Raw genomic sequence first — 61828 nt, 5'->3', positions numbered from 1 at the left:
TAGCAATAGAGAAAGGGGAGGAGGTGGACTGGGATGACTGGGGCCTCTACCCGGTATTTACGGACCCCCTTACCGGAGCCCGAGACTACCGCCCTGTCCCTTTTAAGATGCTTAAGGAACTTAAGGAGGCCGTGACTAAATACGGCCCAAGCTCCCCTTATGTAAAAAGACTGATGCAAAACCTCTTTGCTACGCACCCTTGGACCCCTGCTGACTTTGACGAAATTGCAGCCGCGTGCCTGGATGCCTCCTTATATTTAGCTTTTAAGGCTCAGGCCCGCAGAGAGGCCTCTAAGCTGGCAAAATCCCGAGGTTATACTCCCCTGGATTTAGCCATTGACCTCCTGTGTGGAACTGGAGCCTATACTGACCCTGCTGTTCAGGCCCAGTATGGCCAGTTTGAGCTAGAGACTGTTAAAGAAACACATGTTGCAGCTTGGGATAAGATTGGAGCCATGAAAGGGGGGAGAGCCACACAGAAGTTGGTTGGGCTGAAGCAGAGAGCAGATCAGACACCCCTCTCATTTGTGAACGAGGTTAAAGAGACCTTGATTAATGCCCAACCCTACGGGGTGAGAGGAATTTCTTTCTTTTTCAGGCCTTCTGATCATCGTAGGGATCCTTGGAGGTGCTCCATCTGAAGGAAATCCGACATGGGGAATACTCCGAGTTATTCCCTCTCCCCTTCCGGTAGCACAGAACTCCCCGATCTACTCTCGCCTGCTAGTGACCAATACATCGATGGGGCTCCCTTCTGCATATATGGACCCCGCTGAAGCACCGGTCCAGAACTCCTTCTGCTGGGACCTGAACAACTCCCTATGTTTCGACATCGGGGAAGAAAATCGGTCCTGGAACTTCAACTCCACAGGGCAGAACGATTTTAACTATAGCACTGCCCCGACTGACCCCTGCGTCGGCCTTTTCCCGCAGACGACTGTCAGCCCAGCAGGGACAAAAAAGGGGACCCAGCTCCGAGGCCTTCTGGGTTGGCGACCCCTGGTGAATCAAACTCAACGGGACTTCACGATTCCTCGGTGGGGCCCCTCATGTGTGGCCACAGGGGAAAACATCGAGGATCCCATACCATGGAGGGATTGCCAGATGGCGGGAGGATACCCCCTTGAGGGTGAACAAGGACGCTGATTCTGGGAATCACCCTACTTGTTGTCTGTTTCTGCCGCCTAGCTAGGCGACAGAGGGGTTATATGTTTATTACTCAGAAAGCCTTCATGGCCATAGAGACGGGGGAGGATCCCCAAGTCTGGCTAGCCGCCATGCATGACATGTGACACCTAGGGGTAAGACGAGGTAAACCCCAAGACGGGCAACTTCTCCTCACCCAGCCACCTAAGACAGGCCCTGAGGGTGTCGGGCGCCTAGGACGGGCAAGGTCCTGGGTTGAAGGAGATGACCTAAGACAGGGTTCCTCGCCCCCGGCTATCAGAGGCCAGTAGAAATGACACCGCTTAAGGCTAACCTCAGCACCGCTTAAGGTCACACCAAGTGATAACCTTGTAAAACAGAAAGGGGGAGATGTTGGGGGCGGGGGGAAGAGGCTTGGTGGTCGCTTAGCGGGGGAAACATAATCCCCTTATAAAGGAATGTTACAGAACTCAGCCCCTCATTGTTTAAGAGTTCATGGGAGGGAGGACAGGGGGGATAAAAGTGTCTGCTGAGAGGTGGGGAGGGAGCGGGAATGTGATCACAGAAGAATAAAGACTCATGACCCACCTCAGGCGCTCTGTCTGGTTCTTCCCCCATCAAAGAGTGGGGGCCGGAGGTACCCCGAAGACTCACCACGCGTTGGACTGGTGAGTAAGAGGACGGACTAGCATTAAGAAGCCGGCGTTGTAAATAAAAACCCGGCAATCATCTATCACATCTTCTGGCACCTGTACCAAATGAACTTAACTATAACTTACGACAATGTTCCCATGAGACCTACAAATGCAAAAGAACTGTCTTTCATGTATATAAGTGGCCTTAACCTATAGGTTAAGCATTAGGCCCTCCTTCACGGGATGGGGGAGCTTCCACGTATGAGCATAATTTTCTTCATCCTGAAATTAATTAAACTTCTGACTCTTCTGTCTCTAGCCTGTTTTGTGTCACTTCCATCAGCCACAGGTTAGAAGATGGTTTCATCCAGTTGACAAAACCAAGGAAATGGTCTCAAAAAAGTCACATAGATATTATTTTATCTGGGGATGTTTAGTCAATAGAAGAGAAGATTTGGTATGCTGTGTGCATGTGTATGCATGAGTATAGATATCTTTTGTGAAAAGCAAGAAGCAAAAAATTTAATGTTCTTTTGTAAAAAAGGCAAATGTAGATTTAATGAATATAAAAACTTTTTTTAATAATTAGAGTTATCTAAATATATTGTCATGGGCTGCCTTGAGAATACATCTTTGGAGGCAGCTAGGTGGTGCAGTGGATAAGCACCGGCCCTGGAGTACCTGGGTTCAAACCCGGCCTCAGACACTTAATAATTACCTAGCTGTGTGGCCTTGGGCAAGCCACTTAACCCCATTTGCCTTGCCAAAAAAAAAAAAGAAAATACATCTTTGATTTGAAGTTTTTAAGCAAAGATTGAATGAGTAAGTCAACAAACATACAATAAGTGTTTATTGTGTGTGAGACATTGTGCTAAGAGCTGGAATGAGCACTTCTAGGATATATTGTAGAAGAAATTCTTCTTCATATGGACCAATTATCTCTGAAGTCCTTACCTAATCTGAAATTCCATGATTCTTTTCAAGTCTTAGCTCATGTCATTTAGATTATATAGATATAGATTTTAAAATTAATAGTTATAATGAATAATGAACTTGTTTCTAATCAGAAAGACTGTGTTCAAATCTTGCCTTAGAATTTTAACTAGCTGAGCAACTCTGAAGGTCACCTAATCTGTCAGTCTAAGTTTCTTCTCAGTACCTTTGTGTGTAAAATGAGGTGAATAAAAGCTACCTTGTTATGTTATTGTGATGTTTAAATGAAATGATATATATAAAACCACTTTACAAACCCTTATAATTATAAATTTAATATGTATTATATATAAATATAATATATATATAATTCTTATTATTGTTATTTTGGTTGTCCTTAAAAATGAAATCATTTTCTAGTTTAACTCTGTTAATATTCTATATTTTGGCCTCTACAATTTATTCTACTCTCCCTTTCAATCCATATATATATATTCTTTTGCTTTAGGCTTGCTTATTTTATGCAACTTCTTACTGAATTATTTTTTAAAAATCCCTTCTTAAACTCTTCTATTTGCATGACAAGTACAATTATTGCTGATTTTTTAAGATATAGAAATTGAAGACAGAAGATTACAGGCCACTGAAAAAGGCAAAGGAATTTGCAGCTATCTGGGATGTTGAAACTGTTCAGGATTCTATTATGGCAAAATACTGCTACAAAGTACAATGGCCAAAATTAGTAAGAAAAGCAGGAAGCACCCTGCTCTCTTTATGTGTGTGTGTGTGTGTGTGTGTGTGTGTGTGTGTGTGTGTGAGAGAGAGAGAGAGAGAGAGAGAGAGAGAAGAGACAGAGAGGAGATGGACAGACTGAGAGAGAGAAGGTCAGGCAGCCATGGGGCTTGGTTTAACCAGGTCACATGGTGAGGTCCACTGTGCTTCCTAATAAATATGCTTTTGTTAGGTTGGACAGAGAGTGGGGTTTGGGGAGTGGTCTTACACCTTGGGCCAGGTATCTTCCAGTGGCAAACCATGTCCTGGTTCCCAAGGTGTGTGACCTCTAAGTTCAACATGTCATTTCCTGTCATACCAGTATCTAGGCCAAGGTTAAAGTGAAGGGGAAAATGGGGGACAAGATATAAACAACAGCATCAAAGGGAGACAGGATACAATCAACAATCAAGGTCACTTTACATCTCAGGAACAAACAGCCCTCCATAATCAACAAGATTTTAACAGCATTAAAACTATATTCATAATTCTCTATATCATTTCCCTGCATCACAATCATTTATATATATTTTAAAGATTATCATTGTTAAATTTGTTTTCCTCACTGTTTTCAACCATATATTCCTAGAATATAATGACCATCCAAATTGATTAGATCCCAGATTCATCTGAGTTTTAACTTTTATTGAGTACATAACTTTGCCTTTACACACAAACACATTCTACCACCTCCTCCTTTCATGTCTGAAACATGGTTTTTGATTTTACTGAAATGAGATTTTCTAAGATTCTCTTTCCCTCTCTTCCTTCAAATAATTGTGTAATTTAAGGAACTTCTCAAACTCCTCCCTCACCAATAGTTTTAATTTTATCTGCAGTACTTATAATCAAGATACAGCATCCTTTTTCATCCTTTTCTGATTTTCAACCAACTCCAGGGTCATCTGTTGTTTTTCTAATTTGTAAAGTACTGCAAATTAATTTGTCATTAATCAACCAGTAAGCCTTGATTAAGTGCCTGTTGGATGCTAGGAATAGAAATACAAAAAAAATTTAACAATACTCTCAAACAGTTAAGATTCGAATGAGGGACACATTCAAATGAGGCAAACAACAGACTGAACCAATACAAAAACAATAAATAAAAATAGTTAAATATAAGATAGTTGGGAAGACAAGGTACTAGCATTGATTTCTGTTGTAATTGATAATACTTTAGAAGCCATAGGTTAAGAAAGAGTGAATACACTGAAATGGTTATAGTCAAATCAAACAGAGAAGTTTTGAATAATGTGATAAGTTCACTTACCTTAGCAGTATATTTTCCAGGAATATACACATCAGTAATGAAGTTGACATATACATTGCTCAGTGTTTGGGAGGTCTGAAGAAAAGTATGAGAGAGGAAGTATTAGACTGACTACCAAATTGGAGTTCTTTGAAAGCAGTAAGCTGGTCTTATTGTTCTATGCCTGCAAAACCTGGACAGTGTACCAGCACCATGTTAGGAAACTGAATTACTTCCATTTGAATTGCCTTAGAAAGATTCTGAAGATCATCTGTCATTGATAAGGTACCAGACACTGAGGTCCTTTCTCAAACTAAACTGCTAAACTTTCAAACTCTACTGCAGAGAAGGACAGCTGGCCACATTGTTCAAATCTCAAATGTATGCTGGCCCAAAAGACTATCTTATAGAGAACTCATACAGAGAAAGTGCTCTCATGGTGGTCAGAAGAAGTGATACAAGGACAGTCTCAAGTCTTTCTAAAGAACTTTTGAATTGATTGCATGACATGGAAGATACAGACACAGGACCATAAAGGACCACTCAACATGGCATGCCCTCTTCAGAGAAGTAATTGAAGTAGCTCAAAAGAAAATGGAGATGTGCAAATTTAGGAAATGTACCTTAAGGGGACCTATGGAGTATTTTTGCCTGACTATGATAGAGCGTTTGAAGCTATATGGGTCATAGCTGGACACACTGATGTCATTTCAGTTCTCTTGGAAATGAACCAACTAATCAACCAACAACAACCAAAGGCACAAAGATGGGAAATGGGATGTTAAATGTAAGTATCAGCTAGGGGGCCATTTTGACTTCATGTTTAGAGTATGATAAGGGGAGGAATGTAGAAACTATAGGTTGAGGCAAGGTTGTGAAAGTCTATAAAAGCTAGATAGAGAAGTTTGTGTTACATTCTCTGGGTAATAAAGAGCCATTCCAGTTGAGGAAAGTGCTTTGACCTGGGTCTGCATTACTACTGTGACTTGATTTGAACTCAGGGTCAGTGCTCTATCCAATGTAACACCCAACTGCCCCTTAATACCTTATTAGCAATAACTTAGAGATTCATTTCAATGATCTTATATATGAAAACACAAAAGACAGAGTGAGGCAGAAAGATAAATTTTTTCAGAGATAAGCATTATTGAATAACATATTTGGGAATGCATTTTTTAAAATAACTTCCACAGAAAAAAATCTATAATAGAACTCAAAATTAAAGGGTTCATAAACTTCCCACTATTTTATATGGATGGAGATCATCGAATTCTGATTCCATCTGGAAACTTTTAAAGATCCTTTCCAACACGCTGGGTTTACAGATGATGAAACATGTCTGACTGGTGCCTTGTCCAAAGATACTTGTGAACCCTAAAAACTGTGAACTTTAAAAATATAGGATTAAAATAACAGGGAAAATATAATTAGACATGAAATTTTAATCCCTGAGATTTACCATTAACTTAAAGGTGGAGGCCATCTGTCTAAGATGATCACATAGGATTGAGGAAAAACACAGGCATATTGATCCAAAAACAAAGCAAAAACGAAATCATTAACTTCCCCCAACCCAGACAAAGAAGGTTGGACATTCTTATTCCCCAATCACTCCTCAAATCCTTATACAATATTATCTGGTTGTTATTTCTTCCTGGGTTTCAAGCATCCTGAAGTTATAATTAACATAGGGGGAGACAGTCAATGATTTCCTATCTACTGGCAAAGGTGACTGTAAAGTCAAGGCTGACAGTAGAGCAGTAGTGCTAAAGAAATCAGCTTTTTTTTTTCCCTAACCACGAATATAGTTGTGAAAAACATTATTACACTTTGACCATAGACAGGTGGGAAGCAGAAGATGGACATTCCAATTCAGATCCTCTATCTCCAAATCTACCACTATTGCAAGGTGCTAGGAAGAGCTCCATTTGGAGTCCAGAAGAGCCGGGGATGAATCCCGTGGCATACACTCATTAGGAGGGTTGTCCCCAAGCTGGATGACTGTTGCATCCCTCAGTTTCCTTATCTGTCAAAGTTAAAAATGCCTTGGATGTATATTATCTTTAGATAATCACAAGTTCATTCCCTAAGTGGAATTCCTGAAGTGTGAGTGTGTTCTTTCTATGTCCCTGGTTGATTTTGATTTTTTTTTTGACAGGAAAAACCCAGCAAGGGGCTTTTATCATTGGAAGCTGAAGAGGCCTGGTGTATGCAACACGCTCCCGCAGAGGCGAACACGTTTCCTCCGAACCAGAGGCCAAGTCCACGGGCTTTTCCTTAGAGGCTGCTCTGAAAGCCAGATCGGAGGGAGGAGGCGGAGGAGGCCAAGGTGAATGCCCCGGAGGCGCTGCCAGGCGCTCCGCAGCGGGCACTCTTAGCCCTGGTTTAGCGCTGCCTTGTGCCTCCCTGCCCCACCTGGTCCCGAGGACGCCTCGTGGGCATCTTTAGTCGGCGCTGCCCTGCAGACCTCCCCGGGCCTGGGGAGTTGCCAAGCCTGCCTGGGGCAGAAAGCCCCGAGTGGTGGAGCCCGAAACCCCCGGGTCTGGCCGGGAAGGGGGTGCTTTAATGCCCTGCTGAAGGTGAGAGTAGTTCGGGGAAGGAAGAGCCTCTGGGACCCTCCACCTTTTCTGCCACTTAATAACTGATGCAACGTAAGTAGCAGAGCTATTCTTGGAGCCCTAAAGAGGTCATTGAAAGCCTAGTTCTCCCCAAACTGTTCTTTTGGGGTTTAGTGATACAGAGACAAATGGAAACCCGACAGTCTCCGAGGTAGCCAGTTAGGTGAAGGAATTCCAGTTCATTGCAGTGAACACTTAGTGGGGGAAGCAGGGCTCAGATCCTTGAGAGATACTTCAAGTAGACGAGAGAGCGAATTCATTTTCTCCTTCCTTTTTTATACATAGTGGGCACCTAATAAAAGCTTGTTGGATTAAATTCAAGTATTTGAAAGGTTGTTAGGCTTAATGGAATAGGCTAATTCTGTTTGGCCCTAAAAAGAAGTAGCAGGAGCAATGGACAGAAGCAGGAAGCTTAAGGCAGTGCATAAATTAAAGAGTTTTCTAATGAAGGGACACTGTTGATTTCATGACAGAAAATTATTAATATCAACTATAATGTGTACTGCAGCTTCCTTTATGATTTTACTAATGTCAAAATTTTAGTAAGGTCTTTCCATTCCTCTTATCCTATTAAAATATCTACTCATGATTAGGCTGAGCTATCCCTTAGACCAGAGATTTTATCTTATAAAGGAACCTAGCTTCAGATTGATCTCAACTGCTGATGTCCTTGCCCCCTTCCAGTAAAATTCATGGCATGAAGGTCAAAACAACCTTGCCCCAGATTGCTCAGTGCCACTGGAGTCTCATGATACCTTTTCCACCTTTTTTTCTAAAAGTATAGACAACTTGTCAAGGTTCTTTTAGATGGGAAATCCATCATACTCTGCATTTATGGAACATCCCCCAAGGTGGCAAATTCGCTACCCTGTTATCCCAATTAGAGATGATTTATTCCTTAACTCATGGTTATTGTTTATTAAGAGTTCAATTATCCATAAATAAAATGGGAAAGAGCATATATAATATATCCATAATATATATAATATGTATAAATATAAAAGAGCCTACTATGCTTGTTACCATTTATGTTCTATTTCTCTGAATATGAATAGTAACTTGCTTCCAAGGTTCAAGTTTTTACATATTTTTCTAACTCCTCCAGTTCATTATTTCCTATAACATGGAACGATTTGAATCTTATACTTTATAGTTATTGAAAATTGTCATATTGATTATTGTGGATGATATACAGTGCAGTTTCACTATTTTCTATTTGGATTAAATCTAATTGAGTTTAACTTTGTCTGAGGTCATGATTTACTACCCCTCCCCCCCTTTTTTTAAAAGAATAAATCTCCTTTCCTTTGTTTTAAAATTAGATCATTCTTAACTTTGGAGAAGGCTGACTCAGTTGAAGGATGAGAGAAGATTGCAGAAAATCAAGAAGGGAGTGAGAAGTCATGTTGTGAAGCAGCTTAGAAGAGATTCTTGTTCAATTCTCTCCAATTCTTTGTGACCTCTTGGAACATATCGTTCATGGAGTTTTCTTGGCAAAGATATTAAGAGTGTTTTGTCATTTCATTCTCTTAGTGGATAAGGGAAACAGAACTCTAGTGACTTGCCCAGGGTCACAAAATTACTCTACCAGATGGGGCTTTAACTCATGTCTTCCTTACACCAGGTCTAGTCATTTGCCATTTGACTGATCTAGCTTCCCCCACCTAGAATAGATATTTCTCAGTCTATCTGAGAAAAAAAAATAGGAGAAATTGTGGATAATATCAGTCAAAGTGGCTCACATAATCTGGAATTCAATGGTTGGTGGGGGGGTGGTTGCACCAAGTAATTATTTTTCATGGATGAGGGAGACTTGGACATATTTAGAAGCCCCAGGGAAGGAACCAGTAGAAAGAGACTAAAATTAAAGAGACAGAGCAATTCTGACCAAGGTGGTGGAGAGAAACCAGGAACTTTGTTAAACTTTTCTGGATATCCCCCATTAATCAAGCCTCTTAACAGATTTTCATATGACAGAACCCACAAATGAATGGAGTGGAATATTTTCTAGCAAGGTCTTATGTGTCCAGGGCAGAGAAAGACTCAGTAGAGCATGAGGGTGAGGCTGAGATACTCAGTTATGGGGAAGATCTCCAGCAGAGTCTTTTGCAGTGTGGGCTGCACAGCAGTCAGAATGAAAAAGATTCAGAATGCTGGCAAACTGCTAGCATAGGTGCCCAGGACACCTATTCAGCTGGTGCCAGGTCTGCATAGCTGGAGTCAGATGATGAACCCATGGTGTTTCCAGCAGGATGGACCTGGAATTCCCTAGAGCAGACAGGCCAGAGACAGTCCAGGTGTTGCCATCTTTTCCAGTGGCCCAGGGAATGAACAACTGAATTCCCCAGCCCTGAAAGTCCACAGAGAGCCTCTGGCATTTCTAGCCCAATCCACAGAGTAATCCTGAGTTCCTGACAATCAATATCCCCAGGTCAGTAAGCAAATTTCTAGGGTTGTCAATGCCAACAGATTTTAAGCAAGCAGAAACTTGAACAGAAACTCTGGAATTGTTTGATGAAGGAGAAAATCCTGCAAGCAGCTAGAAAGAAATAATCCAAATACTGAGAAGCCATGGCAAGGATTACAAAGGACCTGCCTGTATCATCATGAAAATCTAGTATTTTATTTTTACTGGAAGAGAATAAAAGTTCTCTCAAAAATAAAGAAAAAATCAGGTTCATTTCTGTACTAAAGATTATATTCTAATAGGAGTAAACAAAATAATTTAAATCAATGGATTGATAAGAGGGTTGAGATAACACCAGTACTCATGTCTGTAGAAATCTCCCACAACATTTTGAGACTGTTAATGCACATATCGTTATTCCTGGATAACCCAAGTAAGTTCATAAAGAAGTAATTTTTTGCCAGCCCTATGAACTGCAGTTCTAAACTGAGGAGGGAAAAAAGCAATCAGTTCACTTACAAATTAGAAGTCTTCTTTTATTTCTCTAAATTGGGAGTTCTTTATTTGTGGCTCAGAGACCCTGAAGAGATCCATGGATGGGTTTCATTGGACCCAAGGATTTGAATGAAGAAAAATTTAAAACTTTTATTTTTTTCTAACTTTTAGCTTCCTTTATAGTCATGCTTATTTTCTTTTAGACATTTGCAAACCAAAAGCAAAGAAGGGGCCAATAGACTCCTCCAAACTACCAAAGGATTCCGGGACACAAAGAAGATTAAGCACTCTTGTTGCTGATCTAAGATATAACTGGTTAGAGATGGTCCTATGGAAGACTGCATACTCCTATTTTTGACTCCTGCAACTCAAACAAAATTACAAAAGCAAGGCAAGAATGTTGTTTGATTATCAGATATTAATATTTGAGATGCAGTTTGGAATGTTGGAAAAAGGCAGGAAAATATGGATTGAGATCTTGCCTTTGATACATGCTAGCTTTGTGACACTGGCAAAGTTATCTAACTTTTGAGGACTTTCTTTTTGTTCAATTATTTCAGTTCTATCTGATTTTGTGATCCCATTTGGGCAAAAATACTGAAACTGTTGAGTGACTTATATATATCATCTCAAAGTAGTTGTGGTTATTTGCTTTGAAGTAAAAGCACCTAAGCAACATGGGAAAGAAAATAATGATAATAATAATTTGTGATTTTTTTTGGTGACAGTCTCTGGCTAATTGTTATGAGAGAATTCTTAAAATAATCTCCTAGACAAAGGAGGTGTTTATTTATTGTAATACAGCAGGCTAGCCAAGAGACTTCTAATATACCATCTTTGTCCAAAAATAAAACAGATATGATTTCAGACAAAGGGATGTGTCTGCAAATTAAAAGTTAGTGCCACCAGGAGGATAGACCTTCTACTTGAATTATGGAACATATTTGTGAAGAAGTTTTGTTTGTTTGTTTGTTTGTTAAGGAATACTCCAGATGCTGGGGGAATTTGACAGCTTTTTGAATGTTTAGAAAGTTACTCTATTTAATGTCATCTGATGACAGGGACAGTCAGAGTAGATATAGGTGATATAGGTGAAGGGAAGGGACTGATTGATTTTGACACCCCTCCCCCAAATTAGAATTAGCATTTAGTCCTTAGATTCACTTGGAGATCTGGTTAGATGGAATTAATAATTTAGGTCATGGGACATTTAATTGTCTTTTGTTTTGTGCCTTACCCCAGGTATGATCAGTCAAGGAAGTGCTGTTATCAATGCTCTCTTGAAGTCTGAAAGCCTGAAGGAGGTATGGACCCTACACATGTGTACTGGGGGGAAAAGCCAAAGAAACGACTTTTGAGCACAACCTGAGGATGGATCCTTTTGACTTGACTTCCCCAAATGTGACATTGAAATAATGTCTCACCAGATAAATTGAAAATTTGACTTAAGGCATTTTACTGTCGACATGACCTCTGCCTGGAAACTGACACTCAGAATTAAATCTATAAAGGAATTTTCCTTTGATGTCCTAGATCTTTATAGTAAATTGCTAAAAGTCAATCTGATATAGAAATTTTAAGTCAAGTGGAGTTTAATAGCTAGATAGGCCAGGATATGGTTTTAACCCTTGCTGTTAGCTATATATTTGGAGAAGAATTAAGTTTCTTTGATTTTATTTTGTTTTGTGCTAGGAAAGGATATTTAGGTAATATTAGGTAATAATGAAGGTTTATATAATCTCAAGATATACTTCTGTGCAGTAGCAGTTTCAAGTTCTTCTTTGAGAAGGGAATGTAAGTCAGTTGAGTATATCAGGAAAAGAATCACCTATAGTTTAGTTAAGAAATATTTTGGGAAGAAAGTAGAATTTATTTTGGTTAAGGACACTTGACTTATTATCTTAATTAAGAGCAAGAAATTAAGTCTATTTGTATGTCCCTTGCTGTACATTCTTTGTACAAAGATGGTCATCTAATGTAAATGCTATAAGCTCAAGTTAACCTGATAATTTTCAACATATTCACTTGTGAAGTAAACAATTATGGAAGGTGTATTTTTGTTAAAGTAAAGTATGTATATCAATGTGACAGTGAGTAAGGCAAAATGTGGATTTTAATAGCTTTATAATTGTATGATATTATGATGACAATATGAGTCTGTCTGATAAAATGTTGTGTGAAGAAGTTCCTTTACACTTCCGACCAAGACAGCTGAGAGAAGACAGGCAAAGCTCTAAAATCTCCTGATTTTTTCTCATACATATGAAAGGAGAAAGAACATCTACCTCAGGAGTTGTCTTCCACAATCCAGGCACAGAGGGCAGATCGGCTGGGCATCAGCCTGATTAGTGGCAGGACTGGAGCCTGGAACCCTGAGGGTCTGAGAAACAGACCTTCTTCATCAGCAGCAGGGCTAGAGCCTGGTCAACCGTGGGGACTTGGGTCAACTAGGGAGCAGAGGCACTGGTGTGAGTGCTGACTGTCTGGAGTTTGCTGACAGGCCTGGGGGGAGAGTTCCAGTGCGGAGAGCTGTGGACATCACCCCTGGGCTCCTCTGGTCTGGAGAAAGTCTGAGTCCACTCCTGCATTTCAGGTGAAGCCTCTTCTCAGAACAAACACAATCACAGACCTTCTGCCCCAGGCACAGGCCTGTGAGCAGCAGTTTACTACCCCAGCTGACAATGGGGAGAGTGATGACATCACCCCAGGGTATAGTCCACCACTGATTGAAGACAAAAGTGTTTAATAGCTTCAATCACTCGGTTGAGGCCAAGGGAGAGGGCCTCAATCACGGTCACAGACACTCCAGGGAAAGCAACATCTCCCCCTACTGGTCAGCTAGATAAATTGCACTCAGTGAACAGTCTCTAGGGATCCCAACACCAAACTTCTGTGAACCAGTCCCTCCACAACTCAAGGTCTTAGCAAAATGACGGAAGGTCAGCAGAAAGGTGAGTCCATAGAAAAATTCTTGGAAGGAAAAGACCCTAACTCAGAGAGACCTAGAACCTCTGGGGAGAATATGATCTGTTTTCCAGCACAGAAAGATTTCCGTGGAGAAATAAGGAAGGAGTTTAAAAATCAGTTGGAAAATTTGGGAAAAGAAGCCCAAGAGAAGATTAACACCTTGCAACAAGAAAACATATCATTGGAAAAAATAATAGGACAAATAAAATAAGAAATAATTCTCTCGAAACCTCAATTGGTCAAATTGGAAAGCTCTTTCAAAAATAGATTTGAAATTGGAAAAAGAGTTGCAACAACTAAATGAAGAAAACTGCTCTCTAAAAAAAGAATGGAGTCTGCAGAATTATGAGACAGCAAGAGCCTGTTAAACAAAACCAAAAAATAGAAAAAAAAATAGAAGAAAATGTAAAATACCTCATCAGCAAAACCACAGACCTCAGGAATAGATAGAGGAGGGACAACCTGAGAATTACTGGTTTTCCTGAAAACATTGAAGAGGGAAAAAAACCTGGACTTAATATTACAGAATTTAGTGATGGATAATTGCCCTGATATCAGGGAATCAGAGGGCAAAATTATTATTCAAAGAATACATCAATCCCCTCTGGAAAGGGATCCTAAAATGAAAACACCAAGGAATGTTGTGGTCAAATTCCAGAACTATCAGATAAAAGAGTAAATCCTGCAAGTAGCCAGAAAGAAACAATTTAAATACTAAGGAGCCAGGACCTGGGTCAGCATTAAGGGATCAAAGGACCCAGAACAAGATATTCTGAAGAGCAAGGGAGCTTGGAATGCAGCCAAGAATCCATTACCCAGCAAAGCAGAACCTTCATTATCAGGGGAAAAGATGAACATTTAACAAAATGGAAGAATTCCAAAAATTCCTGATGAAAAGACCAGAGTTAAATAGAAAATTTGGACATCAAACAGGAGGTTCAAGAGACATATGAAAATGTAAAAAAAAAAGTGGGGGAAGGTAAACACAAACTGATGTCCAATAAGATGAAACTGGCTATATCCCAGCATGGGAAAAAAGATTCTCATAACTCTTGAGAATTGTAACTCTAACAGAGAGAATATACCTAGCCAGAAGTGATGGACACTCATGACTTATCCATGAGACTGCTATTCAATGGGATGAAACTGGCTATAACCCTACTTGGGAGAAAGACTCTAAAAACTCTCAAGAACTGTAACTCTTTTGGATAGAATATACTTAGCTAGAGGTGATGGATACTCAGATAGAATGATTTTAATATACTTCCTCCTGAAAAAGAAGAACAGAAAGGAGATGGAAGGAGGGAGGGGATTGAATGGGGAAAATCACATTACATTAAGAGGTACAAAAGACAGATAGTAACAAGGGGAAGAAGCAAAGAGATGAGAAACAGCTGAATCTTCCTCTCATACTTGGCTTGAGGTTAACTTACACACAAACTCAGTTAAGTTAAATCTTAACTTTCAAGCATTTAAAGGGGAAAGGGGGAGAGGGGAATGAGACAGGGAAGGGGAGATAAAGGGGAACTAAAAGAAGGAAGGGAAGGGAAACTGGAAAAAAGGAAAGGGGAAAGAATGGGGAGGGGTAGATAAAGCAGAAAAAACACACTGAAGGGGCTGGTATTCAAAAAAATACTGGGGAATATGGATAAAGGGGGAAAGAGGAGAAAAATATAAATAGAGGGAAGATAGCATGGAGGGCAATAAAGAGTTAGTAGTTATAACTTTGAATGTGAATGGAATATACTCTCCCTTAAAACATAAGTGAATAGAAGAGTGGGTTACAAACCAGAATCCTACAATATGCTGCTTACAAGAAACTCATTTGAAGCAGAGAGAGACACATATCGAGTAAAGGTAAAAGGTTGGAGCAAAATATATTTTGCTTCCACTGAAGTGAAAAAAGCAGGGGTAGCAATCCTTATCTCAGACAAAGCAGCTACAAAAATAGATATCATTAAAGGAGATAAGGAAGGAAACTATATTTTCCTAAAAGGTACCATAAACAATAAAGCGATTTCAATATTGAATATATATGCAACCAATGGGATAGCATCCAAATTCTTAGAGAAGCTGAAAGAACCACAGGGAGACATAGATAGCAAAACTCTACTAGTGGGAGACCTCAACCTCCTGCTCTCAGATCTAGATAAATTGAATCATAAAGTAAACAAAAAAGAAGTTAAGGAGGTAGATAGATTGTTAGAAAAACTAGATATGGTAGACTTATGGAGGAAATTGAATGGGGATAGAAAGGAATATGCCTTTTTCTCTGCAGTACATGGCACTTATATAAAAATTGACCATGTACTAGGACATAAAAACCCAATAATCAACTGCAGAAAGGCAGAAATAGTGAATACATCTTTCTCAGATCACAATGCAATAAAAGTCATATGCAATATTGGGCCAAGGAGATGTAGACCCAGAAGCAATTGGAAACAGAATATCCTCATTTAAAAGGATGAGTGGACCAAAAAAACAAATTATAGAAAGAATTAATAATTTTATCCTAGATAATAACAATAATGAAAAAACATGCCAAAATCTATGGGATTCATTCAAAGCAACTGTCAGGGATATATTATATCTTTAATTGTATATATGAATAAATTTGATAAAGAGGAAATCAATGAACCAAATATGCAACTGAAAAAAATTAGAGAAAGAAAAATTAAAAATCCCCATTTAAATACCATGCTGGAAATTCTAAAAATTAAAGGATAAATTAATGAAAGCAAAAGCAAAAAACTATTGAATTAATAAAAAAAACCAATAGTTGGTTTTATGAAAAAAATAAAATCTAGTCAATTTGATAAAAAAAAATGAAAGAAGAAAACCGAATTGCTAGTATCATAAATGAAAAGGTGAACTCACTACTAATGAGGAGGAAATTAAAGTAATAATTTGAAATTATTTTCAATAATTCTATGCCAATAAATTTGACAATCTAAGTGAAATGGATGAATATTTACAAAAATATAAGTTGCCCAGGTTAAATGAAGAGGAGATTAAATACCTAAACAATCGTGTCTCAGAAAAAGAAATTCAACAAGCCATCATTGAGCTCCCTAATTAAAAATTTCCAGGGCCTGATGAATTCACAAGTGAATTTTTGCCAAACATTTATAGAACAATTGGTTCCAATTCTATATAAACTCTTTGGAAAAATAGGGGAAGAAGGAACTCTACCTAACTCTATCTGTGAAACCAATATGCTGCTGATACCTAAACCAGTAATAGTTAAAACAGAGGAAGAAAATTAAAGACCTATTTCCCTCATGAATGTAGATGCAAAAATCCTAAATAAAATCTTAGCAAAATGATTACAACAAGTTATCACTGAGATAACACATTATGATCAAGTAGGAATTATCAAAGGAATGCAGGGTTGGTTCAATATTAGGAAAACTGTTAGTATAATCAATTATATCAACAACAAACCCATCAGAAATCATATGATCATATCAATAGATGCAGGAAAAACTTTTGACAAAATACAGCACCCATTCCTACTAAAACACTAGAGAGTGTAGGAATAATATCTATCTGAAACCAACAACAAGCATTATATTCAATGGGGAGAGGCTAGAGACATTCCCAATAAGATCAGGGGTAAAACAAGGATGCACCTTACCATCAATACTATTCAATATCATATTAGAAATGTTAGCTTCAGCAATTAGAGAAGAAAAAGAAATTGAAGGAATTAGAGTTGGAAAGGAAAAGCCAAAACTCTCACTCTTTGCAGATGGCATGATGGTATATCTAGAGAATTCCAAGAAATCATCAAAAAAACTACTGGAAATAATTAGCAATTTTAATAATGATACAGAATATAAAATAAACCCTCATAAATCTTCAGATTTTCTATATATGACTAGCAAGATACAGCAGGAAGAACTGGAAAGAGAAATCCCATTCAAAGTAACCTCAGACAGTATAAAATACCTAGGAGTTTATTTGCCCAGACAGACTCAGAAACTTTTTGAAAACAATTGTAAAACACTTCTCACACAAATTAAATAATATTTAAATAACTGGGCAAATATCAACTTCTCATGTATATATAGATCTAATATAATAAAAATGGCAACTCTACCAAAACCAAACTGCCTCTTTAGTGCCCCACCAATTAAAATTCCAAAAAAAATTACTTTAATGAGTTAGAAAAAAGTTGTAAGTAAATTCATATGTAGAAATCAAAAGTCAAAAATTTTCAGGGATGTAATGAAAAAAAGTGCAAAAAGAAGGGGGCTTAGCACTACCCAATCTAAAATTATATTATAAAGCATCAGTCATCAAAACTGTCTGGTGTTGGCAGAGTGGTGGACCAGTGGAATAGACTAGGTGCATAAGCAGGAAATGATTGTAGTAATCTGCTGTTTGATAAACCCAAAGAGTCCATCAGTTGGGATAAAAACTCTCTCTTTGAGAAATTCTGCTGGGAAAATTGGAAGTTAGTATGGAAAAACTTATAACACCCTTTACCAAGATAAGATCCGAATGGATACATGATTTAGACATAAAAACGAATGCTATAAGCAAATTAGAAAATCAAGGACTAGTTTGCCTGTCATATCTATGGAAAGGGGAGTAGTTTGTGACTAAGGAAGAGATGAAGAGCATCAATAAAAACAAACTAAATGATTTCTATTATATTAAACTAAAAACCTTTTGCACAGATAAAACCACTGTGGCCAAGATCAAAAGAAATGTAGTACACTGGAAAACAATCATTACAACTATTGTTTCTGACAAAGGACTCATTTCTAAAATATAGAGAGAACTGCATTATATTTTATAAAAAGCCATTCATATTGAGATAAGGAGATGTGGAGTTTGAACAAAGTTCAAGGACTATTCCCTTTAATTTAGGAAAAAAACCAGATATCTTATTGTTTGATCTTGTTACCTCTCTTAGACTTCTTGTCTCTTCTATAAGGATATGATTTCTCTCTCATCATACCTAATTTGGATCAAGGTACAACATGGAAACAATATAAAGACTCACAAATTGCTTTCCGTGGGGGTGGGGGAGGGAAGTAAATTGGGGGAAATTGTAAAACTCAAAATAAATAAAATCTTTAAGGAAAAAAAAAAGAATTTCCTTTACCAGAAGAGAAGATCTCAAAAAGTCATCTGAATTGGAGATTGGAATGAACTCTGCAGTTACAGAAAGATATTGAATGTGTCCAGGGGAAAAGAGAGAATCTGGACAAGTTTATCTTCATCCATTGCATCTATGATATGTGGTATGGGTTGTTTGGTCAGGGCTCCAAGAAGAAGATGGGTCCCAAGTGAACAGGAAGAGTCAGAGAATCAAAACTGAGAGGGTTACAAGCAGAGTGTGAGAGGTTTTCAGATGCCAATATATATATTTACAAAAAAAGAGGAGGGTTGAGTGTAATATTCCCTCTTAACAGTTAATATTCTGGAGTCACTAGGTGGTGCAGTGGATAGAGCACTGACCCTGGAGTCAGGACTACCTGAGTTCAAATGCAGCCTGAGAAACTTAATAATTGCCTAGCTGTGTGGCCTTGGGCAAGTCACTTAACTCCATTGACTTGCAACAAAAAGAGTTAATATTCCTAGTGAAACCCTCTCAGGGTTAAAATAATTAAAACAAAGACTATTACTCTTAGACTATTCTAAGAAGAAAGAGGGAGAGAGGCCTTGCATTCCCAATCCTACACCATTCAGATTCTGTTAGGTAGGGAAATAGTGGAATACTTCCAGAGAAGAGACCTTGCCTTCTTAGTTAGCCACCTGTTTGATGATAGACTGGGAGAACAGTAGATTGATTGCCTTCCCCTGTTTGATGATAAGTACTCAGAAGATCTTGCATACTCAGACATTAATTCATTTCCATAGACATCAAAAGGTCATTAGAAATATTCTGATATCCTCACCATCTGGATGGTGAAGTAATATACTATAGAAACATTTCATTCTTCTCTTTGTTACCGGGTAGATTTTTCATGTAAATATTATAACTCTGAAAACCTTAATCAATCAGGTAGAATGTGTGGGGACTAGGGAGGAGGGAATCATGCTACATCATATAATCTTGCTTGACTGTAACTTTGGGGCAGTTCCTTGGTCTTCACTACCTTTGTGAGACTTGGAGTGTGCCCTTTACTTAAGGAAAGCCAAAAAAAACTTTCTGTTTTTGCTCAGAGGAATCTCTATATTTCTTTAAGTGGAATTTTCCCCACACACACAAGAAATATATTTGTAGCAGAGTTACACAGAGGGCAAAGTTAAAAGATTGGAGCAAAATATATCATGCTTCAGCAGAAGTAAAAAAAAAAAATCTGTTGTAGTGATCCTAAACTTAGACAAAGTAAAAGCAAAAATAAATCTCAATAAAAGGGATAAGGAAGGAACCTACATCTTTGTAAAAGGCACCATTGGTAATGAAGCCATATCATTATTCAGCATGTATGCACCTAGTGGTCTAGAATCCAGATTTCTAGAGGAATAGCTGAATGAATTACAATGAGAAATAGACACCAAAGCTTTAACAATGGGAAACCTCAATCTCCATCTCTTAGAACTAGATAAATCTAACAAAAAAATAAATAAGTTAAGAAGGTGAATAAAATCTTAGAAAACTTAGATATGCTAGATCTCTGAAGAAAACTTAATGGGAATAGAAAAGAATATACCATTTTCTCAGCGGTACATGGCACTTTCACCTAAATTGACCATGTACTAGGGCACAAATGCTTAAAATTAAATGCAGAAAGGCAGAAATAATAAACACACACATAATAAAGGGTCAAGGAAAGACAAACCAAGAAATAATCAATAATTATATCCAAGAAAATGATAATAATGAGTCATCATACCAAAATATATGGGATGCAGCCAAGGCAGTTTTGAGGGGAAACTTTATATCTTTAAATGCCTATATGAATAAAAAGAGAAAGAGGAGATCAGTTAACTGTTATGTAACTACAAAAGCTAGAAAAAGAACAAATTAAGCATCCCCAATTAAATACAAAATAAGAAATTTTGAAAATGAAGGGAGAGATTAATAAAATGAAAAGCAATAAAACCATTGATCTCATAAATAAAACAAAGAGTTGGTTTCATCCAGGCCTGTTCTTTTTCCAGTGAGATATTTCACGATTTCTTCTAGCTTTTCATTCTTTTGGTTTTGTTTCATTTTTTTCCTTGATCCTCTGCACCTCCCTGCCAAGGAGAGAGGTCTTATGAAGTTGGTGGGCTCCATTTCAATTCTTTGCCCCAGTTGTTGCCCTCATTTAACATCTCTACTCATCCAACTCTCTCCTCTTGAGGCCCTTCTTTCCAAATATTTATCTCTTTTAAGACTTCTCTTGTTTTTACAAAAAGACTACCTTATCTAATAAACTCTTTATTCTAATATGCTTATGAGAGGAGATATGGGAATGTCACACCAAGTACCTTCAAGAGACAAGGAATAATTTTGTTTGTTTTTTTGATAGTAGTTTTATGTCAGTATATAAACTCATAAAATGAATAACCCAGCAAAGAGGAGGTTGGTATAAAATCCCTCTGGCATCAGTTGAAATGTATATTTCAATATATAATATAGTTAGTTGTAATTAGATTCCAATAAATTATTTACACATAATATTCTATGAAATGAAATGCTGCTCTTTAAGAAATCATATTCTAAGACTTCTCTGTTAAATAATTCTCTTCCTTTTAGAGGTGCCTCCTGACTAACAGGATTATCTAGCTCCCATAGAGCTCTTTAGCAACTAGGTGTCACAGTGTATTGGGGGGGAGGAAGAAAATGTAAGAAGGATGGGATAAATGAGAGGAGAAAACTAAAAGTAAAAGGGGAATAAAAAAGGGAAAAGGAGAAGAAAAGGGAAGTGGGTTGATTAAAGGAAATACAGATTGAGAAATGCAGCAGCCAAAAGGAAAACACAGGTGAGGAGGAATAAGGAACATAGAATTCAATATTTTGGGGATGCAACTACAACGGTAGAAAAAAGAACAAATTAAAAATTCCCAATTAAATATCAACTTACAAATTCTGGAAATCAAAGGAGAAATGAATAAAATTGAAAGTAGGGGGCAACTAGGTGGCACAGTAAATAGAGCACTGACCCTGGAGTCAGAAGGACCTGAGTTCAAATCCAGTCTCAGACACTTAATAATTACCTAGCTATGTGACCTTGGGAAAGTCACTTAACCCCACTGCCTTGCAAAAAACAAAAACAAAAAAATAAAATTGAAAGTAAAACACTTATTGAACCTGGTTTATTAACAAACAATAAATTAGATAAATCATAGGTTAATCTGGTTAAAGAAAGAAGGAAATTAAATTTTCAGTATCAAAAAGTGAAAATGGTGAAATTTCTACAATGAAGAGAAAATTAATGTAAAAATTCAGGTCAACCAAATGTAGGTCTATAATTTGAAAATCTAAGTGAAATAGATAAAGATTCAAAAAAATTACCCAGATTAACAGAAGAGAAAATAAGACAGATAAATAAACGCTTCCCCCTTTCCCTGTAGGATAAATTTCTAAACCCAGCTGGGAATATATGCTATTTCCGATTTGAACGACATCTGTTGAGAGCAAACTTAAGTCAGTTCTCTCTTCCTTCTTTCCTTCTATAATATTAGGTCTGTTGTGCCTTTTCCTGTGGTATTATTTGTTATCCTATGCCTTACCTCTTTCTACACAATCCCTTTTTTATATGTCCTAATTGTTATTCCCATTTCCTAATCTGTCTTATACCCACACTTTCTGGCAAGGTATACACCTTTCAACTTTTGTGATATAAGTTCAATTCTCGAGAATCATAAGAATTGTTGCATCAAATCAATTTATACTCATCCCCTCTTTTGAAGCACAATCTCCCTAACTATACCAGTATTAATACAACTCTCAAGAGTTCAAAGTTTTATCACAGTCAAATTCTACCTACTCCCTCTGACCAAGTGTATACCTTTCAATCCCCTTAGGAGAAACACAGTTCTCAAGAATTATAAGTAGAGGCTTCATGTGAAGGGATATGGACAATTGAGCCTCATTGCCTAACTTTTTTTTCCTTTTTCATTTGCCTTTTATATTATTGAGTCTTAGATTTGAAGATCAAATTTTCTGTTTAGTTGTGGTGTTTTTATCAGTTAAGTTTGAAAGTCTTCTGTTTAATTACAAACCTATCTTTTCCCCTTGGAAGAATATGCTGAGTTTTTCAAGGTAGTAAATTCTTGGTTATAATAGAAGTTCTTATTCCCTCCAGAATACCATGTTCCTAGCTTTTCAGTTCTTTAATTTTGAAGATGATAATTCTGGAAAAATCCTGATTGTCATTCCCTGATATTAAAACTGCTTCTTTGTGGCTATTTTTGGCATTTTCTTTGTAGTTGAGATTCCTGAAATTTGAATAGAAGATTCTTTGAAAATATTCTTTGGAATATTTGTATTCTCTTCTGGTGTGATCAGTGGATTCTTTAAAGACATTTTTATCTTCTTGTGCTAGTATATTAAGAGAGTTTTTCATGACAGTTTCCTGCAAGATATTGTCTGATCCTGGCTTTCAGGTAGACAAATATTTTGTAAATTTTCTCTCTGGCTCTATTCTCCCAATTGATCTTTTTTTCTAAGTGTTACTTTATATTTGCTTCTATTTTTTCATATCCTTGGTTTTGTTTGATATATCTTGATGTCATTCATTTTCATTTTTTTCCAGTTTTTTTCAGAGTTTTATTTTCTTCAGTTAGGTTTTCTGATTCCTTTTGCAGTTGATTAAGTTTACTTTTAGATGAGTTGTTTCCTTTTAGTCTTGATTATTTTTATTTTCGGTAGTTCAGTTTTGCTTCTAAAATCATTATTTTCTTCATTCATAATTCCTCTGCATGACTCATTTTTTATCTATTTTTCTTCTTCCTCTTTTTTGGTATTTAAAATTCTTTTTGAGCTCTTCCAAGGGGTGTTTTTAAAGTTGAGAACAATTCATGAACCTCTTTGAGGCTTCCCATGTAGGAATTTTGCCAGTGTTTTCTTCTTCTGAGATAGTATTTTTATCATCCCTAGCAGAACAGTATCTGTCAATGTTTAGCTTTTGTTTATTTTCCTGTTTTATTTGCTCATTTTTGTAGTTGAGCTCTGCTATAAAGCATCCTAAATACCAGGGTTCTGCTTAGGACAAAATAGTACCATAATTTAGACTCTCTCTGATGGCCTGCTGAGTTGGAACCTGAACCAAGCTAGGACCTCAGTTAGTCTAGAAACTGAGCTGCACCAGGACCTGAGTGGTCCTGAAAGATGAACTGTGTTGGGAACTGAACTGAATTGAGTCAGGAGCCTCACCTCACTTGGTCCTTCTGGGATCTCAGCTGCACTGTGGCTAAGAGCCTTTCACTGCTTTCCTGGATCTCCCAGGAGCTAAATAACCTTTTTTACCAACGTGGGACAAACCTTTTCCTGAAGTCCCTCCATGTTGTCTTATTAAAAACTTCTATCACTATAATTTGGGTGGGGGTGATTCTGAGGCTTTAGGATTTGTTTAGAGACCTTATACAAAGTTATTTTGAGAAAAACTCTGGGAACTTTCTAGTTTCCCACCACCTTCTTGGCTCTGTTCCATTAGTCCCAAAAGATTTTCATCCAAATATGTTTGAAGTAAAGGAAATATTTTTGAGTTGTTCTCAGAAATGAGAGGCTTTAAACAAACTGTCAGTCCTGAAATGCAGCAACATTAACGAATTGTGGCCAGAGCAATTGGCTAAATTTTCTTCTATAAGTCTGATTTTCACCAGTCAATATTCCATCGTGGAAATCCCAAGATGCCTTAGAACCATGGATTCTTTGAATTATGGCACATCACTTGCCCTCATCAGGTTTGAATTTGTTCCAGAAATAAGAATTTCCTTATTTCCTTATTCCCTAGTGCAGCTATGAGAGTGGGATGGACAAAAAAAAATTTTTAAAGGGAATAGGGATTGTGACAGTAGGGTCTGTCTTTATAAGCTTGGATGCTTAGTTCAGAGTAATATTCAAATTATCTTGTTACTTTAGCTGTATCAGAGATTGGATTTCAAACTGTAGATAGATGCAGTGGTTCAAATAAAGAAGTGTGGATGATTTTGCTTAGTTTATTCCCACTAGCGTCTGGACAAATATATTTGGGAAAGTGTTTTATTGAAAAATGATCAATAGCTTTGTCTGTTAACAGGAAAGAAGGATGACACACGTTTTTTATCTGTCAGTGACCAATGTGACACTCACTTCAGGCTTGGAATTCTACATGGTTCTCAACCCCTCTTCCCTAAATTCATTTCCCTTTTATGTTTACTTGCTTTAGGACACCTTAATCTTGATATCCCCATGTTTTGGTTAATATATGTGTTAATTTCGATAACTTGATATCTTGTGTGACTGAATGAAAATTGACAGAAGAGGCTGTATTTGTGATTATGTATAAGTTTCTGTGTTGTTTTTTGTGTGTGTGTGTGTGTGTGTGTGTGTGTGTGTAAGTATGGAGAGCAATGACACCAAACCCCTAAGTAGAGCATTTCTCTCCAGAAAGCAAGATAAATATATCCATCTCTGTGTTTCAAAGTCTGTCAACCCAGTAGGAGGGTGAAAAAGCTTCCAAAGCAAAGATCATTGAACACTCTTCCTGAGTTTAGGTAATGGTTACAGATTGTGTATCAGAAATGAGACCTGAGTTTCTCATGGTCTTTGTTGGGATCTAAATTGCTGAATTCTCAAGCAAGTGTCCAGTCATCAACATTTCCAGTGGAGAACTCCCCTCTCAGTCTCTTAAAGTTCTCCTCTTTGTCTTACTGCATTTTATTTGAAGTGCTGTGATAGAAGCTCTACCTTAATGTCCTCATTTAGAATTTCTTCCTCAATTCAAATCATAATCAATTTCTCCCTATGCAGAGTAGACTGATTTCCACCTAATGGAATTTGATTGTCCCTGTTTTTGCTACAAAATTCCTGTCTGTGACTTTTGATAATGCTGATCCCTCTCCTCTCCATTATACTCTTCTTCCTCTAAATTCTCTGGTATTACTCTCTTCTTCTGTCTTCAATCTGTCTGAGCAGTCCTCTGTCCCTTTTACTGAATCCTTACTCATGTCACATCTACTAAATCTGGGAGATATTACAAGGATCTGATCTGGATCCTCTTCTTTTCTTTCTTCCCTTCACACTATTTCACTTGATCTCATCAGTTTCAGTGCATTCAATTGCCATTTCTGTATAGATGACTCTTAGATATATTGTTAAAGCCCTAGCTTCTCTCTTAACCTCCAGTCACTTATCATAAATTACCTAAGAAATTTTTCAAAATGTTTGTACCATCGGATGAAATTGTCTAAAACTGAACATATTATCCTCCCTCCCTACTCCACCCCCTCAATTATTCTTTTCCTAATTTTTCTATTACTATCAATGAGACATCACCTTCCCCATTACACAGGATTGGGAATTTGGTGTCACCCTTTACCCATTACTATCTCTTATCCTATTAATCCCTAAAGAAAATTTACTGTCAAATTTTATCATTTCTGTCAAGTTCTATCTTCATGGCATCATTTTACATTTCCCTTCTCTCTTTGGTCACTGCCACCATCCTGATCCATACATTCATTACTTCAGATCTGGTCTATTGCAGTATCCTGCTAACTGGTCTCCTGCACCATCTCTCCCCACTCCAGTCCATCCTCAATTCAGAAATGAATGTCCTAAAGCACAGGTCTGACAAAATCATGCCTCCCTCATTCCACAAAATCCAGGAGTTCCTTGTTATCCCCAGGATGAAATATAATTCCTGCTTTGCTATTGAAGTTCTATTTTTGATTTGGTCCCTTCCTGCTTTTCCAGTGTTTTTATATCTATTCCTTTCCTTCTGTCATCCAGTGAAATTGACCTCCTGGCTCATTCTCAGATGCTACGCTCCAATTACTGACTGCTCTTTTTAATGACTATCATCCACCATGTGAAATGTTCTCCTTCTTCTTTCCTGCCTTCTGAAGTTTCAGACTTTCTTTTCACCTGCTGCAAAAAAAAACAACTTTTCACAACCTTAATTAAGTTTGGGGTCTTTCCTATGAGATTACCAGATATTTGACATGATTATGCCCTGCTTGTACAAAGTGGTGACTCTATTTTTTCCTCCATTAGATTGGGAAATCCTTGGTATCAGGGCCTTTTTATTTTTAATTTATTTGTATACCAAGTGTTTATTACAGTCCTGATACAGAGTATGTTCTTACTAAATGCTGGGTGACATGATGTGACTTGAACTGGAACAGCACGTAAAATTCTATCATTACTGATGAATTCACTAGTAGCTGACTGTTGTCCCAACTACTGATTTAGTATTTAAAGATATCGGGTAATTTTTAGAAGTGGTACAATCTCTTACATTTCAAGGGAATGGAGGTATCTTGAACTTTCATTTCCTTCTTAGCAGTAGGGATGGAATGTTAAAAGAATATTGAAAGATGGGGGCAGCTAGGTGGTGCAGTGGATAGAGCACCAGCCTTGGAGTCAGGAGTACCTGAGTTCAAATCCAGCCTCAGACACTTAATAATTACCTAGCTGTGTGGCCTTGGGCAAGCCACTTTATCCCATTGCCTTGCAAAAAAAAAAAAAAAAAAACCTAAAAAAAGAATATTGAAAGAGATGGCTAGAAAGGCAAGAAAAGAGGCAAAAGTAGTATGAGACGATAAATCTAAGTCCTTGTTTTCATGTGTGTAAAAGGATAACTTTGTCCCGGATCTCAAGCTACACCATCCTAGCAGCACAAACAACATTAGAAAATCAATAACATTGAGATTTGCACACTTTTTCTCCAAGGAAGTTGGCCTTCAGGGATTCAGGGTTTGTACAGCCATGTGTTAGAACTCTCCACCATATTCTACCTGGTTCCCATTATCAACTCTGAACTGTTAGAATAGGGGATCATCATTTGCCCAAATTAATTATCAAATTAATTTGGAGAATATTTTTATTCTACATAGAATACTTGTGAAGAATATACTTGGTAAAATATATTTTGCTGTGAAAATTTTAATTTTAAAAAATAATTTTATTGATGTTCTTATTAAATATATCAACATATTTATCTTTATTGTCCTTCCCCTTTACCCTCAGAAAACTATCCCAGTAGACAAAGAATGTCTTTTTGTAAAGCAAAAGTATATCAGGGGTAGCTAGGTGGCTCAGTCGATACAGCACTGACCCTTGAGTCAGGATGATCTGAGTTCAAACTTGGCCTCAGAAATTTGATAATTACCTAGCTGTGTGACCTTGGGTAAGTTACTTAAACCCCATTACCTTGCAAAAAAACCAGTATATCAGTATAATTTATAGCAATATTAAAAAAATTGAAAATAAATACAGTGGCCTCCTATCTCCATGAAGGATGCATTAGTACTATCATTTATTTTTTTTTTCATTAAAGTCCGTCTGGATTTTTGTAGTTTTGTTCAATTTCTTTTTTGATCTTTTGGTTTTTGATTGTTTGCACTTACAATGTGTATGTTGTTTTGGTGGGGTTCAGTCTACTTCATGTTTATCAAGTCATGGAGATCTTTCTATTGTTAAATATTTAATTGTTTTCCAATTATATACAAGAGTAGTTTCTACCAATGCTTTTTTGCAAGGCTTTGAATTTTACAATTTTCCTTCTCCCTCCCTTCCTTCCTACCTACCCTCAACAGAAGTTAATCTAAAAGTCTTCAAATTTAATTACATGATATGCATAGAGCAAAATTAAATGTTAAGCAAAAAACAAATCCTTAAGGAAGAAAGAAAATAATACAGATAGCAAAATTATGAAAAGCATAAGATAACTTTTTTAAAAACTGAAGATATGGGGTGGCTAGGCACAGTGAATAGAGCACTGGCCTTGGAGTCAGGAGTACCTGGGTTCAAATCCGACCTCAGACACTTGATAATTACCTAGCCGTGTGGCCTTGGGCAAGCCACTTAAACCCATTGCCTTGAAAAATCTAACAAAAAAATTGACGATAATAATCTTTGGTCTTTGTTTAAACTCCATAGTTATTTCTCTGTATTCAGATGTTGTTCTCCATCACAAATCCCTAAAATTGCCTCTGATTATTTCACTGATGGAGTGAGCAAGTCTATCAAGGCTGGTCATAACCCCATGTTGTTTTTAAGGTGTGTAATTTCTTCTGGTCTGCTCATCTCACTCAATATCAAATCTTGCAAGTTTTTCCAGCCTTTTCTGAAATCCCATCCCTCTTGATTTCTAATAGAACAATAGTGTTCCATCACATACATATGCTACAATTTGTTCAGTCATTCCCCAATTGATAGACAGTCCCTTGATTTCCAATTTTTGCAACGACAGAGCTGCCATGAATATTTTTCATAGGTGATGTTTTTTCCCCTTTGTCATGACCTCTTCAGGATGTAAGACCCAGTACTGATAATGCTGCATTAAAGGGTATGCACATTTTTATTGCCCTTTGGGTAATTTGGACAATTCCAAATTGCTCTCTAAAAAGGATCAGTTCACAGTTCCATCAACAATTCATTAGTACTCAGCTTTCCCACATCCCTTCCAACACTGATCATTGCCCATTCTGGTCATGTTGTCCAATCTGAGAGTATGAAGTGGTATCCTAAAGATGCTTTAATTTGCATTTTTCTAATCAGTAATAATTTAAAGCAATTTTTCAAATGACCATGGATGGCTTTGATTTCAAATGACCATGGATTGCTTTGATTGCTTTTGCATATCCTTTCACTATTTGCCAATTGGGGAATTTTTTTTTTTAATAAATTTGCCTCAGTTTTCTATATATTTTAGAAATGAGTCCTTTGTCAGAAATACTAGTTGTAAGAGAGTAAGATTCAGGCAATTGTCACTTCCTCCTTTCTATTGCAGTAGGTTCTTTGCACCTTTTCATGTGATGTAATATATACTGTTTTCAATCTCTCTTCCTGTCTCTTTATTGTACCCCTTTATTAAGGAGATGTTATTTTTAAATCATTCCATCAGAGTCACAGACAAGTCATGAGTGTCTATTCCTCTGGTTATGCAAATTCCCCCAAATAGAGTTACAATTTTCAAGAATTATGAGAATCTTTCTTTCAGGTGGGAATATGGCCAGTTTCACCTTATTGGATAACAATTTTTTTTCCTCTCCTTCCTTTTTCATGTATCTCTTGATTCTCCTAGTTTGAAGAACAAATTTTCTGTTTAGCTCTGATTTCGTTAAAAGTCTCAGTTTTGCTGGATAATGAATTTTTGTTTGCATTCCAAATCCCTTGCTCTCCAGAATGTCATATTCCAGGCCCTTCAGTCCCTTAATGTTGATGCAGCTAGGTCCTATGTAATTCTGTCTATGGCTCTTTGGTATTAAAATTGTTTCTCCTTGATTTAATAGTTATGGATATTACCCAAAATATTATTTGTTGTTTTCATTTTGGGATCCCTTTCAGGAGGGGTTGGATGTGTTTTTTCAATCACTGTTTTGCCCTCTAGTTGCAGGATAACAGGGCAACTCTGCTTTTCTGTATTCTGAAGTATGGAAATCACGGTTTTTTTCTCTTCAAGTCTTCAAGTAGTCCTATGATTCTTAAATTGTCTCTCCTGAATTTATTTCCATGTCTGTTCTTTTGCTGATATTTTACACTTTCTTCTATTTTTTAAAGTTTTTTTGACAGATTCTTCTCTTCTCATGAAGTCATAAGTTTCCATAGATTCCAATCATTTTTAGAGAAGATTTTCTTCATTCACCTTTTGCATCTCTTTTTCCACTTGGTCAATTCTATTTTGGAAGGAGTTGTTTTCTTTTTCCATTTGCCTAGTTATGTTTTTGAGAGAATTATTTTATTTTTGCACCTGTCCAAATGTATTTTGAAAGAATTTGTATTCTTGTATTCTTTTCCCAATTTTTTAGTTTAATTTTTAAACTCCTTTTTGATCTCTTCTAAAATATCTTTCAGGGGGGTGGGGGGAAGCTAAGTGGCACAGGGGAGAGAGCACTGACCCTGGAGCCAGGAGGACCTAAATTCAAATCCAGCATCAGACAATTAATAATATGCTAACTGTGTGACCTTGGCTAAGTCACGTAAGCCCATTTCCTAACCAAACCAAACCAAGCAAACCAAAGACAAAACAAAAAATACATCTTTCTGGACTGGAGACCTATTCATATTCTCCTCTGAAAATCTAGTCCTTTCTGAGTCAGGATCATTGTCTTCAAGTTAAGATTCAATGGTTTCCCCTTTGCCCTGCCCTTTCTTCATTTTGGGCCCTTTTCCTAGGGCCTTTGTTGGGGGAGGGGTTACCTTACAAAATTTCGGTGTTGAAATCCCTAGAGGTCTTGCCCATTTCAGGGGGATGCTCAGTGGGTTAATCTGTAAGGGTTGCCCAAAGCTTTCTCTGGATTGACTGTGCTGTTGATGAGTGGTCCACTCCCTAGGCCTGGGGGGGGGGGGGGCATGGAGGCAGGGAGAACCAGGATCTGGGTTGTAGTCAAACAATGTACACTGAGCCCTCTAATTAGATAGTTATTATAATTAATCTTCAATTATCTGAGGGAGATCTGTTACCCAGAGCTGAAGCTTGGGGCAAAGGGCAGACACCACGGTGGGGGTTTGTTTTGGACAAAGTCACCATGCTGTCCCACAAGAATGGAAGTGGAGAAGGTTACTCTGCTGAAAACACAGGGCTAGTGCTCAGGTCTTCCAGACCAGACAATCTGACCAGATAGATGTCTAGTTGTCTTGCTATAACTTTCCCCACCTGTCATGCACATAGCAAATGCTTCCAGGTTGTTCTCAGGTTAGTTCCCTGGTCTCTACTTCCTCCCCTCCCCCAACACACACCCCTGCATTAGGTGTTTGCCCACTGGCCCTGCACACCCTGTGAGAGACCTTATTGGGAGATGTTCTCTCCAGTTATTGTCTGAGTTCTGTGGTTCCAAAATCTGTTGAATTATATTTGTTCTAACGGAAAGTCAGGAGAGCTCAAAACAGTTCCTGGTGTCTCTGCCATCTGCCTGGTATCTCTGCCATCTTGGCCTTAGTTTCACATGTCATTTCTTACAGTACTATAATAGTCTATTGTATTCATGTAGCAAAATTAGTTCAATCAATCAATTTGTCTCTATTTTGATTCCAATTCTTTACTATCACAAAAATGCCCCTTTAAATCTTTTGGTATATGTTGTGTGTTCATTTTTTTTCTTTTTTATCAATAGCTTACTTAGGAATAGAGTGTTTAGCTGAAAGGATATAGATAATTCAATCACTTTATTTTCATAATGCCAAATTGCTTTTCAAAATGGTTATATGATTTCACAGTATCACCAAAAATGTATGAGTGTACCAATTAGTCCACATTCACTCCAGCATTAAATATTTCCATTTTCACCATCTTTGCTTGTTTTCATGATATGAGGTAAAAATTAAGGCATTATATGATTTGCCTTATTACTGATTTGGAACATTTTTTCATGTACTGTGAATTCTTAGCAATTCTTTTCTTTTTTATTGATAGTTTCTTTTTTCCAAATATGTTTTATGAAAGTTTTTTCAACATTCATCCATATGCCTATGAATATTTTTAAGTTACAAAATTTCCTTCTACCTCCTCTTCCCACCCCCTTCCCCTCAGCACTGAACAGTCAGGTTAATATTGTACATGCACATTTGTGTTAAGGATATTGACAGATTAGTTACTTTTGGTATGCAGAATTAGGATTAAGGGAATGAAATACATGAGGTATTTTTTTTTAAATTGAATGTAGTGTTCATTAGATTCTGAAGGATTTTTTATATAAATATTTTATTTGTTTGGTTTTGTTTGGTTTTTCTTTCTCTGGATGGAGAATGCTTTTCATTTTAAAACTTCATTTCCTATGCAGAAATGATATTGGCCTTATTAAGAAGAGCCAATACTGGTTCTACAGGATTTACTAACGCATTCATTGAAGTCTGCATTCAACTTTTCCCAAATGAAAGATCTGTTTAGAAATGTGAAGAGTAGAGATAGCATCTGGATATTTGACCATTTTAGGAAGAGATGATATCCCTATGTGTCTCACCTGGATTAAGTGCTGTCCTCTGTACATGCAGGAGGATGGATGATATGCCAGGTCTAGCTCTTGTTCCTGAAACTACAGAAAACAGATGTGACCTTGAAGACATCCAGGCTACTGGGGAGTAAGAAAAAGCATACATTGTGACCCTTATGATGGAGAGTAAAATTTATAATATTCTGTACTAGGGGACCTTGATTTTGTTATTATTAGCTGTATCACTTGGTCAAGTTACTTGATCTCTCATCCCCATATTCCTTCTTGATAAAACTAGGAGCATGTGCTGATTTTTGTGTCCTATTCCAAATTTAAAACATTGATGTTGTGAATTATGAAGTGTCTCCTCTGAAGATGGATTTAAGACTTGGAAACAGTTAATAGTCTTACAAAGCCAACACTGTTAAGTAAATCTAGGGGATAGCAATTTGGGTAAGAAATGCAGTAAAACTGCAATACCATGAGAATAATTTTCCTGGGTGATCTTTCAGGATAATATTCACAGAATTACATGATCAATGAATATACAAAGATTGATTGTTCTTTGGGTATAGATCCAAATTGCTCTCCAGAATGGTTGGATCAGTTCACAACTACATCAACAATGCATTAGTATTCCACATTTCCAACATTCCCTCTAATATTAGTCATTTTTTTTATACTCTTATGTGAAATCTCTCAGTTTCTTCTTCATCCTGGCCCTGTCCAAAAGCATGTTGCATCTGAGTACCCTCTCCCTCAATCTTCCCTCTCTTCTATCACCTATTCCCCCTTCCATCTCCCCATTTCCCCTCATCCCATCTATTTCCTCCCATCCTTCTCCAGGGCAAGACAGATTTCCTCGCCTATTAAGTGTGTATGCCATGTCCTCCCTGAGCCATTACTGATGAGAATGAAGGCTCACTCATTCCCCCTTCCCTTCCCCACCTCCCCTCCATTGAGAAAGCTTTTGTTTTACTCTTATGTGAAATCTCTCAGCTTCTTCTTCATCTCCCTTTCCTTCCTTCCAGTACTTTCCCCCATTGCCCATTGACTCCATACCTTTAACACATCATGCCATTATATTCCACTCCTTCCTATGTCCTGTCTATAAATCCTCCTTCTAACCACGCTTATAAATGAGAACGTTCATATATGTTATCAATATCTTCTTCCCATGCAGGAATACAAGCAGTTCAACATCATCAAGTTCCTCATAGTTAGTCCCTCTCTTCAACTCCCTTCATGGTTCACCTGAGTCCTGTACTTGTAGATCAAACTTTCTGTTCAGCTCTGGTTGTCTCGTTAAGAAAGTTTGAAAGTCTCGTTTCATTGAAAATCAATCTTTTTCCCTGAAAGAGGATGTTCAGTTTTGCTGGGTAATTGATTCTTGGTTGTAAACAAAGATCGTCTGCCTTCTGGAATATCGTATTCCAATCCTTACAAGCCCTTAATGTAGATGCTGCCATATCCTGTGTAATCGTGACTATGGGGCCTTGGTAGTTGAATTGTCTGTTTCTGGCAGCTTTTAGAATTTTCTCTTTGATTTTGGAGTTTTGGAATTTGGCTATAATATTCCTGGAAGTTTTTCTTTTGGTATCCCTTTCAGGCAGTAACTGCTGAATTCTCTTAATTTCTATTTTATCCTCAGCTTCTAGGATCTCTGGGCAATTTTGCTGTATTATTTCTTGAAAAATGAAGTTTAGGCTCATTTCCTGGTCGTGGCTTTCAAATAGTCCAATAATTTTCAAATTATTTCTTCTGGGTATGTTTTCAAGGTCAGCTGTTTTTCCAATAAGATATTTCACATTTTCTTCCAATTTTTGTTTTTTGGGGAAGAGTTTTATTTCTTCCTGATTTCTTGCAAAGTCATCAGCTTCCTTTAGTTTCATTTTGCATTTGAAGGAGTTACTTTCTTCAGAGAGCTTTTTTATCTCTTTTTCCAGCTAGCCAATTCTGCTTTTTAAGGCATTCTTCTCCTCATTTGCCTTTTGTTCATTTTTTCTATTAGGCCCGAACTGGTTTTTAACATATTATTTTCTTCAGTATTTTTTTGTATTTCTTTCACCAAGCTTTTGATTTGGTTTTCATGATTTTTCTGCATTGCTCTCATTTCTCTTCCCAGTTTTTCCTCCACCTCCCTGAATTGCTTTTCAAAGTCACTTTTAGGCTCATCCACAGTCTGAGGACATTTTCTATTTCTCTTGGAGGTTTTGGACACAGATGCTTCAATTTTGTCATCATCATTGTATGTGTTTTGATCTTCCATAGGACTGAAGTAATTCTCTATGGTCATTTCTGTTGTTTACTCATTTCCTCAGCCCAAGCATAATTTACAGCACTTCTAAGGCTTTAGGGTTGTTGTTTTTTTTTTGGGGGGACACCCCACTGGGACCTTTATTCTTCCAAGGTCTTAAGCTCTCTATCCTGTGATTTGATATGTAGATGACCACATCACAGCCCTCTGCCTTGAGTCTATAAGGCAGGATCCAGCTATCTTAGTAAGGAAGCCTAAACTGCACCCTGAGTCTGAGTGTAGGCAAACAGCAGATTCCTGCCCCAGGAAGAACAGAGAGACCTCTGCAGACTTCCCTTACCTTCTCTTGGGATGCAGGATGCTTTCTCCTGATTCTCACTGCAGGTTCTGTGGTCGTGCTTCTCACACCACACTCACCCAGGGGCAGCAGATTTGTCTTGTCTCCCCTTCAAGCCGTTGCTGGTGATCATTGGAATGGACTGGGCTTTGCTGAGCTGGGCTGGGCTGAGCAGTGGCTTTTTTTCCCACCCCAGGTCCTGGTGAAGTACACTCTTCCTGTGGAGGTTCTAAGTTATCTTGGACTGGGAAAATGTATCACTTAGTCTTTCTGTTTGTCCTGCTCCTCTAAATTTTGGCTAGAGCCCTCATTTGTTTGTTTTTTCGGGGTTTGGGGGTCAGAGTTGTCGGGGAATGCTGCCTTCACGCCACCACCTTGGCTCCGCCGCCCCAATTCTGCTTTTTAATGCATTCTTTTCCTCAATAACATTTTGAGCTGTTGTATCCATTTGACCTAAACTCGCTTTTAATATGTTATTTTCTTTACCACTTTTTTGGATCTCTTTTACTAAACTGTTGACTTCATTTTCATGTTTTTCCTGTATCTATCTCATTTCTTTTCCCAATTTTTCTTCTACCTCCCTTACTTTTCAAAATCTTTTTTTTGAGCTCTATCATAGCCTGAGCCCAGGTTCTATATTTCTTGAAGTCTTTAAATATAGAAGCTTGGACTTTCTCATCTTCAGATTGTATATTTTGGTCCTCCATGGGACCAAAGTAATTGTCTATGGTCAGGTTCCTTTTTTCTGGTTATTCATTTCCCCAGCTTGTACCTGGTTCAGGGGTGCTTTATGAGCTTTTGAGATGCCTGCAAGGACTTCAGTATGGGAGGCTCTGACTGTTCTGCTGGTCTGTTGAATGGTCACAAGCTCACCCCTCTGGGGCCCCAGACTGCAACCAGGGTCTGAAAGTGGTCAGAGCCCCAGAGTCCTGTCCCAGGGACAGAGGACAGACCTCGGCAGTCTCCCTCCACTCCTTTACCTTCCATGGGCTGAGCAATCAGGGAGCACCTTCCAGGAGGCTCCCGCTGGGTGGCTCCATATGCCTGCTTCCATTTCCTGGGACCTGGGCTGCGCTGAGGGCTGCGGCCGTGCTGAGGAGGGTTCCTGTGAAAGCAATTTTGATCAGAAATATATGATTAAAGAAATATGAAACTTTGACATTCCCCTATTTTGATCAAAGGTGATACTTGCAGTGTTAACTGGAGATCAATGAAATATTAAGGCAGATGATAGGCATATTGGAGAGAGAATAACAGATCTTTGGACCTAGAGCTGTGAAGAAACATGGGTGGGCAATATAAGGTTCTTAAGAGTATATAAAAATTGGTGATACATTTATAATGTCAAAAAGGCATATTACAAAGATTGAAAGGGAGGAAATCAATCCCCTTTGATTAAATACACTATACAAAAAACAAGTACAAAATAGCAAAGGAATATTCAGATCCATGTCTTCTGGAGTCCTTTGATGCAGTTCTGTGTCTTTGGATATTGTTGCAGAGGTTCTTTTCAGTTCGGGTTACCTGTAGAGATCTTCCTTTCTAGTAAAAGAATTCCTTACTTCAAATTTTAAACAGATCAAAATTCATATTTTCATCACTAGGAAAAAACTCAGAAACTTCTTAAATCACAACAATTTACAATTTGATATGCCCATTATCATGCTGATATTCACAGAAAATTCAGTTACAAATAGAAATTAATCGAATTTCATTTTTTTATATAATCTTATTCATTTATGTATTCATTCCCCCATGTGTAGAATGCTATTCCATTTAACAAAATAAACTTTCCTAAAAAACAGAATTCTACTACAAAAGAGAATTCTTTAAAGGTTGACAAATTAAGGGGCAGCCAGGTGGCACAGACAATAGAGCACCAGTTTTGGAGTCAAGAGGACCTAAGTTCAAATCCAGCCTCAGACACTTACTACTTACTGAGTTGTGTGATCTTGGCAAGTCACTTAACCTCACTGCCTTGCAAAAAAAAAAAAAAATTGGCAAATTAAATTGAACTTGTAATATATACATTTGATAATCACTTTAGCACACAGAGTATCCAGTAAGTGACTGACAAATGCAGAAATTTTAACCTTTTCATAATATTTGAAAGAAAAAATTTTAAAATAGACCACAGATCATCCTTTTCTGATGAACTGAGGCTGTTATAACAAAGAATCACATCTGGATGTTACAAAACTCATTATTCTGCTTAAAATGTCCCTTTAGTATTATAAAAAATTAAAAGATTTAATCACCACAAAAATATGTAGTTGACCACAAACACCAAGGCTATACACTAGCCTACCTGGCTATTAGGATTTAGATAACTGTAGACCAAAGGACCTATTTTAATATTGATCATCTGACATGATTATAGCAATTTACGATAAAGTTTATGAACATAAGAAAAGGAACACTTCATTTATTTAATTAAATGTCAGTTTTCAGGCAGAGGTCATTTGGATGATCAAATGTGCTAAATCAGTCCTTAAATCTGCCAGGGGAAACATTTCCAAACGTTGTGTTTGGGAAACCAAATTAGATGAAAAGAACTTCAGAGCATGCTAAACAGACATTCTCCTAACCTTTCCCAATGAGCCTCTCACTTGCAGTGTGCATGTCTAAAACTTTATAGGCTTACTGGCTCAAAAGACCATTGACTCAAACAGCATTTCCTTTGCTGTTCCATATCTAGAGTCAGAATAATATCCATTCAACAGTCCCCAAAAAACTTAAATATCAAATTCCAGAAAACCAGAAGTTCAGGTGAGTTTATTTCACAAGGATCGAACATTGATTATAATCTCACATTGGAACAAAAGAGAGTATCATAAAAAAAAAAATCACAGTTGATTTCATCCATGTTGCATAGGTGATTTTGCTTCAAAACAAACCACAAATGATTTGGGATGTATCAATACAACAATCCCAAATTGCAAATAGAAGCAGATTCTATAGAAACATTTTCCCTATTAATATGCTTAGTTATTATCCATATTCAAAAAAATAAACTATTGTTCCTGGAATCCTTTCACAACAATTAGAACATCTTAAGTTGACTCTGAAATAATTTGCATACATTCCCACAATTATTGCAAATTCCAGATGTAATAAACATAAGATATCTTAGATTCCAAATAAAATGATATATAGCTTATTACTCTTCACTAAACATAATTTTTCCATCATGAAATAACAATGAATTTAGATCAAAATAGCAAGAACTTTTCCACTTGCAATTATTACAGTAACTTGAAATGCTTTTAATCTTAATCTAATGGCCACTTGATTTAATATTGCAGTGGCAAACTTAAAATTGTCTAAGAACAGAAATTTTCCATGAAAACTATAAGCAATACCATCAGATTATTATATTGAATGAAGTTACAGATTGGAAAACAAAGTAGGTCCTACTATATAAACAATTATAAAACATTCTTTTTTTCTGAGTCTCTCTTCCTTTTTTTTAAATTTATTTTTTATTCTCATTTTGTACAAATGTTTTTTTACATTAATAAAATATTCTTGTTTACAAGTAAACAAAATACCCCTCCTCCCCCATGAATATAGATAGACTTGCTTGGGCAAAAAATAAATAAAGGGGAGAAAAAAAATTAAAATAAAAAAATAATAGTAATAATTGTAGCTATGGCCAGGTTGTGCAATGGAGGAAGCACCAGCCCTGGAGCCACGGGAACCCCCTCGTAACCCAACAATCACCCAGCCGTGTGACATGCAAGCCACCTAATCCCCACCGCTCTGCAAATACCAAAAAAAAAAAGAAAGAAAAAAAAGACCCAAAATAAAATAAAATAGTAGTAATAGTAGGGGTGGCTGGGTGGCAGACAGAGCATTGGCCCTTGAGCAAGGAGCACCTGGGTCCAAATCTGGCCCCAGACACCCAAAGATCACCCTGCTATGTGGCCCCAGGCAGGCCATCCAGCCCCACTTGCCCTGCACCCTCCCCCAAATAATAATAACAAAAAATGTGCTTGAGTCTTTGTTCCAACACCAACAACTCTGTCATGGGTGGATCTCATTCTTTATGATAAGTCCATCACAAAAGTTACTTCCATATTTTTCCACTGTTGCCATTGCTGATCGCAACTCCCTCCTTTCTTATTTCTCCACTACCATGTATTCTATTTTCTCTCTCCTTTCACTCTGACTCACTTCACTCTGTAGGGTCACTGAGTGGCGCAAGCAGACAGATCCTTGGTCCTGGGGCCAAGAAGCCCTGAGCCCCCATACCACCCCTTAGGCCCACAATCCACCTGGCCCTGTGGTCCTTGGCAGGCCTTCCAATCCCAGCCCCTTGCAAGAAGTAAGAAAGAAAATGTGTTATATCTGGCCACTCTTCCCCCCATGGTCCATGTCTCCTCCTTTATTCACATCCCCACCCCTTCCCCCTGCTCCCCCCTCCTTCTTACTCCAGATGTCTATACCCCATTTCCTATATTTGCTGTTTCCTCTCCTAGCCACCTCTGATGAGAGCAAAGGTTCCCTCATTCCCCCTTGCCTCCTCCCTTCCATATCATTGCAATAGCTCATTGTAATAAAAAAATCTTATGTGAAATATCTTGGACTATTCCCCCTCTCCTTTTTCTTTCTCCATTCCATTTCCCTTTTTTCCTATTGACTCCATTTTTACACCATATTTTATCTTCGAATTCAGCTTTCTCCTGTGTTTCAATTAAAGCTCCCTCAACCTGCTCTATTAACTGAGAAGGTTCATATAAGTATTATCAGTGTCATTTTTCTATGCAGGAATACATGCAGTTCATCATCATTAAGTCCCTCATATTTCCCCCCTCTCCTCCAATCTCCATGCGTCACCTGAGTCCTCTATCTGAAGATCAAACCTGTTCAGCTCTGGCCATTCCAAAAGGAATACTTGAAATTCCCCTGGTTCATTGAAAGTCCATCTTTTTCCCTGGAAGAGGACATTCACCCTTGCTGGGTAGTTCATTCTTGGCTTCATTCTAAGCTCTTTTGCCTTCAGGTATATTGTATTCCAAGCCCTACGAGCTTCCAATGTAGCTGCTGCTAAGTCCTGTGTGATCCTGACTGCAGCTCCACAATATTTGAACTGTGTCCTTCTGGCTGCTTGTAATATTTTCTCTTTGACTTGGGAGTTCTGGAACTTGGCTATAATATTCCTAGGGGTTGGTTTTTTGGGATCTCTTTCTCGGTGGGGGGGGGGGGGGGGATTGGTGGATTCTCTCCATTTCTATTTTGCCCTCTGCTTCTAGAATATCAGGGCAATTTTCCTGTAGTAATTCTTTGAAAATGATGTCAAGGCTCTTTTCCTGATCATGACCTTCAGGTATTCCAATAATGTTTAAATTATCTTTCCTAAGTCTGTTTTCCATATCAGTTGTTTTTTCAATGAGATATTTCACATTTTCTTCTAATTTTCATTTTTTTGGTTTTGAAGTATTGATTCCTGATTTCTGTTAAATTCATCAATCTCCCTGAATTCTATTCTTTGTCTGAAGGATTTGCTCTCCTCAGAGTTTTCTTATCTCTTTTTCCATCTGGCCAATTTTGCTTTTTAAAGCATTCTTCTCCTCAATAACTTTTTGAACTCTTTTATCCATTTGACCTAAGCTGGTTTTTAGCATGCTATCTTCTTCAGCATTTTTTTGGATTTCCTTGACTAAGCTGCTGACTTCATTTCCATGTTTTTCCTGCATCTCTCTCCTTTCTTTTCCCAGTTTTTCTTCCAACTCCCTTATTTGATTTTCAAAGTCTTTTTTGAGCTCTGTCATAGCCTGAGCCCAATTTCTGTTTTTCTTGGAGTCTTTAGATGCAGGAGCTTGTGCTTCCTCATCTTCAGACTGAGTATTTTGATCCTTCTTGTGCTCATTTGCAAAATATTTCTCAATAGTCTTCCTTTTGTTTCTTTGCTTGCTCATTTTCCTGGCCTGGCCCTGGTTTGGGGGTGCTTCCTAAGCCTTTGGGACACTCCCACAAGGGTCTCAGTGTGTGAGGCTCTGTCCTCCCTCCTGGTCTGTGAATGACCATAAGCACCCCCCTCTGCCATGGGGTCATGGTGGGGGGGCACTGTTGTTCTATGGGGGGACCTAGACTGGGATCAGGATCTGAATGTGGTCAGAGCCCCAGAATCCTGTTCTAGAGGCAGAGGATAGAGCTCTGCAGTCTCTCTTCACTCCCCTCCCTCAGCTCAATGGGCTCATGCCCTGGAGGCTCCGCCTGCTTCTGTTTCTGGATCAGGGCTGGGGAAAGACCAAGCTGCTTGTTGTGTGCCCTGCGGGCTGGGCTCCATGTGCTCGCTCTGGCAGAGGTCCCCTGCTGTTCCCCGACTTTGTGCCCGGTGCTCCTTTGGGTGCAGTTCAGGAGACCCCTGCTCCTGTGAGCTGAGACTCCCAGCGCCCTGGGGCGGCCTCCAGGAGGCTGAAGTTCTTTGGCTCTGGCGGGCCACCCCTCTGACAGGCCGCCTCTCCAACCCCGGGGAGCTGAGCCTTTCTGCTCTTTTCCAGGTTACCTCGAGTAGGAGCACTGCCTCACTGGGTCCCTTTGTGGGATCTGTCTCTTGAAAGTTTAGTTAGAGTCCTTAGCTGATGAATTTTATCAGAGAGCTCCTAAGACTGGATCCCTTCTTGTCGCCACCTTGGCTCCACCCCCCTGAGTGTCTCTTAAGAGTAGCAATAAATATTCCTTATATAAAACGACAATCACAAAACTTTCAAGAAAAAAATCAGTTGTGAAGTTGTAAAGTGATTTCTTATTCCATGTTAAAGCAAAAATGAATCTTTAAAACATAGGTTATAGTGGAAACGTGCTTGTGGATGACATTCTATTCTCATGCAAAAGCTCTTTCCTTTATTCAGTCGAAATTCTGCAGCAGACAATTCTTGAAAAAGATTTATAACTAGATAGCTCTAAAAATTCCTTTTTTTTAGAGGTTACAAGATTTTCTTCATATTTCACTTAAAAATCTTATGACGTAAGTCCTAGCCAAAACCCTCTAGTCACAAGGAGCAATCATACTCCACAAGAGTGTCCCAGGGACGCTCGGATTTCCGCTGTGCATCTCCAGGCTTCCCCAAGAGCAGGCAGGCAGCGGAGGCTCCCTTGTTTACTGCCGCCTGAGCTGCCGCAGTTACTCCTTGGGCGGACTCCGAAGGCCGCTTCCTGCTCGGGGCCGCGTCATTTCCGCCCACATCACTGGACCAGGACAAGGGCAGAGGAGGAGGAGGCGGAAACTGAGCCGGAGTCGCTTAGACTACAAGTCCCATGAGGCAGCGCGGCAGCGGCGACACAGGGCGCCTGGGCCCGCAGCTGGGGGAGGGCGCTCCGGACAAACCCTGCAGTAGCCTGGCAGAGAGGGCGGGGGCAGAGACAGCAGCTTATCCCAATAGCTAATTTAAAAAAAAAAAAAAAGTAGTCATGAGATTTGTCTATTAAAAAATTCTTGGCAAATTTGAAGTGAACAGTTTCGGTGGAATGAAGACGTTAAAGCGAGATTTCAGGAAATTTGGAAGAGAAACTCTCCTAAAAGGATGCGTGGTCGAGAAGGGCGGGAAAGATCTAGAACCCATGTGGGAGACCTTGGCGGCGCCTTCATAAACACCCGCCACGAGCCCCGGAGCGGGCACAGCTCGGGATTTGTGTCTCACCTGCCTGCCAGCTGCACAGACTCAGCAGGCATCTGCCCGAGCACAGGGGCGATGCCAGAGGCCCAGGGAGAGCGCCTGCGGGAGAGACGCAGAGAAGAGCCAGGAAAAGGTGGGCAAAGGGGAATCCCACCCCTCTTGGTGCCACTCTTTCTGAAAGGCTGGGCGCTGGGGGAGGGGTAGAGGGGTGAATTCTGGTTGTTCTGGAGTTACACTAAACAGCAGGAGGGCATTTACACCTATTAGGGCTCGTGATGTTCAGGGAGCCCTTAGAAAACATCAGGCGGGCACAAATGACATTTTCTTAATGTTAAAGACTAACAGATTCTCCTTCTACAAAATGATAACTTAAGGAGATGGTAGCATCAAATCAGGAATTTTTTTAGGAAAAGGAAGACATGGTCATTCATGGTAATAGGCAGCCATGATGGAGAACGTTGGGAGAAATGGAAGATTAGAAAGAGAAAGTTGGGATGATAAGATCAGTTTGGTAAAGAAGACAGGAGATTGTTGTCGCTGATTTCTTTCTGGGGTTCCGTCCTGCCCCCAGGATGAGTCCGACTCAGGCACGGGAATGCAGGTTTTGGAAAGAAAATAGAGACTTATTAGAGGAAGTAACAGCATTTTGAAGTAATAGAAAAGTTAAAAAGTTTAAAGAGAAGACCACATGGATTGTTGATTGAATTGGCCAGGCCAGCTGGCCCGGGTTCAACAGGAGACTGGAAGGTAAAAGAGGACCAGCCAGTACCTCAGTCACCTTAAATTAGAGTCCATGGAAGGGGGTGGCGACCTGAGAATGACCCAAGTCCCTCCTTGGATATTTTGTCTTTTGGGGAGGGGTCTCTTTTGGGTGGTCTTCCAGGGCCTGTCCTCCCTGTCTGTCCCCCAAGAAAACAATGCACTCCAAATCCCGTTGAAGGTCAAGACCTCGGGTGTGGAAGGAAGATTCCCTTTTCAATGCAAAGAAAAGATTTACAAAGTTTGTCACCAACTGATCTCCTCACTCCCATGCACAGGCTTACCTACATCAAGATGATGGGATGGCCAATCCACATGAAGACTGACCTCCACAAGGAGAAGGATCCCCCTCTTCATCTGAGACCCAGGTGAAAGAGGAAATAATGAGAAAGGTGATTGGATGATGTCAAACAAGGAGGGGAGAGGAGGTGCTCTTAGCAAATGGTTTCTGGATTTATTTTTTTTTTTCCCTGTAAAACCTGAACCAGGTGCTCAGTTGAAAAAATAGTACTTGAAGAAAGATAAGAATGTTTGGGATAGCTGCAGTGCAGAGAGGGAGAGTGGATTAATTAGAGAACAGAATGTTTGTCTGGATGCATATAAGACCTAGTTGTTATTAAATAGCATCAATTTGTGGTGTATCCAATCTGCTTGACTCCATGTCTTTCATTGAACAGAATGTTAATAGAAGTAGAAACAAATGGCAAGAGAAATCCAGAGTTGGGGACCGCCAAAATGCTCTTTAGGTAGGACAAGGGGACAAGAAAACCAAGGGTAAAAACAGGTGTGGAGCTCAAAGAGGCAAGACAGGGAAGAGAGGAGAGTATAGACAATGGAAGGGTTTTGGCCTAGGGGAGCATGGAAAGACTGAAAGAAGGGAGGCCATGGTGCGGATGGAGGGCAGGCTTAGGGTTCATGGGGCAGAGAGAAAGAGGGTATCGTGAAAGATCAGGAGCAGAAAAAGGACATTCAGAGCTTATGAATAAAGATCACTTTGGGGAGATGGTTGGATCAGGGGTGACCATTTTTGTGTTTAGCTGAGTTGACATAGATGAAGTCATGAGAAGTGAGTAGACTGAAGAAATAGGAAGTTAAGACATTTGAAGGAAAAACAGTATTTACGTGGATACTGCCAACTTAAGGGCATGAAATAGGGAGAAAAGAAAAATTATGAGCCAGATACTGAACCCACTGAGGAAGGAAAATGTATTATAGGTTGATAGATGAGAGCTTCCAGGATCTGGATTGAATAATACATTTGGCAAGTGCACACCTCAAAGGAAGAGAAATTGCTTGGTGGTAGTAGTAAAGGAAGAGTCTGGAAATGGCAATGGGGAGCATGGAATATTCATGCTCCCTGTAAGACAGGAAGCATGAGGAAAAAAAGAAAGCCAGTCCTGGAAAATGGGGTGAGAAAAGTGTTCCCATCTGAAGGGAACTCTGTCTCAGGGAGAACCAGAAGATGGGAGGAGTAAGAGAGGAAGGGATTTAAGATGAAAGAAAGTTGGTAAATTATGGGTAGACCTTGAGAGGGCATAGTGGAGAGAGCAAGCAGATCTGGATATTAAACCCTTATCACAAAAAGAGATTGTTCTCAATTGTTTCCCTTCAAACTGCATTTCTTTTACTTTGCAAAATCTATTTAATTTTATGTAATCATAATTGTCCTCTTTGTCTTCTGTGATGCTTTTCTCATCCTACTTAATTATTTCTTGTAGTTATTTGGACCTTAATTTGGGACATAGTATAAAGATACTGTTCTAAATCTAATTTCTGACAGATGCTTTTCAAGTTTTTCTAGGAGTTTTTATCAAATATGAAATAAATAAGGAGTTATATCATTGTATTCTTTACCTTTTGTTCTTCAAGATGAATTGTATTATTTTGTCTGATTCTAAAAAGTACACATGTTATGAGTATGGCTCTAAATCTAGATGATAACATCTTTTTTTTTAACCTTGAAGCAGGTCAACCACAAGAGATTGATAGCACTTCTTTATTTCTGTAGTGTGTTTTGTATTTGTACCCCCTTGCAACTCTAATCCTAAAGTCCATTGGAATGAGACTATATCCTAATTGGTGGAAATCAACATTTTGCATCTGTATGAGAGAGTGCAGTTTAAGAGAATGACAGAAAGATTCTCTTCCATTCTACTGGCATCCCCATACAGACCACATAATTAAGTTCAAATTTTTGTAAATAGGAAAAACTAAGATAAAAGCTTAAAAATGAAATGAAAGAATTGGATTCCATGACCTTTAAGGTACCTTCCAGATTTCATATCTAAGGACCTGAACAGAGGATATGCCATACTTTATTGGTTGCTTCTTGGAGGGTCAGGAAGAACTGGGTTTGAATCCCACCTCAAAGGCTTCCTACCTCTCTGAACTTTAGTTTTCTCATCTGTAAAAGAAAGAGATTGGACTTGTGCATTTCTAAGGTCCTTTCAAGCTTAAAATTTTAATTATAAATGGTTGTGTTATTGACAGAATTATAGAAGGAGAGAGCCCCAGCCTCCCCACTGCCACCAGTGAATGGGAGCCAAGGTTAGGCTGGACTGAGATGGAAGGAATAAGACATGCAGAAACCAGGAATAATCTCTTACAGAGAACTCACCTTTGTCTGTCCAAAAAGGCCTCTCCAACCAGCCCAAAACTTTGCTGGAGAGTCATTGCTCAAGCTTTTGAATTAGGAGCCATCAAGCTTCCTGGAAAGCTCAGTTATTCAAACTTTGGGGTGATATTTTCCCAGATCCTGAGAGCCAGCTATGACAGGCAGAAGAGAACATGGAATTTCCTCTAGTCTTCTGAGGGTAGCTAAGCTAGCCAAGGACAGCCTTCATTCTTTATTCCAGTGGCCATCCTAAAGGGCCCATCTTGTGTAGAAGAAACCTGTTCTTACCAGGACTGAGAGATGCAAAGCAGAGTTAGGATGCAAACCTAGGACAGAACCTGTGTCACAGATAGATGCTCTCTCTCCCAAACCACCCTGTGTAATGAACCCTGGCACAAGTTCAGGGTGCCTTTGGGGGCATGTCTCTCCATGGAAGAAACCTTAGGAGGGAGGCAGGAAAGTAAGAGAGAACCTAGATGGTGACTTTAGGCCTGGCAAGGCAACTAGAACACTGGGCCTAGAGTCTGAAAGACATTTTCTGTAGTTTAAATGGAGCCTAGCAGTGTGACTCTGGGCAAGTCACTTCACCCAGGTTGCCTCAGTTTCCTCATCTGTAAAAAGATCTGGAGAAGGAAATGACAAACTACTCCAGTATCCCTGCCAAGAAAACCCCAAATGGGGTCATGGTGGGTTGAACATGACTGAACAACAATATGCCTGGCAAAGGGACTTGGTAATTAGACTGGAGTCAGGAAGACTTGGGTTCAAATCTCACCTTGAATGTTTACTAACAGAATGACTCTGGAAGTCACTTCTCAGTTTCCTCATTGATAAAATGAGAGGATTGGACTCAGTGGTGCCTAAAAATCCCTTTCAGCTCCCAAAAAGTTGTTCCTAGAATAAGTGCTATAGAGAAGTGTAGATGGAGGGGACTCACCATGTCTTTGTGTAAATATTTTGCATTCATTCTTTTTCTAGTGATTCCATGGAAGTTGTTATCTCCCCCCATTAGAATGTGAGTAGGGATTGTTTCATTCTTGAGTATGGCTTCCCAACCCCTAAGGACTGTTGATGTAGCAATTGAGAAATGGAAAGTTTTCCCATCCATGATCCTAACCACTAGGCAATAATTACATTTATTTGCATATTAAAAATATTAGAATTCAATATAATAAGTATTACATCTTTATTAAATAAAGTCTCCTCCATACCTCCCAGTGGAGGCATCAGCTGAGGACTTCTGAAGAGGTCATCCATAGTGACTACCTCCCATTAGGGTTTCTGTGAACTTTCTTCAGAATAGGATCTCTTAGGCTGGAAGGGACCAGAAGAGCTATCTCTTCCAACCTATATCTGAGGAAGAATTCCTATAGTATATTAAATGAGCATAGAATCTGCTCTCTGCTTTAAACCCCCCAGTGAGGGAAGGTTAGTACCCCTTTGGTCTCTGTCTGAAAGATTCCAAGGTGGTAGAAGTCTTCACCAGTAATGGCATGTGCTCTGGACTTTTGAATGGCTTGGATTGTTAGGGAGCTTTTCCCTGGGTCCAGTCTAAATCTTTCAGCTTCCTTGCAACTGCCCCGGCTCTTGCTTCTCTGGGGCCAAGCAGATAGTTCTCTAATTATTCCTTAAACACTTGAACCCTAATATTGGGTTATCATTGAGCTGTCTTTCTCCAGGCTAAATATGCACAGAATCACAGATTATGTGGTCAAGAATTGATCTTGTCCAACCCTTAAGCCATCAGTTAATCAGTATACATCTTATTTATGTACAAAACGCTGTGCTATATTAAATAATTCCTCCACCTCTGCTTGAAGCATTCCTAGTTCATTCACTTGCACTCAATTACATGGTCCTCAAACAGCCCAGAAGACTAAACTTGGGCTCACAACCGGGACCTCTGACACTTACCTAGGTGACCCTGAGTCTCTGTTTCCTCATCTGTACAGTGAGGGAGGGTTGCCCTTGATTACTCAACTACCCTTTCATCACTAGAGATAAGCTCTTACAGTTGACCCATCATTAAGCTGGTCCCCCTCCTCTGAGACCTTCTCAGCTTCTTCCCATCCAGATGTGGTCAGATCAGAGAAAAAAGGACAAAGGTGTTAGTGAACTTCCTTATTCATACCAATCCTGTGAGATCAACTACATTATCATCTGATAGAGAAGGAAACTAATACTTTGAGACTGGGAGAAAAGGCACAAAGGCAGTTTGTGTAGGGATTACTCAGACAGGAAAGTGTAAGAACTGAGAGGACAGAGTTCTTGCCATGACCCTGTGATGCCACTGTATAGCAAAGGGAAGGATAGTTCCTTGGACTTCCTGGACTGGCCTTGAGGGACTGAACCCTGTGCAGTCTGTCATGCAGAGTTCTAAGCATGTGAGCTCACAGAGATCAAAGACAAAGGGCTAACATGCTGAGAATCTAGAAGTCTGAGTCACAAAGCTATAAGCATGGTGTCATACCCATTTAGACCTGTAGATCATAAGCCAATGAAGAGACTCTAGAGAACACTGGAGATCCCTTTTTGTCTTTCATCCTAGGTTTGTTCCTGGCTGTTTGCTGTGAGTCCTTGACCCCACAAAATCCTGAATCACATAAAGAGTTCTCTCCCAACATGCTATCTGAGGGGAGGGTACATTACTAACCCTTCCGCAAATTCCCTCCTTAATATCCAGCATCACATGGCAAAGCCTCAAGGTCCCTTTGAGGGAAGTGAGGTGGCAAAATGGAGAGAGAGAAAGAGAGAGAGAGAGAGAAGTACGTTGGAGATGGAGAATCTCAGTTCAAATCCCACTATTAGCTCAAAGGAGCTAGATGGTGCAGGATCTAGAATCAGGAACACCTGACGTGAAATCTAGCCTTCAGACATTTACATGATTTACTTTACTTCCCTGGGACTCAGTTTCCCTGTCTGTCAAATAAGGAAATTAGAGTCAATGAGCTCCAAGATCCCTCTATATCCAGTTCCTTATGAAAATGAACTGCTCTAGGTACAATAGCCCTCAGAGGCATCTGGAAAAGATGAAGAGGATACCATGGAATCATCTCATAGAATTGTTCCTCACTTGAAAACTTTGAAAAGTCTTATAAATGAGCAATGGGAAGAGGTAACACAGTGAAACTAATATAATTCAGTCTAATAAGCAAAAATAGAAAGGTTTGCTCTTGGAGTCAAAATCATCAGCTGTACAATTAAAGATGGAAGAGCTGTGGCTTGGAAAAGGTTCAAATAACAAAGTAATCCCAGACTGTGTGCACTTTGGAGTACTTCTAGCCTATCTGGGAGTGTGCATTGGGTATGGAATCAGGAGGCTAGAGTTCAAATCTCATTTCTACCGATTATTGCCTGAGTGAGCTTGGAAAAGATCATTTCATTTTTCTTGGTTTCAATTTCCCCATCTCTAAAATAAGGAGTTCAGACCAGTTGGTCTCTGAAATACCTTTTAGCTCTGAAGCTAAAATGTAAATGAGACGGAGATAGCACTGTGAAGGTTAATCTCACCATGGTGTGGTGTCCAGAGCTTTCATAGAACAAGGGACAGGAATTCTGCATAAAGGAGGCAAAAATAAGAAATGGAATTCCCATGGCACCCATAGGTTTGCAGAGCATATCCTAGCACAAATCTGGGATGCAAGGGGCACTGTCATTCTTTCCCTATATTATGAATGTAAAGATTTTTCAGAATCCAAAGCTCAGATTTGCTGTGACTTGTCCAGGTCACCCTGGGAATAAGTGTCAGAAGAGGGATTTCTGCCAAGGTCTCTTTCCTGACTGAAGGTTTGGCATCTTTACCAATGATAATGTGACATTTCTATAGTGACTGAAGGTTTGTGGAGTACAGAAGTCTCATTCAATGTTCTGTAGGGTAAGTTGGGGGGTTTTATTTGAGTTCTTTATTCTATTTGTCCAGACCTGTTATTTCATCTGTGAAGAGAGGAAAGAAAGTCCTGGAATCAGATGACCTAGGTTCATATCTGACCTTTGACATTTAGTAACTGTATAACCTTGAGCAAATCTCTTTCCTTTTCTGGGTCTTTGTTTCCTTGCTTATAAAGTGAGGGATTTGAACTGGACCACCTCCAGTTCTAAAGCCTCCCTCCTAAGTTGCTTAACATCTCTGCACCTCAGTTTCCTCATCTTTGGAATGAGGGGATTAAATTAGATGACCAACCTTAGGTCCTTTCCCATCTAAATCTAGGACCCTACAACCTCACTCTGCTATTGTACAAGCAGGGTAGGAGGTGGGGGGGGGGGAGAGGTCAGGAAACCTGCCTTGAATCTCAAAGTTAGTACTTTTTAGAGGTCTGACTTTTCCAAAGGCAATCGTGATTTCAGGGTCACCTCTTTGTCCAGGTGCCTTTGAGGTGTTATTATCGCATTTTACAGATGAAAACTTTGAGGCTTGGGGTGCTCTGCCCCTACAGAGCTTTGAGTCTGTGAGTTTTTTCTGGAACCTACATTTTGATGAAGGACCCAGAATTTGCCACCATTCTTCAGCCTCCTCCTGCCACCTCCAGCTTTTCATTGGTCTTTCATCATTAGAATGGAAACTCCTCAGTGGCAGGGAAGGTCTCTCTCTTTTTTCTTTCATTTCTACTCTTCCAATTTTATCAAAGTCCTTGGCAATTAGATAAATTTAATGCATCATTTCTAACAAACAAACTAAAGGTCAGAGCTGACAGGGCCTTTCAAGATCATTGAGTGAAATCTATCATACAGATGGGAAAACTGAGGATTTAAAACAAGAATGGACTCCCTTAATTATAAAGGAGCTACAGGTGGTGGCTGAGCTGAAGCTGTAACCCCAGTCTTTTGAACCTCAACCCAGGGTTGCTCCAGACACACGATATTCCAAACTGAGCTGTCCCCTTGCCTAAAATCGACATCCCTCTATAGACCACCATGATAATTTTGCTTGAAGGTATCCCAGCCTGCCATGAGGACAGAAATTCACCCCATTCAGATAATGGTTGTTATCCAACTTATGTTTAATTTTATGAGTACTGTTAATAGCAGAACTTATGGGAAGGGCATTACTTTTGATAATGGCCCCATTTCAGTATTGGTGGGCTTGAGAGCCAAAATATCTCAGAAGTCATCTTGATCAAGGCCTTCATTTAAGAGAGTAGGAAATGTAAACCTAGAGAGAGGAAACTATTTGGTCAAAAGTCAAGTTTAGACATCACTTGCTGCAGAAAAACCTGAGCATCTATAAGCAAAATATGCTGAAGATGCAAATAAAAGTGATACAGTCTTTGCCCTCATGGAGCTTACATTTTATAGGGGAGATAATAGAACAGGATACAAAATATTACAAAATACATACAAGGACTCCTGATCAGGAGGGGTGCCTGAGTCGAAGCAGAGCATCCACATACATACTTCCTCAAAAACTCACAATTGGCACCATATTAAATAATGATCAAGAAATTCAATGAGCAATGTGAATTTTTCTCTCCATACTGAAGAAAATACTCAATCAGAAACCTAAGGAAGGAGAAAATGTGGCCACCAGCAAAGCCAGCACTAGAACAGGCAGGAAAGTATCAAGGAACTACAGATGGGATCATGAAAGGCCTGGCAACTTTCCCCTCTCTAACAAGAGGAACTAAGTGAGTTTCTCCTTGAAGAAACCTATAGAGATGTCACAAGCTTTGGAAGGCCTGGAGAACATAAATGACCAGAAAGGTATGTCAATGCTCACATCTCTTGGCCCAGGTGCCAAAGGGCCCCCAGAAGCTCTGATGGGTGCAGTGTTCTGTCCACCTTTATGGAGGGGTCCTGAGGTCAGGTGATGGAAGTCACCCCAAGAACCTCTGTGACCCAGGCTGAGAAAAAGCAAGGTTGACCACCTACCTTGGATTAACCAAAACAGCAATCTTTATTAACAAACTATTGTAGCTCTCAAGATCATTTTTCCACCACATTGTTCTGAATTATGCAATCTTCAGAAAACCTTCAAGCTTTAAGAAGAAACCAATTCTGACATTCATACCACCTCAGGATTCCTTGCCTCTGGGGCCCCTTGCTTCCTTTGGATGAGGAAGGTAGATATCAGAGAGCTCCTTCTACATTCGCAATTTAGGATGGTGCCCAGGGTAGACCCCTTATTATTTCCCACTTCAGTTGCAGGACATCATGTTCTGGGCCTGTCTTTTGACTTTTTTGTATCCTCAACCCTTAACAAAGTGCCTGGCACACTTGAAAAATGTTTATTGACTTAACAAAAAGAGAGAATTCTGTAAGAACTGCAAGTAGTGACTCAAAGGAAAAAAGTTAATTTGCCACAAGGCCTGCATAAATAACCAGCAGAATTGTAGAGATTTAAAAAACGAAGGAAAGAATTAGAAGGAGAATAAATAACTGTGTAGAAAATGATAAACCTTTCCCAAGTAATGAAATCTCTGAAATCTGGATGAGTAAACTAAATTCAGTATGTTCCAGAAATAGCTAGAAATATTAGAACCAAATAAAAGAATAGAAAGAAAATAAAAAAGAAGATGCCACATATCTGATATCAGAAACAACTGACTTGGAAAACTTGTCAAGGAGAGATCATTTATGAATCACTGGACCCTTTGAAAAACTATAATTCAAAAAAAGAATTATAACTAAAATACAATCCTAAGGGAGAACTGCTGAACTTGGTTAGAAATGAAGAGTTAGATGAAAATAGGGGAAAAGTTCACTAATAATGTTCTGAAAAGGCAAAGAAGATTAAAATTTTCAGGATTGTCAGAGTCAAAATCCACGGTACCCAGGTCAAAGACAAAAACACTGCTAGTCCTCAAAATTAGTTCAATTACTGAGGAACCACAGTCAGGATTGCAACAACTTCTACTATAAACAAAATAGATATTGGGAATACAATTATTTCAAAAGGCAAAAAGTACAGGTCTGTAATGTGCCCTCAAAAACTGAGTAGTATCCTAAATGGGGTAGGGCGAACAGAATGGATTTTTATTGGAATAGAGCCTTCTGTACATTCCTGACAAACCAAAATTTAAAGAGGAATTTTGCAATACAAATATAAGAGTTCAGAGAAACTCAGAAAGAGAAATGTATTTGAGTAACTAGAAGATGCTGTTTAATGATATTCTAATGGGGGGAAAGAAGCAAGTGTCCCTTCATCACCTTATTACCTTCAGAAGAGATTGTGGAAGTAAAATATGAAAGACATATGCATGAAGTAGATTGGTTCTCTTCTAATGATTTCAAGGAGGGATATGAATGTAAAAGTGATAGACTAATTAAGAAAGGAGGAAGAAATATGGCAAAACTTGATAATTGGTCATAATTGAAGTGTTTGGAAAAAAAGAACATACAAACATGAGGGAAAGAGTGGAATAGTAAATAGGCATCATATAAGCCTCAATCCAAGATGAAGTGGGTAAAGGAGAGTTGAAAACACACATTATACATCAAATTTAAAAGGAAAATAAATAACAGTGAGGGCTGGGTAAGAGGAAGGGAAATTTGAGAGTCATACACCCCCTCTCCCCAATAAAATTTCTCTAACCCCAAGGGGGGAATTAAAAGATAGAAGGGAGAAAAATAGAATAGGAGTAGATTCCCTACAATGATCATTTAAGCAATTAGAGACTGACTGGTCCAATTATAGTATACAAATGCAATGAATTATTATTGCAATATAAGAAATTATGAAAGATGATTTTAGAAGATGATAAATCACATGGATTGAGGCAGAATAAAGTGAGTCAAATAAAAAATATTATTTACAAGATGACAAGATAAAAAGAAATATTCCTTAGTTTCTACTGAATTGATTCTACAATGTATTTGATTTTATTCTATGAGTTTTATCTTTGAGTTTGTGTCTACCTAAAGTCATCTTTCTGTGTCTTTGAATTGGGATCAGTAATTTAGCTTTCCCTCTGAGTTAAAGTTCTATTAAAAATATTATTTCTCATACTGGTAACCCCTTAAAGCTAACAGCATATCTGTTTGCTAACTTTAAGCCCCACAACTTAACTTGATACTGTCTCCAAAAGATACTAGGGATTGAAATAGAAATTTTTTATCTCTTTCTAGAAGAAAACAAATTTGGTACTTTTGACCTCCTAGAAAGAATTGCAAGATTCAAATGGGTACGATAAAATAATTAATATCCTTAGTTGTCAGAGAAGGACAAGATTCACCTACCCCAAATACCATTCTACCTTTTTTTTTTAAAGATAACCAATCATAGTGTTCCATGCCTTTCCAAGATCATATTTTTGTTGTATGTCAATAAAGAGAGACCTCTCCTCCTTGGGATTGCTGGTTTTCCTGAGGTTACCACCTAACCCATTTTGGTCACAATTACACACATCATTCTAATTTTTGCTTGCATTCCTGTGCCTCAGTTTAACTTTATTGATTTTATTTGCCAAAAAGGGAAAGTTGTAAAGACATACAACTTTGAAAGTTTTAAGAATGCTGATACAATGAGCAACTGTGACTGCAAAGTGCCATAATGAAGCAAGCTTCCCATCTCCTGAAGGTGAGGTAGAGGATTGTAGAGCACTCCATACAATGAAAAACAAACATTGTACATGACCAATGTGGAAACTCATTTTACTTATTATACTTGTTACTTGCAAGGGTTTTTTTTCTTCTTTCTTTTTACTTGGTACTGGTAAAATGTTAACAGTTATGTGGGGGGGGATATTCACTTTTTTGTAAATGCACAGAAGAGAACAGAAAAATGTTCAGAAGGAAACACAGGCAAGCAGAACAAGTAGAGGTGAGAAGACAATTCATGAGGAATAGGATGAAGAAATAAGTAGTTACACATAATCTAGAATGAAATCAAGTATTTTAAGAGTTAGAGATGAGAAGGGAGAACATGAGGGGCTAAATGAAGTCAGCATTTAAGCAGAATTTGGAAGGAAATTTAGTATTTTAAGAAGTAGAGATGAGAAGAAAGAGCATGAGGGTCACAGAAGGTAGCCCAGGACTCTATAAAGGAGAGTAGGTAGAGAATCTAGAGAGCTCACTGGTCTAGAGTCAGTCTTTCTTGGTTCACCTTTTTACCCTAATTTGTTTGTGACCTTAATCAAATCACTCCATGGCTGGAGAACTCCAGGTATCCTACCTCTGACAGTCACAGATCATGGGGCTTTTCCTCAGATGTTCAAGGCACAAAGATTAAAGTGTGAAGGATGGATATTTGGACCAGAGAGCATGTAGAAATGTAGGGTGAGGGCAGGTGATAAGTAAAGTAGTTTTCTGAACAGGAGTAGAAGATAGAAAGCTCAACTCTCCCAGTCTCATCATATAGGAAATGGAATCAGAGAGGGAAGGCACACACATTGGGATGACTACCTCAGTTTGATGTAGAGAATTGCCAAAAGGTCTGGATTTTACTGAGAGGACCTCAGTTCAAATCCTGCCTCTGATTACATGTGTTATGCTGGATAATCTCACCACCAACAGTCTATAGTAGTCAGACTGGCTTTTCATTATATCCATCATTCATCAACTTCTTTCAGTGTGTGTCATGACTGGATTGCCCCTTCATTTGGAGGCAAGAGGATTGTATCATCAGAGCTGTGAAAGTGAATCCTGCCTTTGTCTCTACTACCTGTGACCTTGGTCTTGGTACCTTTCCTTTGGGGCCTCAATTGGTTGGCTAGACGATGTTCAAGGCCCCTTCCAGGACTAAATGTATGATCTGTATCAAGTTATTTCTATGAGCATTTATTTAAGCACTTTCTGTTGTCCTACACTGAGTTCAGGGCTGAGATTACAAATACAAGAAGAAAGATGGATTGTAACAGCAAGGTATATGCACAGGATAAAGCAAGGTCAAAATCAAGTGTGTAGCCTAGATTGGAATGTAGCCATGTCCAACCTTGCCATTCTGCTTGAAATGAAGGTTCACGGAGTAGGCAGCCAATCATAGAAAGAGATCACAAGAGCAGAAGGTGCTTCCAGTTTGGGAAGTCATTCAGAGGAATATTTATATGTCTCTGCGATGGGATGTGGGGTCATGTTGGCCCAGATTCTCATTTCTTTCTCTCTTCCCTCCCCCAGGCTTCCCATGGGCAAGAAGATGACATTTTGCATCACAAGATTATCTTAAGTGACTCTCTGCAGATTGTGTATCAGGAGAGCTGCTATCCCCACAATATCCCACCCATCTGCCATTATTCTTTGGACACCTCCTACTTTGTCTCCTTCTCCTGGGTGCAGACAGGCAAGAAGGATGTGCATGTAAGGCTGCCCACTAGAATAACCCTGAGTAAGGGTAGGAAAATGGGGCTTTTTCTCAGATTGGAAATTTTAGAGGATCTTTGTAGTATTATTCTCTGAATGACGACTTCCGCCCCTGCTTGACATAACCCAAGTTGGCCTCATTCTGGGTACTCTTCCCCCTTCCACTGTTTAGAAACCTGATATTTCATGGTATCCTTTACCCTCAGTGGGGTAATATCAAAGATGAACCCCCTCCAAATACACACACAGACACACACACACAGATACCCATCCCCATGACTGCTACTTGCCGCAGGTAGCAATATTTCTAGTTCTATGCCTGCTACATGTTTTTCATTCCATTCCTTTATCCCTTCTGTGCCATCTCCATCAGACTTAGGTTCTTGGGTTTATTTCCCTCTCTGGCCCCCTACCCAAGGTAGGTTCTGTACTCTCTTGCCCTTGCCCATTAGACTGCCTCAGCCTTTATTTATGCTAAGCCTCATAGATTATTCTAGCAAGTTATGAATAATCAATCAGAAAGGAGGAGATAAGAACAGAAAAACAACCAGCAGACTATTGAGGTAGCCCAGGACTCCAGAAGGGAGAGTAGGCAGAGAATCTAGAAAGATCACTGGTCTAGAATCATTCTTTCTGGGTTCACCATTTTGCCCTGTTTGTGACCATACAGAAATCACTCCATGGATGGGGAGCTCAAAAAGATCCTACCTCTGTCACACACAAATCATAAACAACTAGAGAGCACTGCAAAGGCCCTCATTTTTACAGTGAGAAAGCTGAGGTCCAGGCATTTCACATTACTTAATCATGGTCAAATGCTGCCTCTAAAACCCTCTCCAGCCTCATTTCCACTACCTGGCTCCCCTGGATTTCTTCAAGTCCCAGCTAAACTCCCACCATCCACAAGGAAGTCTTTCCCAAACCCAATTGTTAATTATGTCTAATTTATTATTTTTATTACTTGTTTGTACACAGTCTTTTGCATGTTGTTTCTCCTATTAGACTGTAAACTCCTTGAGGGCAGGGACTATCTTTTGCCTCCTCTGAGATTTTCATATTACCTGACATATTCCTTCTTTTATCCCCTCCTAGACGGTGCTGTGGATGTATCATAAAACTGGCCAGCCAAAAGTGGAGAAGAGAGAGGTGACCCAGATAAATCATCTGCCACCAGTCATGGCCCTGCTCCATGCAGACGTCCACCGTGTCTTGATTGCCTACTGTGATGACATGATTCTGCGGATCTTTGGGGATCACAGCAGTGGCTTCAAGGAGCGCTGCGTGGTCCCTTGCCGCTTCTCCATCAGCTGCCTGGCCTATCACCAGAGGACAGGCTTGCTGCTATCAGGAATCGCAGGGGCTGTGGTAACTTGGGTCATTGAGCCAGGAGGGAAGGGTCTCCATGTCCTGCAGATATTGAACATGTCTGGCAGTGAGCTGGTACAGGGGATCAACCTGGATGGACCCGAGAATTCTCTCCTTGCCATGTGTGAGAGCTTCTTACGTATCCTTGTGTGGCAGGGCCACACGAAGCTGGTGGAGGAACAGACTTTCTCATCTCCCACCAGTGGTCACTCATTAACCTGCTGCTGCACTTGCTTATCTGAGGGTTACCTCTTTGGAGGGAATAAGGCTGGGCAGATACACATCTGGAATCTGGATCCAAGCTTTGAACGGAGGTCTTTCAGCTTCCAGGCCCACACAGGTCCTGTGGTGCTGGTCCGCTCCCTTGCCAAAATCCACACCCTACTGACTGTGGGGGCCGAAGGGAGGCTGAAGGAAAGGCACATTAAATCAGGCAGTCTGTTGTGTGAGGAGCTGAGCATCTGCGAGGATGTGCTGTACTCTCTGCAATTTGTTGATGACAGCACCTTCTTTTGCCAATCCCAATATAGCTTTTTCTTATACCACATGTCTTGTTTCTACCAGCTGTTTAACAACTGTGGTGCCAGCCCCCGCCACCTGCAGTGCATCCACCGTGGAAGCAACCAGACCCTCATCTTCTGCTGTACCGATGATGGTCTCTTTCGCTTCCTGTGCCCCATAACTGGCAACCTCCTGTTTCTCACCTGGCCCTTTAGTTCTCTAGACAAAGCTGTCTCCTCAGCCTATGATCCAGAAAATAAGGAGCTGTTTGTGGCCATGGGTAATGTCAACGTGATCATCTTTGATACCACCCATCTATGCCCAAATACATCCTTCAAATTGGCAATGACACTGAAGATCAAATACAATGTCTGGCCTATGAGAAGCCTTCCCTGGGCCAAAGCATTGAAGGACTGATCTTCTGTGGGCACAAAAGTGGCCTTGTGAGCTTGTTGTCCCAACACAAATTTGTTCATGTGAAGAAACACTTGCATTCTGGACCTGTTCTGATCATTTCCACCCTGACTGGATCACCTACCAGCTCCAAGGAGAATACCTGGTTTTGTTCTTATGGCATGGATCACCACATAGGCTTGTCAAAGGTCATCTTTGAGGGTACTAAGTTGAGACTTTATGCTTTCACCAGCATTTTAAGCAACTGCCACCTCCACCACCTGGTCCTACTACCCAAATCTGTTGGTACCATCCCCGATGAGAATCGCTTTCAACTTTGGAAGTATTCTGACTTCCTGGTGTCCTCTGAAATGAGCCAGGATGCATCTTTCCAAGAGACTGGGTTCCTGCACAAACAACCAATTGTCTCCTTTGATATTTTCCTGACCATGGGAATCTTTGTCACAGCGGACAGTGAGGGTGCTGTGGTCATCTGGGACATGCAAGGTAACTCCTTGGCCAGATTAAACTCCAGCATGCCATTTGGCCTAGTTTGCTTTGCCAATGAACAGGGAGATCTGCTTGTCAATTTCAACAATTGTATCTAGCTGGTGTCCTGCACGAAACTGCTTCCTCAATCCTTGCTTGACGATTTGGCTTCTCTGAACCTTGAAGATGAAGTGAAACAAGTTCCCATTCCATTCTTACCCAGCTTCTTTGTGTTTTTGTGCCTCGCTATATCTGCCTAGAAAAAGGGGCACAGAAACTTCAGAGGATGGATGCCCTCCTCAACCAATGAACTATTGCCTTTGACCATATGATCCCTTATGTAGTAAAAAACATCCATGGCCAAATAAACATAATGGGTACCTCTGAGAAGAAATGCAAGTTTGTTTTCTCAGGTCAAGCCCCAGAGGAAAAGGCTCCCCTGACCATTATCTCCCCAGAACAGTTATTGTTCAGGAATGCCCTCTAACCTATGCAGTTGTTTAAGTGTTACTTTGGCCAAGGATGGAAGTAGATCATTGCCCCTGATGGCTATATCCCTAATTCAGTGGTGAGGGCCTTCCTCTGGCCTGAGGGGACCCCTGTCTTCCTTCAGTGCACCCTGGAGAGTTCCCAGCGACCTATAAGCTATGACAGTGATGAGCTTAGCTTCTTTGCTGTAGAAAGCCTTGCTGGTGAAAAAGGACAGGGTTTGGATTTCAGGAGGGAACTAGCCTTGCCTGACAGAGCCCAATACCTTAAGGACCTGCTCCTAGGCCTCAAGGACCGAAGCCACGAGATGAATGACTCATTAGCCACCAAAACCATAGGGACCCTGCTGCACATAATGAACAAGGCTGAACCTGAGAAATACAAGCAATGTGTCAGTGCCATGGCACAGATTTTTGCTGAATACTCTGTGGCACCAGAACTACGGTCAGATACTGCTAGGCAGCTGCTCGAAGACACAGTCCACTTTAAGGGTGAAATCCGGCTTAATGCCTGGGAAGGCCTGGAGCGACTTGGCCTCATCAGTCATCTCTTTGCTATACCCCTGATCCGCGGGTTGCTGGATGAGAATCCAAATGTGCAGAGGAAGGCCTGGAAGCTTATTGGGACTTTCTCTGGCATCCAGAACAAGGCATCCTTATTGGAGTTGCTCCAAAATCAGGAGACTTTTCACCTGTTGCAGTAAGTGTTGTAGTCAGACACTGCTCAGCTTCCTCTGATTTCTTCTTCTTCTTGTACTTGGACCTTTGCTTGCCTCTGTTCCAGAGAATAACAGTCCCAGAACTGGCCAGGTCTTTGTAGGTTATATCCATCCCACAGGGGAGCCAATGGACTAGGGGAGAAAATATGTCAGGGAAGCTGATTTCTAATCTCTGATAACCACCTATGAGACCTTGTGCAGGGTACTTCATTTCACTGGATAATTCCATATTTATATCTCTATATCTATCTATCTCTATGTAGATATAGATATATGTATATATTTATATTATATTATATATAATTATGGAATTGAATGAGCAGACCCCTTCTAACTGAGGATGAAGGATCCTAGGAATGATCATAATAGCAATTCCCTTCTTACCAGTGCCTCTTTCCTTCCTGAGATCCTCTCATCATTTACTAGATTATCTCTAGACCCATAATGCCTTGCCTTCCTCAGGACTTTTCCCTCCTTTGTCCTGGGGTATCATTTCCTCCATCTTGTTTTCCCTAGGAAAGAGAAAATTGGAGAGGATTCCTTGGACAGTATGCTTAGAATGCAGCTCAGTGACTTTCAGAATTTAGTGGAGTTAGTGGAGCACTGGCTCTAAGGTGACCTGACCCCTTCTTGCTATATTCGCAAGACTATTTGCTTGTACACAACCAAACCAAAGGTCACTCTGCACCCAGCCTTCAAGGGTGCTGAGAGCATTTCCCAATCTAAATATTATGAAGAACAAAAGAAACAGATGGACATCCAGTGAAGAGCAGGTACAGAGCTGATTCAGAGAATACCCAAATGTTATTCCCTGCAGTTGAAAGGGGGAGAGTCATATGGAAGGGTCCCCAAGGGAGCAGAGGGAAAGGGGAGAACTTCCTACAGGAAAGGAAGGAGCCAAGAATGAGCCATCCCCACAACAAAAGTTCTCAATTCTACTGATAACCTTTTGCCTATTGTGCACTCAGTCTACTTGTCTGTAGGATGAGTTGGTGGCACAGAGTTGACCACAGATTAGTACCAGAATCAACTTGACAGAGTCTCAAGCAACATGGGGCAACCAGAATAGATGGATTTAGAGTCAGGGTACTGGAACTTGAGTCTCAATTATACCAATCACTATCTTTGTGATGTTAGGTAAGCTGTGTCAGTTGTCTGGGCATCATGTCATGTAGCCAGTGGCACAGTAGATAGATAACCTGGGCCTAGAATCAGCAAGACCTGAGTTCAAATTAAGTTTCATGTGTTTACTGGCTAGAATGTTAGGCAATGCACTTAACTTCTGTTTGCTTCAGTTTCTTCATCTGTAACATTGGCTATAACAAAAACACCAGGGCACTAACAGAAACACCTCTCCTGGAGTATTTGTGAGGATCAAATGTTTGCAAGCAATGAGCAGTGTGTGGCCATATCCATATGATCTGGGTCAAATTACTTTTCCTTCTTCAGGCCTCAGTTTTCTTGCCTGCAAGAAAAGGGAATTGCATTAGATTAAAAGGTTGGTTCCAAGTATATCCTTAAACTAAATTTCTTTATCTTTTCCTTTAAACCTACATTTTCCTTTTGTCTTCACTATTTCTATAAGGGGCCCCAAAATTCATAAAACCATAGATTTTTAGAGCTAGAAGGTACTTGAGAAGACATCATTCCAACACCTTCATTTCAAAGATCAGCCAACTGGAGAACAGAGATGGGAAGTCACTTGCCTAGGATCAAACAGTTAAGAAATGTCTGCAGTTGGATTTGAACTCAGGAAGATGATCCATCCTGACTCCCAGGACAGCCCTCTATGTGCTTTGGTGCCCCC

At 39.4% G+C, this 61828-nt stretch overlaps 1 protein-coding gene and 1 long non-coding RNA gene across 5 annotated transcripts; one reads left to right on the top strand and one right to left on the bottom strand.

Annotated features, from left to right (window-relative positions):
- Positions 1 to 20061: 20061 nt before the first annotated feature.
- Positions 20062 to 36002, bottom strand: LOC141514913 (uncharacterized). 2 transcript variants are annotated; one of them, XR_012476144.1, is made up of 3 exons: positions 35822 to 36002; positions 32278 to 32349; positions 20062 to 20421 (listed from the first exon to the last, which is right to left on the bottom strand). It is a non-coding gene; the product is annotated as an uncharacterized LOC141514913 (long non-coding RNA). The 2 variants fall into 2 exon arrangements; XR_012476145.1 differs by lacking the exon at positions 35822 to 36002 and adding an exon at positions 33310 to 35802.
- A 6064-nt stretch (positions 36003 to 42066) lies between these two features.
- LOC141514907 (WD repeat-containing protein 87-like) lies at positions 42067 to 59351 on the top strand. 3 transcript variants are annotated; one of them, XM_074226078.1, is made up of 3 exons: positions 51983 to 54348; positions 55884 to 56063; positions 57159 to 59351. In XM_074226078.1, exons 1-3 carry the CDS (start codon positions 54322 to 54324, stop codon positions 58347 to 58349), a joined length of 1398 nt encoding a protein of 465 aa, XP_074082179.1. In that variant the 5' UTR covers positions 51983 to 54321; the 3' UTR covers positions 58350 to 59351. The 3 variants fall into 3 exon arrangements, with proteins under 3 accessions (XP_074082180.1, XP_074082179.1, XP_074082178.1); XM_074226079.1 differs by lacking the exons at positions 51983 to 54348; positions 55884 to 56063 and adding an exon at positions 42067 to 42596; XM_074226077.1 differs by having other exon boundaries at positions 51983 to 56063.
- The last annotated feature ends 2477 nt before the right edge of the window (positions 59352 to 61828 follow it).

The sequence above is a fragment of the Macrotis lagotis genome, chromosome 2 (genome assembly GCF_037893015.1).
Source record: "Macrotis lagotis isolate mMagLag1 chromosome 2, bilby.v1.9.chrom.fasta, whole genome shotgun sequence".
Lineage (NCBI taxonomy): Eukaryota > Metazoa > Chordata > Mammalia > Peramelemorphia > Peramelidae > Macrotis > Macrotis lagotis.
The sequence above is the reverse complement of the archived record's forward strand: the minus strand, read 5'-3'. Positions and strand labels throughout refer to the sequence as shown.

Coding starts and splice junctions, on each gene's coding strand:
- LOC141514907 (XM_074226077.1), top strand. CDS start 55,830: ATGTGGGGTCATGTTGGCCCAGATTCTCATTTCTTTCTCTCTTCCCTC. Junction 56,064..57,158: donor CAGGCAAGAAGGATGTGCAT/GTAAGGCTGCCC, acceptor ATCCCCTCCTAG/ACGGTGCTGTGGATGTATCA.